Here is a 72089-nt window from a genome sequence, read left to right on the forward strand (position 1 = left end):
ACAGACGCCTCAGAAATACCACACATATCTACAACCATCTGACCTTTGACAAACCTGACTAAAACAAGCAGTGTGGAAAGGATTCCCTATTTAATAAATGGTGCTGGGAGAAAAACGGCTAGCCGTATGCAGAAAACTGAAACTGGACCTCTTCCTTACAGCTTATACAAAAATTAACTCAAGATGGATTAAAGACTTAAACATAAGATGTAAAATCATGAAAACCCTAGAAGAAAACCTAGCCTATACCATTCAGGACATAAGCATGGGCAAAGACTTCATGACTGAAACACCAAAAGCAATGGCAACAAAAGCCAAAATTGACATATGAGATCTAATTAAACTAAAGAGCTTCTGCACAGCAAAAAAAAAAAAAAAAAAAAAAAAAAAAAAAAATCATCAAAGTGAAAAGGCAACCAGCAGAATGGGAAAAAAATTTGCAATCTGTCTATCTTACAAAGGTCTAATAACCAGAATCTCCAAGGAACATAAACAAATTCACAAGAAATAAACTCCATCAAAAAGTGAGCAAATTATATGGAAGACACTTCTCAAAAGGAGACATTTATACATCCAACAAACATGAAAAAAAGCTCATCACTGGTTATTAGAGAAATGCAAATCAAAACCACAATTAAATACCATCTCACACCAGTTAGAATGGTGATCACTAAAAAGTCAGGAAACAACAGATGCTGGAGGGGATGTGGAGAAATAGGAATGCTTTTACACTGTTGGTGGGAGTGTAAATTAGTTCAACCCTTGTGGAAGACAGTGTGGCGATTCCTCAACGATCTAGAACCAGAAATACCATTTGACCCAGCAATCCCATTACTGGGTATATACCCAAAGGGTTATAAATCATTTTACTACAAAGACATATGCACACATATGTTTACTGCAGCACTATTTCCAATAGCAAAGACTTGGAGCCAACCCAAGTGCCCATTAATGATGGGCTGGTTAAAGAAAATGTGGCACATGTACACCATGGAATACTATGGAGCCATAAAAAAGAATGAGTTCATGTCCTTTGCAGGGACATGGATGAAGCTGGAAACCATCATTCTCAGCAAACTATCACAGGAACAGAAAACCAAACACTGCATGTTCTCATAAATGGGAGTTGGACAATGAGAATATATGTACTACATGAAATCTCTTATAATCTGTTTTAACATCATTGTGCACTGTTTTTGTGAGTATTAATAAATATATACACCCATGAAACCACAACAAAATCAACACACAGAACATTTCCATAATACACAAATACTCCTTTTGCACTATTGTAGTCAATCACTTCCTACATCTTTAGCTTCAAATAATCAACAATGTGCTTTCTGTTTCAATAATTCAGTTTCATTTTGTAGAACTTTAATGCTGAGTAACACTGTATTGCATGGGTATAACACATTTGTTTATTCCCTTTTTGAGGGGCATTTGAGTTATTTATAGTTTTTGGCTATTGGATGTAAAGCTACTATGGACATTCTTGCTAATTCTCTCTGTGGCCTTATGCTTTTACATCTCTTGGTATGAATGGAACATACTGAACTTGATAAGAAAATACCAGTTTTATCTAAAGTGCTTGTCTCATTTTAAGTCTCTTCTAGAAGTGTAAGAGGAGTCCAATTGCTCCACTTCCTATTTAACATCTTTTTATGTATTTATATAAAGTGTTTAGCAATTTGTCTATTTTTACTGTTTTTGGTCTTTTTAAGTTTAAGAGTTTGTTATGTATTATATATAATAACAGTTGTCAATATATACATAGATTAAAACAATTTCTCTGATTTTGTGGCCAATTTTTTTTATTTTTATACCAGTGCTTCAAAAAGCTAATTGATTATCAGTATTTGCTTAAAATTGTTTGTGTGACTATATAGTATTTGAGAAATATTTTGTCCACATGTAAGATACAGAGTTTTCACTGTTTTCTTCTACAAGTGTTACAATTATAAATTTTGTATCAAGTCTTAAGATTCCTGTCAGATCAATGTTTATGTATGGTGTGAGACATGTGTCCCTCATTGCATTAATCTGGCATTTTTATTGAAGTCATTGTGTCACTTATTGGTCTTCAATAAAATTGAAGGTCTATAGGTATATCTAATGATTTTATATTTCTCTCCTTTTACAAATAATAATAATCTTGCATTATTTATATAGTCTAATTCATTCATTTTTTAATTTTAAATAATTGCTTTAGATTTCCTAAGTAATTGGCATTTACACTGTATTTTAGAATGAGCTTTTGCATTTATATTAAAAAGGCTGGTTTAAAAGTTTTAATATAATTTTTTTATTGTCACAAGGAAGTGTATATTTAACTTTATAAGAAACTAGTAACTGTTTTCCAAAGGATTGTACCATATTATTGAATATATGTATTTAGCATGTTGGTGTTTTAGAAATAAAATTAACTTCTGGCTCAGAATTGATAGACAGTATTTCATTTGGAGGGTCAAATTATTTTATATACATATATGCAGTAATAACTGAAGAGAGTCTCGCTTGATAGCAGCAATTTATAATCACCAGGTGAACACAATATGATTCATGAAGGTGTGCAGAAAAAGAGGCATTTAAAGGAAGCCACCATATCTAATAAAGAGTTTTTCTGAGCTAAAAAGAGTCAGAAATAACCTAAAGTCTACTAAATTGCATTTTAAAGAAAAATATTTTTGGTATTTATACATAATATTTAGCTTGATAGATTTCATATTATGTTTTGTGAGATAATATTTTAGACATACTTTCAGCCTTCAGTTTTACAAATGAATAAAATACAATGTGTGTGTGTGTTATACACACATGAGTTCACTTGCACTCAGGTATTTTTTTCATTTTAATGGCAAACAGAAGGTGTCTTCAAAATTCCAAAGTGAAAATCATGTAAATGTCTTTAGTATAATTTGTAGAAAATAATAAAGGGAATTCTAATGATGGGATACATTTACCTTCTGATTGTGAATGCCTTTCATCAAATGAAAAATTCTTTTGTTCCAGGAATGAGAACTAAAGTGGATAACACTTAAATTACACTTGAACTGGTAAGCACAGCAAAAGAAAATATTTCTGAAAACTATTTTATGTTTATACAGTGTCACTTGTATGCATTCAGTTTGGAAATTCTTTTGGCTTGATAATGTTATTTCATTTACACATAACCTATGACTATCAGAAGTCATAAGAGAAAGCAAAGCAAATAACCTTAACATTAAAAATGAAGTCTACATCACTATTGCTTCTTCCAAGGGGCTTCACTTTAAATCCTAGTTTAAAGTTGAGTTGCCAATAGTATGATTAATAATTCTGAGAGATCTGTAAGTCAACCTCAAGAAAGATCATCTTACAGTCATTTCTGAACTGAATAATACAGTCTTTCATGCATGATGAGCCTCTCCATAAATTATAAATTAAATGAATTATAGGGATTCCTATTAAATAGCATGTTTTCCTTTTTGGTTTCCTGCATTTGACCTACTTTTCATTACCATTTCAGCAGTATTGCTTCCTTTCAACTCTTTAGTAGTCATGACATTTTTAAACACAGCATTTCTTATATTTCTTCATTTAACGACATTTTAGGTTTAAGCTGAAATTATGATTTCCAGATCATGCATATTTGAAAGCCATGAAACCCATTTTAATATGATTATGTCAGCTTTATTTAGGTTCATCTACTTTTGTATTTTGAGCATTTCACCCAAATTAGGGTGTACATGTGTATGTGTAATGGGCATACACTATTATGAACATTTCTATTTGAACACAGGAATTTTGATATTTTATGTGTTTTTTTCTGAAATTGTGTCTTAGTGATTAATTATTGCATTATGTTTTAGTCCAATACCCTACCTAGCAATTGTAAGCATATTCATCAGAATTATGGGATATGATTTGGAAAGACAGATGGATATATTATCAGTCAATATGCATAGGTTTCATTTACCTCAATTGGTTTGTCTTCAGATTCTCATGTCTGCTCTCAGTTCAATCTTGTTTTTCTTCGTTCAGATCTTTTCAGCTTCCATATTTGCAGACAGTAATTCTCCAGTCTTCTGCTGGGGCAATAACCCTGATAGCACCAGCTGCAGAGGGGGTTCCAAGTGTAACTATATGTGTTTTAACAATCCTTCTGTTTACAGTCTCACATTATACTGTTTCTTTGAGAAACAACCAAGGCCTATAGTTCCTGAGGCTCTGGAGTTCCTCAAACAAAATTATGATTTCCTTCCTTTCATTAAATACAATCCAGCTTCCTCTGCTTTGATAACTTGGTTACGATTTGTCCATCACTTTACCGTCTTCCAAACTTTGTTGACACTTTCTCTGTTCTCTTTGCATGGCAGATGCGCCCATTCTTTTTTCTTTTACTTCCTTTTACTGGGGAGCAGAAGTATACATGTGTGTCTAAAAAGACTATTTTCGTGTGTGTGGTAAAAACAGTTAAGTGGGAGCTATCCTCAGTGAACTTTTAGTGCACCATACAATATTGTTAAATATAGACACAATGCTGTACTGATAATCTCTAGCACTTACTTATCTTGTTAACTGAAATATTATACCAGTTGAGGAGCAAATCCCCATTTCTTCTGTTTTCTAGCTCCTGGCAACCAGAATTCTACCCTTTATCAGTTTGACTACTTTAAATGCCTTATAAAAAGGAGGCCGGGTGTGGTGGCTCACGCTTGTAATCCCAGCACTTTGGGAGGCCGAGGTGGGCGGATCACAAGGTCAGGAGATGGAGACCACAGTGAAACCCCGTCTCTATTAAAAATACAAAAAAATTAGCCGGGTGTGGTTGCGGGCGCCTGTAGTCCCAGCTACTCAGAGAGGCTGAGGCAGGAGAATGGCGTGAACACAGGAGGTGGAGCTTGCAATGAGCAGAGATTGCGCCACTGCACTCCAGACTGGGCGACAGAGCAAGACTCCGTCTCGAAAAAAAAAAAAAGGAAATCATGCAGTATTTGTCCTTCTGTTACTGACTTAGTTCACTCAGCTTAATGTTTTCCAGGTTCATTCATATTGCCTTATATAACATGATTCTCATCTTTTTAAATGCTAGAATATCATTCCCTTGTAGCATACACTGCATTTTATTTATCCATTCAACCGTCATTGGACATTTGGATTGTTTCTACCTATTGGCTATGGTGAATAATGCTTCAATGAACATGGGAGTGCCAATATCTCTCCAATATCCTGATTTTAATTCTTATGGATGTATACCCACCATTGGAACTACTGGATCAACTGATAGTTCAATTTTTAATTTTTTGAACTAATTAGTTTTCTAATGATTAGTTATGTTGAGCATATTTCATATGCTTATTGGCCATTTATATGTCTTCTTTGGAGAAATGTCTATACAGATCCTTTGCTCATTTTAAAATCAGGTTATGTGATTTTGTTGTTATTCAGTTGTAGTTACTTATGTATTTTACATATGGATGAGCCCCTTATCAGATGTATGGTTTGCAACATCCAATTTGTAAGTTGCTTTGTCATTTTGTTGATTGTTTCTTTTTCTTTGCACCTTTTCAGTGTGATGTAGTCTTACGTGTGTATGATATGTCAAACATAAATTAATTCCCTATTGCTTGTACTTTTGGTGTCATATCCAAGAAATCATTGCCTAGACCAGTGTCATGAAGCTTCCCTTCTACGTTTTCTTCTCATCGTTTCATAGTTTCAGATATTACACTTAAATCTTTAATCTATTTGAGTTTATTTTTGTATATGGCATAAGATAAGGTCCTAACATTGTTCATATGCATGTGGATATTCAATTTTTCCAAGACTGTTTGTTGAAAATACTATCCTTCCTCTACTTAGAACAGCATCAAAAGAGTAAAATACTTAGGAATTTGTTTAACCAAGGGAAGACTTCTATGCTAAGAACTAGGCAACATTGATCAAATACATTAAAGAAGACAAAAGTAAGTGAGAAGACATCCTGTGTTCATAGACTGAAAGACTTGCTATTGCTAAAATGTCTACACTACCCAAAGGGTTCTATAGATCCAGTACAATATCTATCAAAATATTAATAACATTCTACACAAAAAGAGGAAAAAAATCCTAAAATTTGTATTGAACTACAGAAGATTCTGAATAGCCAAAACAACTTTGAGAAAGAAGACCGAAGCTAAAGGAGTCAAACTTTCAGATTTCAAAATACATTACAAAGCTATGGTAATAAAAAGAGTCTGATACTGGCATAAACACACACATGTGGAGGTACGGAAGAGAATAGAGAGCTCAGAAATAAACCCACACATATACAGTCAACTGATTTTCAACACGGGTATAAAAGTGCATTCCTCTTCTTACTTTGTCTTTATATTTATTTATGGAGCCACCACATCAATATGCACATTAATATTGCAACAACATGCAATAAACATGACAATTCCATGTTTATCCTATTTCTTCTGACATTTCTTATGTTTATTTTTCCTATTTTCTGACTAATCACATGGCTACATTTGCCCACATTATTTACTTCTGCATTCTATGGTGCTGCCATTATGATAGCAATACAATTCAATTGCAATAATAAATTCTAATTGCATTCACAATAAATGTCATCCTTCTCTGTACATGTTATGAGGCTATATTTGATCTGACACTTGTTTCTGCCAAGCTGTGTCACCTACCAACTTCCTTCTTTTCCCAATTTACTTTTAGTATATTAGATTATTATTTCTTGAACACATCTTGCTGCTTCCTGGATTCGTCTTGATGCAGAATACACTTTCCCCTTTTTGTCTGGCTTCTTCCCACTCACGATTCACTGAGAATGTAATCAATATTATATTTTACTTGATCCCCACAGCTAAAGTTGACCATTCTTCTTCCACCTTCTTTTGCATATTAGCCTTACTTACAGCATTTATGAACAATAGAATTTATTTTTTTGCCTCATTTTCTACCTAACTATGAGCATATACTATCCCAAACCCGTAGTATTTACACGTAGGAGTATAACAATAGGCTGGGCGCTGGGGCTCACACCTGTAATCCCAGCACTTTGGGAGGCTGAGGGGGGCAGATCACGAGGTCAACAGATCGAGACCATCCTTGCCAACAAGGTGAAACCGTGTCTCTACTAAGATACAAAAATTAGCTGGGCATGGTGGGATGCACCTGTAGTTCCAAATACTCAGGAGACTGAGGCAGGAGAATTGCTCGAATCCAGGAGGCGGAGGCTGCAGTGAGCCGAGATCGCGCCACTGCACTCCAGCCTGGTGACAGAGTGAGACTTCATCTCAAAAAAAAAAAAAAAAAAAAAAAAAAAAAAAGTATAACAGTATTTGGTAATACAAGTAAATGCATGAATAAATGGATTATGATGTCTCATTGAGTACTCTCAGGCCACATGAAATCATCAAATTAACATCATTTCCTTGCTCTGTTGGGATGAATAATACCCTGACAGTTCTAATTTTAGAAATGCAAATACTCAAATGTGTGTGTGTATGTGTGTGTGTCTGAGAGAGAGACGTATATGTGTATATAACATACAGTAAACAAGGATCTACTGTGTTAAAATATATAGGAAATTCAGTCCTTAGCTATTTCAATTTTTAAAAATTTGAAGTTTATGCTAAACATATTGTTTTCTATTTCTAAATTTATCTTATATATTAAGTAAAACGTACGCAGATAAAGATAAATGCATCAAATACTTTGATAGCTAAAGTTCCTTCTCCACCAAGTTTGGATTAAAGTTTTATATCAAATGAAGAATATTCTTCTTATTTTTACCTATTTTTAGAATATAACTTGATTATCTGTCAATTGAGGTGTGTCTTTATATAAGTGACTAATAAATCTGTATTTTTTACCTTTGATTATTTGAATTACTGCTTTCCACAGATACAAATTAAAAATCTACGTATTTAAGTCTAACAATGTTAACATTGTTAACAGGTTATATGTACACTGTGGTATAAAACAGAATTAAACAATGTCTTATCACGTGATATTTACATAAGGAAGCAACTTATTTATTAAGGCAATTTGACACTTTTGAATGCAAATTTAATGGTTATTTAACACTCTTATTCTGAATCATACCAATATTTATCAGTCCCAGTCCATATGCATGGCCAAATCTGACTAAGGCTGAGATAGGGATGAGGAGGAGGAGACTAAAGACTGAGTGATCTAGCTGATGCATACTTCAATCAGAGAGGATCCAAGCCTCCCGAGTAGACAGCATTACCTAGAAAAGTTTTGGAACTGAACACTTCTACTTAAAATGAATTTTGGCAATGAGTGTTCATAATGAAAGTCAGTTAAAAACAAGGTTAAAAATGTTAGCCCAAATGTTGAACATACAAAAATAGTTGTAATTACAAAAGAAAGACTTAAAAAAATAGTATTATAAGGATAAGATGTAGAATGCATTATGTTTAAGCTTGTGTGGTGAGGCTATTCTAGAGAAGAGAGCAATGGGTCTGCTTCTATCATTTTTATCTCTACAGCCAATGCCTCTTTATGCCCCACACCTGTCCTATCCTCACATTTCTTAAAAAATCCCTTTAGTTGAATTGTCATTATATAAAGAAAGAAAGAAATCATACAATTTTCATGATACTTTAGTCATTTGAATTGAACTGAAAATTTGTTTGTGGTAAATCAAAGGTCTTCTGTGTCTCTGTTTGTATGATTACATAAACCCTACAAAGTTTATATAGACTTTTAAGGATAAAATGAAAATGGGATTCTGCATGCATGTGCTTGCATATGTTGTGTTAGATTCCTTAAGTAAAAAATGTCTCCTCATGGTAAAAAATATTATAAACTAATGCCTATAATTCACATGTTTAAGTATCCACTCTGATGTTGCTTTATCTTCCATATCAAGTATCTATTTCATAATGCATGAGAAAAAAATGAAAATATTGAATAACATAATTTGAACTGAGCTCTCATTATTACAAAATGTTTGATGAGGCACAAGCTGAGGATGTGTTGACTAAAATGCTTCTGTTCAGAATGGAAATTGACATACAAAATACTAGATGTCGCCTTTTATTAAGAAATGGCATATATAGCTAACAATGACTCCCTGTTTCTTGAGAGAAAATGCTTTATATATCTCAAAGTGAATTGTTCATCACTAGAAATTGTCTGTGTGTTCTGGTACAATCCTGTGTCAATTTCCAGAAAGGATCTGACGTTAAAATTTCTAGATAAGGGAAAGCTAGCAGAGAAATATCACAAAGCTCTAGCAAGCTGCAGAGATGGACTAAAGCTTAGTAGCAGCTCAAATTAAGACAGTTCAACATCTAGAATCCCATTTATCTGTACCAAACATTTCAGCAGAGCTTATTGGCCACACAACAAGAGTCCCAATTCAATTGAAATTACTTATTTCAGTTAACAGACAATAAAAAACAAATACTTCAGTTTAGCACTCAGTATCATTGGACAATTTATTTTAATTTTATTTAAATATATTTTAATATGCACCTAGTCATATGAACAAAGTATTAGATTTCAATATGCAAAATATGATTAATTATTATAATTAAATGCTAGTAACTCCCTCATGCTGTGAGTTACACTGCATAAATTATATCTCTTGAGTCATATTTGTGCTTAAAGTCTTCCATACATTTCACTTTTTTCACATATCTTCTCTCCAAACCATATCCCAAAGCCCTGCCATACAGCTAGTAATTTTAAGTCAGAGAACCTGCTTATAACAAACCTATTGTAACAAACTCATTTCTTTATGTTTTTTTCCTGGAAAACAGACTCTATATATACTTTTTACTCTCAGAACATCTTATGTTAATACATAAGTTAATTTTAATTTATATCTACAGGCTGACTGGCATTCTATTTTCATTTGGATTGAAGATCATTTGTAATGTGTACCATCTCTCAAAGAAAAAAAAGTCCAGAAGTAGGACATAATCCACAAACATATTATGCCAGTAGAAATATATATATATATATGTATATATATATATACACATATATACAGTCAAGTTTCAAAAGAATATTCACTGTTCAAATGATTTTACTAGAAATCTTATATTGATTGGCACCTTCAATTTAATAAACACATAATTAAATATACCTACTCTTTGTTAGGGGATATAAATGGAACTTATCAGTGTGAAATATTCATTTCCTTTGGTTTTTACAAAATAAGTATACCATTTTAAAAAATCAATCTTTAAGCATCTAAATTTACTTTAAATATTTCGTTATTTATAAGTTTCATAAAGTTTAACAATCATACTTAAGAGAACTTGACTATGTAGTTAAACTTCACTAAATATTATAAAGTACATTTATACATGTTCTTTTTCCGTGCTTCAGCTGTCTAACAACAAATGTTCCTTAAGTATTTTAGAAATGAATATAATTGTTTCCCTAAATATTATAAAATGCATATGTGTATTTTATTTTTAGCAATCTAACAAACATATCTTCCCAAACTGCTATAGTCTTATTAAAAATTCCACAAGTTAAATTTATAAATGTAGTTATTTATAAGTTTTTCTAAACACTAATTGTTTGCAAAGTTTGCTAAATTTTGTTTTGCTTAAAAACGCTTGCCTAAAATAAAGTATTTAATTCGTATTTTACATTGGAATAAAAATATATGTCACCGTTTATTGTCAGATTATCTTAAATAGTATATTTTAAATACTAAATAGTTAAAATTACTCAACTTATAAAAAATATATTAAAGATGTAGATTTGATTAAAGCTATTATTCTAGGCTAGGTTTGGTGGCTCACGCCTGTAATCCCAACACTTTGGAAGGCCAAGGCAGGCAAATCCTTTGAGGTCAGGAGTTCAAGACCAGTTTGGCCAACATGGTGAAATACTGTCTCTGCTAAAAATACTAAAAATTAGCCAGGCATGGTGGTGCCTGCCTGTAGTCCCAGCTAGTCGGGAGGCTGAGGGAGGAGAATCACTTAAATCCGGGAGTTTGAGGTTGCAGTGAGCCGAGATCACACCACTGCACTCCAGCTTGGGTGACAGACACTCTTGTCTCAAAAGAAAAAAAAAGTGACCATTCTTTATTTACTTGTATGCTTTTTCAGGCTGTTAAATCCTTATGTACTATACATCAGGTTAATTTGGGGTTAGAATTACAGACCAGAGAGTTTTGGTGTGAGTTTCTTAGTGTGCGTGGGTTGCCCAGAAATGAGATTTTTGGTCAGTCAATGGGATCCAGAGCTGCAGGGATTTCCCTGTAATCATAATTAACGGTTTGATCCCTCCTATAATCTCTGAGCCAATACAGAATTAAAATGCAATGTCTAAAAACCAGAATCCTTACACAGCCTGAATCTTTTCACTTCAAGATTTATTATTTTTAACTACTTTGGACTTTGTCACCTAATTAAGGTAGATGAAATATGGCAAACCTAGCTCAGGTGCTTTACCACTTGATAAGATCTCACTAAATTATTTACCACTGACTTAATTTTTTAATAATTTGGATCATCTCTCTGGTCTTCCACATTTATTTTTTAACACATATAGGCAGAAATCTAGCTTCAAGAAAGGTACAGATTCTTCCTGGTTAAATCTTAATTATTAATTTGGCCATTTTCACATAGCATGTTAAAATGCTTAATAAATATTTATTGTTTAATAAAACATTAAAAGGATTATAGCTTCATGAATAATTCTATGGCTATATCATGCCTATTGTGAACTAATTATTAAAATGTGGTTATGCATGCCTCAGTGTTTTCAAGCACCGTCTCCTCAAAAACACGTACACTTTCCATGCAACTGAAATGAATGTTAAAAAGATAACTAATACTTCTTAAATATTATACAGACTTTTCAGTCATTAACTGGTGTATATCCTCCTGGTCACATTCTCCTTCTTGAAATATTTCATATCCTTGATTTCAGCTTCTCCTCCTTTAAAACTTCCTGGTATTTTCCACGACTCTTTTAAATTATATCTTCTCTTAAAATTTCTTAAATATTAGTATTTCTAAAAATTCTGGTTTAGCACTCCTTCAATCCTCAACTACAGTCTCCCCAGTTATGGCACATACTGAGAAAGATAAATTGGTTCCTGGAGTTGACTTGTTACTAATATTCAGGTCCTGGTACTTGACTAGGCAGCTGATTAAACTTCAGTAAATATTATGAAGCACATTTATACATGTTCTTTTTCTGTACTTCAGCTGTCTAACAACAGCTAGGTCTTGGTGTTCCCTTGATGAGCAGAAACAATTCAGTAACAGAACAAAACATCAACATCAGACGAGGCCAATCTGACCACAGGGAATCAAGACAAAAGTAAGACCACTCATAATAATGTCTGAATACAGAGAAAACTAAAAGACTTTCCATGCCACAATGTACCAAAGATATCCCTATCATGGCTAAAATGAGTGACCACCTGCTCCTTTATTAATTATAACTTTAGCTTCACTCTCATTTCCACTCCTTATAAATAATATTTTTAAAGATACTGGACCATAGTTTTAACTATACTTTGTAACAACATCCCATCTAGAGCAAAGCCCTGCTATGATTAACTCTCCCCAAATTCATCTAACAAGACTAACATCTTTTTTACCACCCAAGTATCGAGGTAGTTCCACATGGGGTATGTTCTCCTTTGCCCCAGTGAGTAAAACACTCAACTATTCAACAACAGGTGTGTCCGTAGTGGTCTTGGTGGGAATCCATGCTTTTGCATACCACCTATGGACTTAAAACTCTGTCCACGTAGAGACTTCTACTCTAGGTCAAAACTCACCTAATCCTTCTTTGCTAAACTTGTTCACTTACATGATCCACAGGCACACCAATTTCAACATACTTAAATTGGACAGATTGTTAGCTTCTCCAAAAATGCCCATGCTTTTATGTTTCATATCCTGTTGAAGAAATGGCTTCTATATCCAGAAATCCAGGAGGCAGCTTTGACAGCTTCCTAACTCACCACATGCAACTTTCGTTTTCTAACTTCCAAGTATCTCCCTTTATTTTACATTGCCACTGCTGCTTCTCAAGTCAAGATCCTCATTATTTCCTATCCAAGTAGCCAACTGACAGCATTAATGTATGTCTAGTAACATTTTGTTCCTACTATGTCAGACGCCCAAGTGATCTTTTTAAAAGGCAAAACTGATCAGGTCAATTTGTTACATGCCTTCAATTACTTCCCAAACTTACAGGATTAGGAGAATTTGCAAGCCAAATCATCAGTGTTTTCCTATTTCTCACCTTTTATCTCTAGCGATTTCCAAAAGAGTTTCAGAACAATGTTACTGTACTTTACTTATTCATATTTCTGCCATTTTGAGCGTTTTCTAATTAATTTTCATTGAATATAGGGTAAAATTCTAAGATCCTAAGTGATCAGTTTTATGAATTTTGAGATTTTTCTATACCTGTGTACCACAACGTAAAATATGCCTCTTTTCAGTCAATTTTGCTGTTACCTAACAACCAATTTCTAATTACTGTCCCATTAAATTAATTTGCATTCTTCTTGGACTTCATTAAGTAGAGTATGGGCTTTTAAATTTTAGCTTTCATCTAATAAATCTTTATGGGTTCTTTTCTTAGTTACTTAGAAAATCTTAGTTACTTAGTTGAAAATCAATTCAGTGTTTATGTAGAGATCTACTTCTGGCCAATCTATGGCATTCTACTAGTTTATTTTCCTATTTTTATATGATACTACATTGCCTTAATGAAACTTTATAGTAAGGCTTGAAATGAAATATTTTAGCCCTCTAATTTCATTTTTGGCCACATAGTTGTACAGCCCATTCTTGGTCCTTTGTGTTTCTTATCAAATTTATAATGACCTTGTTAATTTCTTCAAAAAATTTTGGTTAGAATATATTAGAGATCTCTTAAGTTTCTTTGGAATAACAGAACCCATAGGATATGTGAGAGGAAATTTTTTATGGGAATTGATTCACATGATCACAGAAGTGGAGAAGTCCCATGATAGGCTGTCTGCAAGATGAAGAACCAGAGAAGGTGGTAATGTGGCTCGTCTGGAGCCTCGGAACCAGGGAAGCCAATAGTATAGCCCCCAGTCTGAAGCCAAAAGGCTGAGAGTCCTCAGAAGGCCACTGGTACGAGTCCTGAAGTCCAAATGCTAAAAAACCTACAGTCTGATATCCAAGAACAGGAGATAAACAGGTGTCCTGCTTTGGAATGGGGACAGATGAGAGTCGTGTTCCCTTCTTTTACTTGTATTTCTCAGCCCAGCCCCCAGCTGATTGGATGTTCCTATCCACAATGAAAGTGGGTCTTCCTCTCTCAGTCCACTGACTGATGTTAATCTTCTCTAAAACCACCCTCACAAACACACCCAGAAACAATACTTCATCAGCCATTTAGGCACTCTTCTATCCACTCAGGTTGACACCTAAAATTAGCCATTATAGTAAGTATGTTGAATCTATAAATCAATATTAGAAAGATTAGTATCTTTTTAAAAATTTCATCTCTTTTTATTTTGTATTCTTTTTATTAACATATAACAGATGTAAATATTTTGGGGGTACATGTGATATTATGATGCATTCATATAATGAAACAGGGTAAGTGGGATATCCATCACATTAAATATTTATCATTTTTAATGTTAGGAATATTTGAGTTTTTTTCTTCTAGCTATTTTTGCATGTGAAATTGATTAACGTTAACTGTAGTCACCATACTGATCTATGAACTACCAGGTGGATGTCTTAACAATATCGAATCCTTCAATCAATAAACCTGGTATATATCCTCACACATTTAGGATTTTCAAAATTTTGTCATTAACATTTTGTAAATTTTAAGACAGGGAGTTTGACTAAAATTTGGAACATTTATTGCTAATCATTTGATAATTTTTGAGGCTACTATAAATGATAGTCTTTTCTTATATCTATTGTTTGTTACTAAACATAGATATTACATCCTGTTCTTTTATATCTTGACTTCGTGTATTGTATGTTTCTCTTCCATGTCTTGATATTGATAAATTTGTTTATTTTCAATTGTTGTTGATTCTACAGCATTGTCAGTATCTACAGTCATGTCATTTATGAATGATGGCGATTTTACCTCTTCCTTTCATGTGTTTATTACTTTTGTTTATTTTCACTTGCCTTTTTGAACTGCCTAGGCTTCCCAGTATAACGTTAAACAGAAGTGATGATTTTTGTCTTGTTCCCTGTCTTGTTGTAAAACACTCAGTGTCTCACCATTAAGTTTGATGGAGCTATAGGTTTTACTAAGATTCTTTTCATCAAGCTAAGAATGCTTCCTTCTATTTGTTTTGGCTAAACGTTATCATTTAGGGATAATTTATAAAATAAAGAGATTTAATTGACTCACTGTTCCACATGGCTGGAGAGGCTTCAGGAAACACAATCATGAAGGAAGGGGAAGCAGGCACATCTTATATAGCAGCAGCCAAGAGAGAGAGCAGGGAAACCCATCACTTATAAAACCATCAGATCTTGTGAGAACTCACTCACGAGAACAGCATAGGGAAACTGTGCCCGTAATCCCATCCCCTCCTACCAGGTCCCTCCTGCAACACCTGGGGATTACAGTTCAAGGTTAGATCTGAGTGGGGACACAGAACCAAACCATATTAATTACATTAATTTTCCAATGTTAAACACAACTTGCCTTCTTGTGATAAATACTATGTCATAATATATTCTCTTTATTATAAATGCCAGATTAGATTTGCTCATATTTTGTTACTGTTGGTTAAATCTATATTTAGGGGAAAATTGAGTTTAGTTTCCTGTCCCTATACCATATTTTTTTCTTGTTTTATATTAGGATTTTTCTAATATTAGAATATAGGTTAAAAACTTTGCAATTTTCTGGATTTTCTAAAATTGTGTAAAATTATCACTTAATTCTTGAAAAGCTTAACATTTAGTATAAAATTGTTCTGGCTGCTAGTGTCATACCAGAGGGGTGGTAAAAATAGATACACATGAAACTTTTTTTACTGGGATACACTTGAAAAGCAGTTGAAAGTAATACTAAAGACTAAGTGCCTCAACATATGAAGACCTTATGAATGAGAATATAAGCAAGAAATTACGCCATCAGAAGTACGTTTTCCAATATATAATCGGGAAGTATTGTAACCAGCAAAATTGAAATACAGATTAAAAAAATAAAGAATGAATGTTTTGATAAAGGAAATTATAATAAGAATGTACCTAAAAATTACGAGGCAAATGTGAAAATGAACAAATTCTTCCACATGAGCATATACTTGGACATTTACAGGAATATTGTGTATAATAGTCTGAGACTAGGAATAACCTAAATATACATTAACAGAAGTGTTAAAGTATGATTTTTATAATAAAAATCATACAAAGTAAAAATGAACTATAACTTGGTTAAAAATTGGAAGTTATATACAGTAGAATTCTATTTTTATAAAGACAAAGTATAAAATTAAAAAGATATACAATTAACAGAAATAATAGTGATCTCATGCCTAATGAAGAGAAATGCAATGCACAAGGACAAAATGGGGCTTTCAAAGTATAAGCAGTATGTTGTTAAATGTGTCACATAGTTTGAATGTTTGTCCCCTCCAAATTTCATGTTGAAAGGTAGTCCCCAGACACCTCTGTTGAGAGGTACTTGGTAATCGGGATGGAACCCTTGTGAATGCCTTGGTATAATGAATGAATTCTCCTTCCCTTAGCATGAGAACTGGTTTTTTAAAGGAGCCTGGCATCTCTCTTGTTCTCTGTCTCTCCATGTGGCACCCCTGCTCTTGCTTCACCTTCTGCCAGGAATAAAAGCCACTGAGGTCTCACCAGAAGCTGAGCAGATGCTGGTGCCATGCTTGTACAGCCTGCAGAACCATGAGTCAAATAAATATCTTTTCTTCATAAATTACCCAGTCTCAGGTATTAGTTTATAGCAATGCAAAATGGACTAACACAATATGGTTGTTGAGAACATGAGTATTCATACATTTTGTATTCTGTGTATTTAGTTTATATATTCTTTTTCATATGAGATTGAGACAGAGTCTCATTTTGTCTCCCAGGCTGGAGTGCAGTGACCTGATCTCAGCTCACTGCAACCTCCGCCTCCCGAGTTCAAGCGATTCTCTTGCCTCAGTCTCCTGAGTAGTTGGGACTACAGGTGCGTACCACCATGCTGAGCTAATTTTTTTTTTTTTTTGTATTTTTTAGTAAAGATGGGATTTCACCGTGTTAGCCAGGATGGTCTCAATCTCCTGATCTCGTGATCTGCCCGCCTTGGACTCCCGAAGTGATGGGATTACAGGCATAAGCCACCACACCTGGTCTGTATGTTATATTTTAGTAAGTGCAATTAGGGATTATGTTAATATATTCAATTTTTGAACAAGGGATTTAAAGCTCAGATAGGTTACAAGACATGTTCAAGTGTCAGAAGTAGGTTTCATAGCTGAAGTTTGTTAACGTTGATATTTCTTAACATATCAGGCTAAAGGAGTTTCAGGCTAAAGGAGTGGTCTAGCAGTCTTAGTGGTCATAAGGTGTCAAATCAATTATTTGGGGTAATATTTCACTTTTTATTTATATGATTGTTGTTCTTTTGATGATACTTAAGATGTTTTAACATAAAACATATAAGATGTTTTCAAATAAAGCCATATTGTTCATGTATTTGCCAGTATAAGTTTTTGGCAACATGGATAAAATAAACTACAAACTGAACTAAATCTGCTTATCTCACTACATTAACTTGAAAGAATGCAGTTGATAAAGGCTTAGTGGTACTTTCCTCAGCATTAGGGCCAGCTTGATGCTTGAAAGGAGACATTTTCATTTCTCACAAAATGACGGAGTACCCTTATTCTCCAACAACCCAGCACCTTGTTTCGTATAAATTCCCTGTGATTAATTACATGATAGTACCAATCTCTCAGGCTATGGATGTCCATATATTGCACCACCACAGCCTGTACTCTAGGGAAAAAAAAAATAAATTGTATAAACTGTATTCCCACCTGAGGGATTGTGTTTGCAGCAGTCTTTCATCAGTGTAGCTGTAGAAAATCTAATTCTCCTCTGACATGACCCCAGGAGGCAGAGCTTGCAGTGAGCCAAGATCACGCCACCGCACTCCAGCCTGGGCGACACTGCGAGACTCCGTCTCCAAAAAAAACAAAAAACAAAGAAACAAAAAATCTAATTATCCTCTTTATCTGTCTCTCTCTTTCTCAACATAATATATAAATGTATATATATACACACACATTTTTCTATGCTGTTTGTGTGCATATGTTATATGTGTGTATATGTATATAATATATATAACATAGAGAAAGATGTTTTAATATCTCAAATCTTGATCAGTCTTACATGAAAGAGACTATATAGCATGTCCAATTCTCCTACCCTTTATGATAACTCTCTACTCATTTTGATGTGATCATATATTCCTGCATCTTCCTTATGATATTGCTAAAGCTCAGAGTGCTCCATTCTTTAGGAAAATATGTTGTCATATTCCTAAATGTTGAATAATACTCTATATATCATTTATGAAGAGTTTATTATGCCAAAGTAGGAGATAAAGTGAATTTTCCTATGTCATATATTGGTAATCTTAAGGCATCATTACTGCAGTCAAAAAAGTTTACACTGTGCTATGTGCATAAATTTAGTAAACATTTATAAAATGTGCTATGAATTTTAAAGTATTTTTAAAGAATTATTTGTTATATTCATGAGTTTGAATCAGTGTTCTCTATATTATAACTGAGAAGAGTTAGAAAAATAGTTACTGAAAGTATTTTACTTTCTTAGTTTAAAAATGGAATACAAGTAGTATATGTGGCTTTTTTTCCTCCTATTTTTTCAAGATACATGTCCTTTCTACATTGGCTAGCTCAAGCACAGGTTTGCCTAGAGAAAATTTCACTGAAAGAGAACTGCACAATTTATAGTGTTAACTCTTTGAGCTGTATCTTGTCAATGTCACAAGCCCCTTAAAATTAATAAGTAATTAAATAAATACATTTATTATTTTTATTAATAGCCAATATTTTCAATCTTCACAGCTTATTTTTACTTAAACAGTGTAAAGATCTTGTACTCAATGAAACATGGCAATAAAACATAACCAAAGATTAGATGTGCTCTAATCTTTTAAAGTAGGTTTAGCTTAATCTAACCTAAATCTAAAATATAAATCCACTTTTAATTATATAATTATAAGTCAAGTATTGACTCTCACTAGATGATGAAAATTAGCCAAAACTGCTTTGCACACTTCAGCTGATGATCACAGCACCAGATTATTTCTACTTATCCAGTTATTTCTACTTTCCTACCAATGTAATGGGCAATAATATACATTATATGTAAATATACATTAAAAGTAACTGTTTCAATTATACATATAATTAAATTTGAGCACCGCTTTCTTATATGTTAGAATAGGTGACTTCAAGTTTAGCCAAGTGGTGGCCAAATTCAGTTGCATCGTGCCAGCATTTCTAAATGACAAGGGACATGTATGTACATATAGCCAGAGAATCTCTTTGAAAAAATATAGTCCTTCAAAAGTGGAATTGTTTTGAAGACAATAAAAGTTTAGGTCTGGATTGTTGCTGGCATACCAAAGATAGAAATACGGACATAATACATTGGTTAATGTTTAAGCTTGTAGAATAAAAAGGTACATTGAAAAAATAAAATAAGTAAGGAAATAAACCTTATAAGATTTACTTAAAGCAGGGACAGCAGGAAGGAGACAAGTAATCCAGGGAGACAAAGAAAGGGCTATAGAGTAGTATGAGAAATACCAGCATAAATAAAAGTATAGGAAATAGTTATTCAGTTTTGATCTCTGCCCAAGGATTTTCATACATTTTATTTTATTTTTTATTTACTGATTTTTTAATGTACACAGTGTTTATTTTTTTTCAGATTTTTAGAATCAACCAGTGGACAAAGCATGAAAGCCTTATGTTTATAAGACAGTATATAAAATGATCAACTCTGACAGTATAAAAGTTAAGATGTGGCTGAGAGAAACTGATCTATTATCTGAAAACAATAGACCAAGAAATGGATAGATAAGAGATTGCAAGTTAGAAAGGGAAACAACAGAAAACTAAAAATAACAATGTAACTGTGAAAATTTAGCTGATGGTATAGTGTCAGTCAGCTAAAGCCTTGTGTTTCATGGCAAGGAGTCAATAGACAGAGCCTGAGTTGAATGTCAACATAGAGATGTTAGGACGCCATGTAGAATGAGTGTGCTAGCCACCAGAAGAACAAAATGCAGAAATGCTGAAAGGTGGTGGCCTCTGGGACTATGGGTAGGGTAAGGGAATGGAGTGGATGATTTTTGCTTTAATAATATGCCCTTCTTGACCATGCATATTCTGAGAAACAGTTTTAATGCTTTAAATGAATAAACTAAAATGTTGAATTGTGAATACATTCATGTTCTGAAAACCAGATATGAAAACATGCTGATAGTGAAAAGCAGTTTTTTAAGCAATCAAGACAGGAAGGTATTCAGCATCTGTCATGCATTTGTTATCAGGTTCCAGAATGGTGGTCTCGCCAGAGAGTGGGAACAGTCTCCTCCTCTTTAGTATTTCCCAAAATTAAAGATAAGCCTACAATGGATATGAAGTATTAGTTTGATGGCTGTGTGTGTGTGTGTGTGTGTGTGTGTGTGTGTGTGTGTGTGTGTGCAGGAAAATTACAGGAAAAAATAAAGCATCTGAATTTTGAATCAAAATTGCCATGTTGTTTTTGTAAAATGTGATTCAGAAGACCTAAAAAAGATTAGGTATAAGATAAGTTCCACTATTATGACCTTTAGCAATAAAGCCAACTGGCAGGTGCGAGCTTCCATTCTGGCGGGATTCTACGGAAGCCTCTGGTCAAGAGAGGCCCCTGGTGTGCTGTGCTGGGCTTATGAGACAGTTGTGTGATCTGTCCCAGTTTCGTTAAAGAGACTGAGTGTCCTTTTTGTTTCTCCTTTACATAACCAGTCAGCCACCTCTGGGTTCCAACAGACAGACCCTCTGTGGAATTGTCCACCTGCTTTCCACCTGGAAGGTGCCAATGACCTGTTTTTCTCCCAGTTCTCCCTGCCTTCCCCTTGTGAGAGAATGATCCTATTTTGTATTACTTCTTATAAACATTGTGAGCAAAATGTTCCATGGACCACCCAAGTGGTTCAGACCACAGGCAGTGTCCCAGGGACCCTGAAGCAGCAGGCACGTGGGTGCAAACACCCAGGGTGAGCCTACCCCATGCCTTTACACCCAGGGTGAGCCTCCCATGCCTTCACACTGGCTACCCTGCCAGCCATGTTGCAAGGATGACGAGGGCAGCCTGGGGAGTCCCCCAGATCTCAGCATCAGTGAGTGCTCTGACCTCACTGATGACAAGGTCCTGTAGGTCACTTATACAGGTCACATAGAAAATGTTCTCCTGTGACCAAAAATGCAGGCCATCTGGCAGTTTCAGGCTATTTTCAGTATCATTATCTTCTCTACCAATACTGACAATTTTACCATGGTTGTGGTTTTCTTCGTTTTAATGACAATTTTATTATTTGATCGTGACAGAAACCTATATGAGAAATATTATCTCCACTTTGTAGATATTTTTAAAGATATGATGTAAATTTAATTAATGCATTTAAACTTAAATAATTTGTACAGAAACTGCAATCTCACCCACTCCATGGCACTGCTTTGATAGTACTACCAGATAACAATACAGGAGATTTTAAGAGAAGAAACAAAGCGTATCACATAATGTAGAATCATCAAGATAAAATTAATTAGAGGAAGTTGTTTGTTTAGACTGGTAGGCAAAGGAACATTTTAATTATTGGGATGAAGTATAACAATGAATGATGGGGAAAGGCAGCTTCACAATAAAAACCTTCCAGTGAAGTCTTAGTTAGGAAATCATGGTTGTCAACAATAGAGGATTTTTGTTTTTTCATTTCTTCATTTATAATTGTTTAAAATGTAACATATGTTAATAGAGGTAGGAATTAAAGAAACTATTAATAAATATAATATCAAGTTCTCATAGGAAGAAGTATAAAATTTAAGTCTAGGGAAAATCATTTTTTGAGACAGGATAAAAGATAAAATACATGCAATTTTGTAAAGAACACATGTTGAAATTCTAATTTGGGGAGTTAACAGTTCTCTTCTAAATACCTAAATTCAGTGGTCATATTCATAATTTTTTTATTTCCACTTATAAACAAGGGCAATGAAGTTCCTGGGAAGAGTACACACAACAATACCTTAAATTAACATTGGCTATCACAAGTACTTATAAACATTGACAGAAACAAATTAGTTGTTACTTATTTCATCAAATCTATACTAAACAAATCTATACTAACTAAATTTGTTAATGAATATTTATTTAAAACTGGAATAATTCCAAAGAGGAATTCTTATCCCAGGGATATGGGTTTTGTTAGCACTTGAGTTAAACACAGCATTTTGAGATAAAAGGACTGTATCTGTCAGTATGCTTTCACGGTTATTTGATCTCCCTGTGGAACATGCTCTAAAGTTAATATGCCTTACCGCAAATTTCTCTTTAGACTTTCTCACAGGTTATTTTAAGACAGTGAATAATTTCTTTTATCAGTCAAGAAGTTTTGTCGTATCTTATGCACATCTTCATTTATGGAAATGTATCAAACCCAGTGATATTCAGGGTTCTGAACCTCACTAAAAGTGGCTGTATTTCTCCATTTTCAGAAGTTATGTTGAATGTCCACCTCATTAAAAGATATAAACCGTGAAAATACTTTTAATGTACTAACACAGAAATATTTTTTCCAAAATTCAAAAATGCAAACTATAATATAAAGAATAATTTAAAATATGCAAAATAATACCATCCAGACATAACACCACGAAAAAATTCTGTAGCCTATCAGTATTTGCTCTTGAGGCACAGTTACCATTGTTAAATAAGTAAACCTGCTGCTACTTGTCGTAGAGCACTTCCCCTAAGTGGCCATGTGCAAAGTGACTGCCTTGTACATCAAAGCCTACAATTGAGTTTACATACCCTAGTGGTTCCAGGACTCAGATTAGGAAGTACAGACTTAGTTTTCAATATTTGTGGTCTTAATTTATATGACATTCATTTCTAAATGAGCAGCCATATAGTCTTGTGCTTGCTTTAATTTGCTTGGAGAATCAATGCCTAATTCACCAAGACACCCTTGCATCACAGATCAAGATCTCTGAATGAGAACTTCATTCATAGGCAACATGGCTTACGAAAGTTGAATTACCAAAACCATGAATTTACAAATTTTAAATTTAGCAAAACGTCACATAATTCACTAAAACAAATAAAATTTTCACAGTTTTATTTGTATCGATTTCATATATTAATTACACATGCTAATAAACTATGTAACCTGCCTTTTTTCTTAAAAAAGCACATCACCATATGCTAATTAATATGTCCTACTTTAAGAAATGCATAGCAATATAATATTTGCTATTGTCAATCCATTATATAATCTAATTCATTGTATGCCTTAATGCCAATCCATTATATAATCCAATCTATTATATAACTTAATACTATATTTTATTAGTCTCTATTTCTCTCACTTTATTTTTACTCTCTTAAATAATCCTGTGATAATCTATTTTTGCAAATGCATTTTCATGCCCTTGTCCAATGATCTTCTCAAATGAATTTCTGGAAATAAAATATCTGTTTAGGAATATACATATTTTAAATTTTATACACATTTTTGAAGCTGCATACCTAAAGGGGAGTTTCCATTCACACTACCAGGATACTGCTCTTTTCCCACATTTCAGTCCACACAAATATTATTCATTTTGTTTTAATTTTTCAACTATGATATGTTAATAAAAACTGTATACAGTTAGTTTTATTTGCACTTGCATGATTCCTATTAAGGCTGAATATCTCTTTGTAAGTTTATTTGTCACTTTTCATATTGCTTCACTTTTCTCTTGAATCTGTGCTAATTAATATTTTTCTTTTCCCTTGTGAACCTATTTATATTTTATCTAATTTATTTGTATATTAGAGATTTTTCTCTTATGCAGAATTAAATATTCTAAATATAGTTTGTTTACTAATTCCAGGTTTTTGTGGGGCTTTCCATTATGTGCATTGTTTTATCAGTCAATTTCTAAACCAATATCACACTTTTTAGTTAATAATACTACAATATATTTTTAGATCTGATTGAGCTGTTTTCCTATTGCTCAATTTAAATACCTTCATTTATTTTTCAAAAAATAATGTTTCAAAAGAAAATGTTCTAAGAACAGGTTATTTTTTATTAATGTAAAACTTTTATTCTGTCATTTAATAGACTTTGGAGGTCTCTTATAGTTTCTGCCTTTTTTTAAGCTTAATTGTAATCTTTTTATATATTTATATTTCTGATGTGATAAATTGTTCCAATGGCATTTACAGCTATTGTGGAATAGAACTATTGATCTTTCTTCACAAATTAATATTTTTCATAAAACATAGGGAATATTTTTATGTCAAATGATTTTAACTTTATTCTGTTAGATATTTAAGACATCAAATCATGTTATTTGCAAATAATATAATTAATATATTTTTCATATTTTTAATAATTGCATTTATCATTTCATTTTCTTTTGGCAATGCAGAGTTTGGCAGTAGTGTAATAGTACTTTTTAAGATTATGGTTTATTCATCATTATTTTTATTTTTTATACATATTTTTTTTTTCTAAATATACAGTCTAGCACTAGTGAAACAGTGCTAAATAGTAAAGATGATCTGGACCTTCTTATATTCCTGGTTTTCATGTAAATCATCTTAATATCAACTTTTTAGTAACATAACACTTACAGATGCAATATTTATGAAACATGTTAAGAATATCTATTTCTGTATTTTAGTACATTTTAAAATTAGTAATAAATGTTGAAGATGAGATGCCTTTTCAACACGTATGCATTCATCAAATATTTTTGGTGTATGCAAGACACTGTGCTGTCAGTCAGACTACAACCATGAGTTGAATCAAATGAGGCTTCCAGAAGCCCTATGGAGATTAAATTTGAATTGGAGAAAATATTTAACAGATAAGCTCAGAAACAAATATAAAATTAAAACTTCGATAAGTGTCCCTGAATATAAAGATGTTTTTATGAATATGTAGGAGAACCTGACATTATGGTTGGAGTTAGAAATGGAGATGGTTATTCAGTAAAGTTATCCTAAGGAAAGAAATGTGGCAGTTGTTCTCTGACTATAGGATTTCTGGAAATTTATTACTTAATATAGAGGATGAATCACAATATTTCAGGTAGACATCCCAACAGGTACATAGCTTCCTGACCAGAGAAAGCATGAAACATGTGTGGAATGAAAAGAAAGCCTGTATGTCTGGAAGATTGAAAGCCACAAGAAGCATGAGGCAAGATGAGGCTGAGAGAGGTCATTAGGACAAGATCATAAAGAGAAATGTCTGAGGAGGTGTGTGGAGCTGAGGGCAAGTGGGGAAGTTGTCTACTGGATCAACTTGTGTTATATTGAAAGTAAAAATATAAAGGTTTTGTGAATTGAATGGAGGTTAGTGGAGGTACGAGAATTCAAGAAATAAAATAAACTCAGTGAAGGACTTACAGGAGAAGGAAAAGACAAGGATCATTTCTAAGTTTGGGCACTGGTGAATGAGAAGGTTGATGATGTCATTCCCTAAGTAAAGAAACACTTGAGAAAGAACCATGGAGGGAAAATTGTGATTTAAATTTTAATCTTTGTGAGATTGAATTTTTTTAAGAAGTCAATATTGATTTGTGAAATAATTATGGAAACCATGCAGCAGTTTTAGGGAGAAGGCTAGCAGTTGATTAATTTTGATTTTATCATAAGAAACAAATGGTATAAATGTGACACTCTAAATATATAATACAGTATAGAATGAATAGAAAATAAAGACTATGATGCAACATTGAGGAGTTCTAGCTTTTGAAGTCTAAATGGGGGGAAGATTAATCTTAAAAAAGACTAATAGGTTGGGCGCGGTGGCTCAAGCCTGTAATCCTAGCACTTTGGGAGGCAGAGGTGGGCGGATCATGAGGTCAGGAGTTCGAGACCATCTTGGCCAACATAGTGAAACCCTGTCTCTACTAAAAATACAAAAAAATTAGCAGGGCGTGGTGGTGGGCACCTGTAGTCCCAGCTACTCGGGAGGCTGAGGCAGGAGAATGGCGTGAACCCGGAAGGCGGAGCTTGCAGTGAGCCGAGATGGTGCCACTGCACTCCAGCCTGGGCGACAGAGCCAGACTCTGTCTCAAAAAAAAAAAAAAAAAAAAAAAAAAGACTAATAAAGAATTGCTTGATGTGCAAAGTAAACCAAAAGAAAATGGGATTTCAGAAACCATGTGTGTAGAATGTTTGATGAGAAATAGTTGAGTAATGAAGCTCATTGCATATTTTCTAGTAATATAAATGTATCTAGCAAATAATATTAATAGACTTTATTCATCTTCAAATTATTTGCGTAAACTACATTTGGTGGAAATATATTATTCTTTCAATATGCTACTTAATTATATTCCAATAATGTGGTGTTAATTTTTACTTTTGATGTATATAGATAGCAATCAATATTTATGTAACAAAATATAATATTGATGGATAAGACAAAATATACTTTCTTTAATTTTTCCTTTAGTTTTGTGGTTATGTTATTATTATATATATTTTTATACAATCAAATTTACATATTCAAATTTTCTTGTAACAATATTCACAAAACAAAAGCAGTAATAAATAGTAGGATACTTAAGTAAAACTTAATGACATTTTTGGGTCTGCAGAAAAATTGAAAAACTTCTAGAACCCCTTATTTAGAATTTCAGAAATTGAAATGACAGTCATGAAATGTTTTGAGCAAACACCAGAGCCACTTATAACACAATCTTATATGCAAATTAATATGTGTCTATCAACATGTTATTTACATAAATTTACATATACCTCTATTGAAAGAAATTAATGTTAGTGTGATGTTTCTCGTATGTCATTAAAAAATTTTTTAACTTCTCTTTTTGAAATGAATCTAGAATTTTAAGAAGAACACCACCAGATATATAGGAAGTTAGGTTTTGCCTTGTCATTTGTTTGCTTTGGTTGTGCTGTGGGGTGTGCCTAGTCTCAGGGTCATAGATCAATTGGATTATGGATGAGGCCCTCTTTCTTCTGTGCCTGAGCATAATGCTACTTAGCTACAGTCATCAAGCTTCCTCAATAACTGTTCAATCTGCTATTTGTTAGACCTAATTGTTATTACAAACTAGTTGATTGTCTTGAATTTTCATGGCCAAGCACACAACCAGGGGATCTTGATAATAGCCATTGGTAAGTCGATTTATATTTGGTTTTTAAAAGCAAATATTATCAATAATCATTTTAAATGTAAGTAGCCTAGATACGCCAATTAAAAAATACAAATTTTCAGATCAAAAAACACGATTCAACTGTATGTTTTGTGTAAAAAATTCACTTTTAATATAAAGACACATATACCTAAAAGATAAGTATATGAAGAAAGGTATACCATGCTAATACAATCAAAATGAAAGCTGAACTAAGTATATTAATTTCAGACATAGCAGAGTTTAGAGAAAAAAAATTAAGAGACATAAAAAGGCATTAAATAAAAATAAAGGAGTCAATTCTCAGTTGCTCTGCTACTTTCCCATCTGTGTCAGCTGATGTTACTTTAATCTTTGAAGTTGCTATTCTTTGGATGGGGCTTTTTGATTTTATATTATTTCATGCCTTTATGGGTTTGACGGTGGTATAAGTCAAGTTTAGTCAAATGGCTTTATTTCTGGATGATTTTAACGTGCCGAAGCTGAGCTCAGCACTCCTGAGCTTCATGCTCTAACCCTGAGAGGCTAGAACCAGGCCCACAGCATTTTTCTCTGGCCCCTCAAGGTTAAGCGTCTGCTGTGCTAAAGGGTCAGAGGTATTCCCAGTCCATTGGCAATAACAGTCTAATGAAAGGTGACAGCAAAATCACTTCAGGAAGGAAGTAGGTGGCATTGGTTCCTGCGTGTGCCCATGTGCCAGTAGTGCAAGGTAACAGTGGATCCTGTGCAGGCCAGCAAAGCAGAGTGTGGAGGCTGCGACTGAGTGAATGGCAGCAGGGGAGGGTTGCAAGTGGTTCTTGTCAGTAGGCGCCTACCTGTAGAAGCTGTCTAACTGTTATGTGGGGTCTCCTGGTGAAAGAGCTATGGCACTGGCCACTGGCATGTACCTTGCCTTGTCACCTGAGGCTACACTGCAAGTGGGTGCAGCAAGGCAGGGACCCTGGGATAGGCTGGAAGGCCAAGGGGTGCTCATATCAGTCTGGTCCCATTTCACAGGCAAAATAGTCTCGCTCTGTTCAAGTCTAGCAGCCAACAAAGGCTAAAGCTACCTAGAGAATCATAGCAAGTCTTGAAGAATGGCCACCCATGGTCATGTTCTACTGCAGCCATTCCTGTGCCAAACCCTCTGAGCTCCATACAGACTGGAATTCTGTCTCTGTCAGCTCTCTAGGCAGATCCCCCTTCAAAGTTCTAATGTCCATGGGGGCCATGGGGTCTCCTACAGTTAGGATTGTGGAATTCTGTGGTGAGTGTGGGACACTTCACCCCTATTTCACTCATTTTTTCCCCAGAAGCTACTTGGGGCCAGAAATGAGTCCTGGTGCTTGAAAACCCCATGCAGTATTCCCAGCTTCCTTGCCTTTCTGCCTGGCATCTGTATCCTTCCTCCTTCCACTGTAAATGCCTCTTTCTGAAGATCTGTTCAGAGCATGCTTGTCTGTTTGATGATCTGATCTGTCTTGGAGGGAGAAGCTCTTCTTGGCTGTGTCTAGTTGACCATCTTGGCTCACTCCTCTCAAATGATTTTTGACAAAGGCCAATCACCACACACACAAAAATAAGTAGAGAAGGTGAACAGATATATGAAATAGTTTTACTGAATGTTTCTATATTGTATATATAGATCAAAATATAATATTGTACCACATAAATATGCACAATATTTTGTCAACAAAAATAAGTTAATTTTAAAAAGACCACAGGCTTTAATATGAAAAAAATGGTTACCGTTTTTAATAAATGGTTCTGTAACAATTGGATAACCACATAGAAAAAAAATCTGGATATAGGCCTTTCATCAAATGCCAAAAAACATGAAAACTCAAAATGTGTCATAATCCTAAATGTAAAATGTGAAACTATAAACTCCAAGAAGCTAACATAGGAAACCCTCTAGATGACCTTGAGTTTGATGATGGCTTTTTAGATACAACACCAAAGTCACAGTCTGTGAAGGTAATAACTGATAGGCTATACTTCATTGCAATTAAGAACTTCTGCTCTGCAAAAACAAATGTCAAGAGGGTGGATACACTGGCCACAGAATGGAAGAAAATATTTGCAAAAGATACATGTAATAAAAGATTTTCATCCAAAATATACAAAGAATTTTTCAAGCTCAACAATAAGGAAATAACCAACCCAATTAAAAAAATGGGCAAAAAAAATCTAAATGGATATCTCAAAGAAGACATATGCCTGGCCAATATGCATATGAAGAGGTGATTACATCATATGACATTAGGGAATATCAAATTAAGGCAACAGTCTGACCTAGAGTTACACAGATCAGTAAAGTGACTATAATTTACAATAATTTATTGTATATATTTCCAGTTAGAAGGCCAGGCATGGTGTCTCATGCCTATAATCCCAGCAGTTTCGGAGGACAAGGCAGGCGGATTACCTGAAGTCAGGAGTTTCAGACCAACCTGTACCAACATGGTAAAACCCCATCTCTACTAAAAATACAAAAATTAGCTGGGTGTGGTGGTACACATATGTAATCCCAGCTAGGAGGCTGATGCACGAGATCGCTTACACCCTGGAGGCAGAGATTGCAGTGAGTGAGATCGCGCCATTGCATTCCAGCCTGAGTGACAGAGCGAGACTCTGTCTCAAAAGAAAAAAAAAAAGAAAGAAAAGAAGACAAATACTTAAGATGATGGATATATGAATTATACTGATTCTTTATAAATTACATGAATGTATTAAATTATCACATATAATCCCAAAATATGTTCATCTATTATGCATTTTTTTAATATTTAAGAAGAGAATTTGTTAACACCACACATCTATTAGAAACAGATACCATTACATACCTATTAGAATCAAATACCCCTACACACCTATTTGAGGAAAATCCTGAATAATGCCCAAAGCTGGCAAGGATGTGGAGCAAAATGAACTCTCATTCGCTGCTGTTGAGAATATAAAATAATTTTGGAAGATACTTTGGCAGTTAGTTACTAAACTAAAGAACATTTTATCATATCACCCAGCAGTTGTTCTCCTTGTATTTACAAAAACCAGTTGAAAAGTTATGTCCACATAAAAACCGGCACATAGATGTTTATAATAACTTTATTGATAATTACCAAAACTTGGTCAGGTGTGGTGGCTCAAGCCTGTAATCCCAACATTTTGGGAGGCCAAGGTGGGTGGATAACTTGAGGTCAGGAGTTCAAGACCAGCCTGGCCAACATGGTGAAACCTTGTCTCTACTAAAAATACAAAAATTAGCCAGGTGTGGTGGCACACACCTGTTGTCTCATCTACTCAGCAGGCTGAAGCAGGAGAATCACTTGAACCTTGGAGGCAGAGGTTGCAGTGAGCTGAGATTTCGCCACTGCGTTCTAGCCTGGGCAACAAAGCCAGACTCTGTCTGAGGAAGAAAAATAAATGTCAAAATTGCCAAAATTGGGAGTAACCATAACCAAGGTGTCCTTTAGTAGGTGAATTGACAAATAAATTGTTACATCAATTGCGTGAAATATTATTCAACACTCTAAAGAAATGAGCTTTCAAGTCATGAAAACACACAGAGAAAACTGAAATGCATATTATTAAGTGAAAGCAACTAATCTGAAAAGGTTAACACTGTATGATTCCTTATATGACTTTCTGGATAAGGCAACACTATGGAGAGAGCAGAAAGATCAGTGCTTACAAAGGGTTAAGGTGAAGAAGGAATAAATAGGCAGAGAAGAGAAAAATTTTAGGGTGGTGAAACTGTTCTGTAAACTATACTAGTGGATACATGTCAATATACATTTGACCTGACCCAAGGAATGGACAACACCAAGAATGAATCCTAATGTAAAAACAAAGGACTTAAGGACTTTAGGTGATAGTGATGTGTCAATGTATGATCATGGATTCTAACTAATGTACCACTCTCATGAGGAATGTTGACAGGTGGGCATGTTGATATGCATGTGTATGGACAGGGGTAAGTGGAGCTCTGTTCTTTCCACTCAACTTTTCTGTGAACCTAAACCTGCTCTAAGAAATAAATGTATTTTTAGAAAAGGGAGGTACTATTAAAATGTGATGAATAACATTTAAATACTCATATATATTTAATATAATTAATGGCAAATCCATTTAATGGTAACTAAGAGAAAATAATTATTAGCATTACTATAAACTGAAAATCAATTATCATTGAAATAAGCAATTGAGACATGCTTTCCATGTAGTTTTCTAGTTTTTTTATACCTACATTTTGAAAAACTAAAAGGTTAAATGATTGAATATATTTTTCTTAAAAAATGGTATATAACTATTCCTCTCACCTTTTTCAGATAAAATAAGTTAAACTGGAGTATTGCCTAATATCCAAATAAATTAGATACTGATCTATATGGAAAAGTTTCTTCCTTGCTTTACTCCAGAGACGACAATGAATGTTCTCACCGTAATGACCAAGTTCTCCTTTCAGGGAAGTAATCTTGGCATATTTGGGAGATCAACATTGTAAGCATGCCAGTTCAAACGAGATGACTTTGTAGATCACGTTTCCTTGAGTAAATGAAAGTTGTCTAAAATGCAGGTTTCACAAAATGAGGAGATCTGAATGAGATAAAATTATTCTTGATATATTTTAACTATTTCAATTTTCCTTTCTCAATATCTAAAAAAAAGTTAAGGCAATATATTGTATGGCAATCATTAAAAAATATTCTCAGTGAGCATACTTTAGTTGATGCTAAAGTATGAAGTATTCAGAGTTCTTATTTTCAGAATTAAAATGTTCTTAACAAAAGAAAACTTTACAGAATTGGAGGATGTGTCATATTGGCGCTTGTTATAGTGTTTAATTTATGTAAATATCTTGCCCTTCTAATCAACTCCTTAATGCAATAAAAGTATATCTAAATGCTTAAAGCTCCAAGACTTCTTCACTCATATAAATTACTCACCTTACTGTACCATATGTGTGGTTAGGAAATATGATGGTCTTCTTAATCACAAAACCCTCCTTAAAAAGATAGCACTGTCAAAGTATCTGGCAAAAATGTCTGATTCCAAGGAAGGAACAAACATTAGGCAAAAATATAGGCTTAAGTTTAATTACAAAGCAGAAGGTAACATGCTGGTTTTAGGTATATGGAGCAGAACTATTCCAATAGATGTTCACTTTAGTCTGTGATGGCCATTTTTGGTATGAACTCGCTGATTTATACTTAAAAACCACATAGCAGCAGCATGGACAATAAAATAAAATAAATCTAATATATCAAAAAATAACATTTCCATGGTCCCTACAAAATCTAGAAAGATTCATCTGGAATAGTTCATAGTAGTTTCTCAGGAGCAAACAAGAATCCTTTGCCTATATTTACTGTGAAATGAACAGAAAACATTAACCACATCTATAATAGATAAAAGCTCTAAGGAGTTGAGTAATTATCTTGAAAACCAGTTTGATCTTGGAATTAATAAAGAATCTCAGATATCTTCATTATTTTTATAAAATATCATGCACTGTGCTAAATTTTGGGGTAGTTAAGAAAATAGGACCCAGGGTCACAAAGAAACCTGGGTTGAATCCTGGCTTAAGCCTTATAAGCTATGGGCAAGTAATTAATTTGAGTCTCCTTGGACTTTCTGTTTCTGAGTCTCATTTTTCTAATTTATAAAATAGATATAACAATATCACCTACCTCATAAGGATATAGTGAATATATGGAATATTAATTGAGATATTCCCTGCAACCTACCTAACAGGGTAACTGGCAAGTAGTGAGTGCTCAAAAAATGTTTATTTAAAATGACTTGAGGAATCATGAAACAACAGAAACTAAAATAAAATTTCCTAACAGTCTCCTCCTTCTTTGAGGCTTCTAGTCTGAGACAAACTTTAGGCTATTAAGGAATTTGAAATACAGCTTCTGGCGAGGTTATATCCACCAGTCTTTCTCCACTTTGAGTCGATTCTATTAAATCAAGAAATTATATTTTCAAAAAGCTCCAGCAGGTTGCAGGTATTTCACATTTACAACATATGTTCTAACTTATTTTCATCATTCACAATAAAAAACTGGTATGTTCAATCATATATTTCAAATAAGTTATCTGCATTACTGACAACACTAGCATAAGTATTTTCTTTTTTAAAAAATTATCTTTTAAATTGACAAATATATATATATATATATATGTACAATGTGATGTTATGATACATGAATAAATTGTGGAATGCCTGCATCAGGCTAACATACCATTACCTCAGATACTTCTCGTTTCTTTGTGGTGAGAACATTTAAATCTACTCTTTTAGTCATCATGCTACACAATATATCATTAGAACTTAACTCCTTTTGTCTAATTCAAATGTACCATTTGAATTAACATCACCCCTTTCCCCATCCACAAGTGTATTGAATCTGTAGAATAATATTAAATAATATCAAAAGAGTAGCTATTTTAATGATATTTAGTCTTGTAATCCACTAATGTGATATACTTCCTCATATATTTAGGCTTTTAAAAATCACTTTCATTGTATTTTTTAAATTGAAAAGTAAAAGCTATATATATTTGTGGTGTATAACATGACATTTATACGTTATGGAAGGGCTAAATCAAGCTAATTAACATATGGATTATCTTACATAATTTTGGTAGATAAACACTAAAAATCTACCGTCAGAAATTTTAAGTGTAGAATACCTTCTTATTAACCATAGTCATGACATTATACAATAGATCTCATAAACTTATTTCTTTCTAACTCAAAGTTTGTACCCTTATACAAACTTCTTCCTGACACCAGAACCCCTCAGCTCCTGATAACCACTATTCTGCACTCTGCTTCTTTAAGTTTGTCTTTTTTAGATTCCACATAAAGGTGACATAATGAAGTATTTTTCTTTTTGTATCTGGCTTATGTCACTTAACATAATGTCATTCAGCATCATGCATGTTATCACCAATAACAGGATTTTCTTTTATTTTTAAAGACTAGTAATCTGTTGTAGAAATATACCAGATTTTCCTTGTCCATTCGCTACTGATTGTTGAATATGTAAGTTAATTTTATATCTTGGCTATTGTGAGTGATTCTGCAATAAACATGAGAGTGCAGACATCCCTTTGATATATTTGTGTTGTTTTATTTGAATGTATACATAGCAGTGGGATTACTGGATCATACAGCAGTTCCATTTTTAGTTTTTTTAGGAATCTCCATATTGCTTTCCACAATGGCTGCATTAATTTACATTCCCACAAAGAAAGTATAAGGATTTCCTTTTCTCCATGTCCCGGCTAATACTTGTTGTCTTTGTCTTTTTAATAATAGCCGTATTAGCCGATACAATATCTTATTGTGGTTATTTGCATTTCTCCGATGATGAGCGATGTTGAGTACTTTTTCATACACCTGTTGGCCATTTGTATGTAGTTTTTTTCTGAGAAATATCTATTCACCTCCTTTGCTCATTTTTAGTATGGTTATTTGTTTTCTTGTTATTGAGTAGTTAGAGTTTGTTATATATATTGACTATTAGCCTCTTAGCAGATATATGATTTATAAATATTTTCTCCCAATCTCTAGGTTCTCTCTTCACTCTGAATTTTTTCTTTGTGGCAACGGGAGATTTTAAGTTTGATTTCACTACATTTGCCTATGTTTGCTTTTCTTGCTGGTGCTTTTAGAGTCATATCCAAGAAAGTATTGCCAATACTGGTGCTGTGGAATTTACTCCCATGTTTTCTTCTAGTGGTTTCACATTGTCAGGTCTTACACTTACATCTTTAATCTATTTTGAGTTGATTTTTGTGTAAGGCGTAAGGTAAGGGTCCAACCTCATATTTTTGCAGGGGGATATCCAGTTTTGCAGGCGGCACTTATTGAAGGGACTATGTTTTTCCTATTGTGTGTTCTTGGTACCTTTGTAAAAAATCAACTTAATATAAATGCATGGATGTGTTTCTGGGCTCTCTATCCCATTTTATTGTTTGATGTGTCTATTTTTATGCCAGTGTCATTTGTTTTAATTATTACAGCTTTGCATTATATTTTGAAATTACGTAGTGTGGTGCCTTCAGTTTTGTTCTTTTTATTCAAGATTGCCTTGGCTATTCATGGTCTCTGTGGTTCCATCTGGATTTCAGAATAGTTTAAGTTTCCTACTTCTATAATAGATGACATTGGAATTTTGATAGAAATTACACTAAATATGTAGATCACCATGAGAACTCAGGACATTTAAACATTAATTCTTCCACTCCACTAATGTGAGAAATCTTTCTCTTTATTTGTGTCATCTGAAATTTCTTTCATCAATGTTTTATAATAGTTTTTGGTGTACAGCTCTTTCATTTCTTTGATTAAATTATTCCTAGATATTTTATTTTTTGACACGACTATAAATGTTATTATTTTCTTAATTTCTTTTTCAGATACTTTATTATTAGATATAATACTGATTTTTTTTTTTTTTTTTTGAGACAGAGTCTTGCTCTGTCACCCAGGCTGGAGTGCAGTGGTGTGATCTCAGCTCACTGCAACCTCTGCCTCCCAGGTTGAAGAGATTCTCCTGCCTCAGCCTCCTAAGTAGCTGGGATTACAGGTGGGTACCACCACATCCCACTAATTTTTGTATTTTTAGTAGAGACACGATTTCACCATTTTAGCCAGGATGGTCGCCATCTCCTGACCTCAAGTGATTCTCCCATCTTGGCCTCCCAAAGTGCTGGGATTACAGGCATGAGCCACTGTGTGTGGCCAATACTGATTTTTTTTTATGTTGATTTTTGTATCCTGCAACTTTACTGAGCTTAATAACTGAAGGTGTTTATCGGACCAATAGTTTTTTGGTGGAGTCCAGGGTTTTTTGCATTTAAGATTACATTGTGAGTAAGAAGAAATAGTTTCTCTCTGTTTTTTTTTTTTTTGGTCTATTTTGATGCCTTTTTTTTTCTTACCTAATTACTCAGGCTAAGACTTCCGGCACTACATTGAATCGAAGTGGTGAGAGTGTGCATTCTTGTCTTTCTCCTAATCTTAAAATGAACAGGCTTCAACTTTCATTTTGAGTATGATGTTAGCTGGAGGCTTGCCATATGTGTTTTTATTTTGTTGAGAAACGTTTTATCAATACTTAATTTGTTGAGTGTTTTTATTGTAGAAGGAGGATAAATTTTGTCAAAAGCTTTTTATGCACTTATTAAGATGATTATATGTTTTTCAGCCTTTATTCTGTTAATATGGTGAATTACATTTATTGATTTGCATATACTGAAACATACTTTTATCCCAGGAATAAATCCCACCTGATTATGGTGAATGACCCCTTTTAATTTACTGTTAAATATGCATTGGTAGTATTTTATTAAGGGTTTTTGCAAATATGTCTATCAAGGATATGGCTTGTAATTTTTATTTCTTGTAGTGTCTTTGTCTGGCTTCAGTATCAGGATGATGCTGGCTTCATAAAATGAGTTTGGAAGTAATAATCTCTTTTCTTCAATTTTTTGGAAGAGTTTGAAAAGGATTGATGTTAGCTTTTTCAATGTTTGGAAAATTCAACTCTGAAGCCATCTGGTCCTGGCTTTACAAGGACCAGAGTATATTTGATGGGAGACTTTATTTTTAATTTTATCTCCTTACTCAGTATTATCTGCTCAGATGTTTTATTTAATTATGATTCAGTCTTAGTATGTTATGTGAGTCTCTAGATTTATCCATTTTCTCTTATTCAGTTTTTGGACACATAATTGTTGACAGTATTCTTTTGTAAGCCCTTGTACTTTTGTGGTATCAGTAGTAATGTCTCTATATTTCTGATTTTATTTATTAGAGTCCTCACTCTCTCTCTCTTTTAAGTTAGTCTACTAAAAAATTTCTCAATTTTGTGTAAGCTTTTCTAAAAAAACAACTCTTAGTTACATTTCTATTGTTTTTATAGTCTGTTTTATTTGTTTCTGTTCTGATTTTTTTTTATTTTCTTCCTTCTGCTGACTTTTGGCTTAGTTTTTGTTTTTTTTCTAGTTCCTTGAGATGTAATATTAGGCTGTTTGTTTAAGATCTTTCTTTTTTATATGTAGATATTTAATACTATAAAATTCCCTCTTATAACTACTTTTACTGTATCCCATAAGTTTTGGTATGTTGTTTTTCCATTTTTATTTGTCTCAAGATATTTTTAAATTTTACTTTAATTTTTTCTTTGGTGTAATTATTGTTCAAGAGCATATTGTTTAATTTCTACATATTCATAAATTTTCTTGATTTGTTCTATCATTGAGTTCTGGTTTCATACCATTGTGGTTAGGAAAGATATTTGATATTATTTTAATCGTTTTAATTTTTTAAGGCTTATTTTATGTCCTAACATATAATCTATTTTGAAGAATGCCTATGTGTATTTGAGAAGAATGTGTATTCTTTTGCTATTGGATGGAATTTTCCTGGTATTTTAAGGTGCCTATTAAATGTTGTGTTTGCCCAAACTACGTTTCCATTTCTGGTGTCTCCCCAGAAGTTTAGGATATATCAAGTTCTGTTAGTACCCTGAGACAGATACGGATGCAGCTGGAAAGGTTGAGGTGTTAACTGAGTGTTCCAGTTTATTTTATCCTCAGGATGAAACTGAGAGGGAGTTTATCTCCTACTGTCTCTGGACTAAGCTGTGAAAAGAATCTGTGGCAAATGCCAGCACTCTCATTTAGACTGCACCCTGTGATACCGGGTGGATAGCTGCTGGAAATGGGCCCGTATTATGTCTTTCTTTGTCCTGATACTGGGGAATAAAGCCCCTGGAAGTGCTTGTGCACTCATACAAAACGACTACTATGTTCTGTGCTCTAGGGAGAGTTCTGTATGCCTAATCCCTTCTCCTCCCAGACTTAAGTGCCATTAGGAGCCAATCCATGGGGAACCATAAACTTAAGGTGCTGTATGTGAGATCCAAAATGAACACAGAGTTATTTTATCTGACCCATAAATTAATGGAAAAACCAAAAAGAGGATAAAAATCACCTCAGATGAGAATCATAATAGCAGACATACATATAGAAAAAAATAAAAAAATATTAATAGAAAATAGCTTATTCTGAGTAAGATGGTTTGCATCCTCACCTAAAATTTTGATTTGCCTTAGTATAGACAATCATTTATATAACCAGCAGTTTTCTGCAATTTGAAGAGTTGATAAATAGCTCAAAGAAAATAAAAAATGCGGACTTCTATAAAATCAGATAAGGAAGGTAAAGGAAGTGTGCACTAGGCAACATTTAGCTCACTATTTCAAACATGTTCATATTTTTTTGTGAAAGAATTTAGAAGCAGGGTGACATGGGTAAGTTGAAGAATATTATATTGATTATATTGCATTCTCACAATTATTCACGTTACACAAAGGAAAAAGTGGGAAAGTGAGATTAACATTGAGTGCCCACAATGTATAGGCTCTTTGCCAATCTGTTTAAGTATTCTATGTTACTTTAATTTTTTAAACAACTTTTTGGTGGGTATTTTGGTAGTTGAATTGTGCCGTCTCCCCTCCCCAAAACAATATATATTGAAGTCCTAACCCCTAACACCTATAAATTTTATCTTATTTGGAAATAGGGTTTTTGCAGATGTAGTTAAGACATGAGTTATGTTCAGGTCATTTGGGAGTAGGGTGGACTCTCATCAAAAATATAATGCATGGAGACAGACACACAGAGGAGCACCATGTGATGATGGAGGCAGCGATGGAAATGCAGTTAAGTACAGGCCAAGGAACTCTGAATTTTGCCAGGACACCAAAAGCTAAGAGAAGGGCATTAAACTGATTATCCCATTAACACTTTTAGAAAGAGTGTGGCCCTGCCGACACCTTCATTCTGGACATGTGGCCTCCAAAACTGTGAGAGAGTAAATTTTTGTTGCCTTAAGCCATCCACTTTGTGGTAATTTGTTAAAGCATCCCTACAAAATAAATACAGTATCTTACACATATTTTATAATTTAGGATAAATGTATCAAAAAGAACGAAGTAATTTTGGCAAACTGCACAGATTTTACGTGTCAGAGTAGAAAATTGCCTCAGGTATATTCAATCCAGATTTCGCTTTTCATTCACGATGCCCTGAAACAGTTTTTGATTGAGAAAAGTTTTAGGTGGTATCAGTATTTTAACTTTCATTAAATAATAATTTTTTTATTAGTAAATTATGATTATTGATGAAACTTTTCCAAACAGCTGATAATTATATTTCATTATAAAAAACCACATTACTAGTTTTTCCTTTCTTTTATTGTATAACATAAGAAAAGCCCTACTTAAATTGGGCTATATTTTGTTTTCGATATAATTTTGAATAATTAGAAAACAACCAAAATGAAAAAAATCTTTAAGTCCAGGAATTATGATTGGGCCTAATTCATATTTATTTACTTTTGCTTCTTTTTATAATGTGATAACAATTTATCTGATAAGCCAAAATAATTATACATTACTACTGAGAACATTAGACATAAATGTAGTTATAAAGTTTAAATGATTTTTAGTGTTTTAGGGATTTGCTATGGTAAGATGTTTTCAATGTCACATCTGTGAGCTTTGGTTTTATAGTTCAAATAGGGAACTGAACAGAAATATAAATTTTTGTTTCAGGCTTGTGAAAACTAGACATAAAAATGATCACAAATGAAACACTAAAATATTAAAACCATACATAGTTTCACCAACCAGACGTATTTTGGCATATTTGGCATATTTTGGAACATAAAATTTTGCTATATTTTCTAATATGCTTGAAATCACTACACATATACACATACACAAACTTTTTCTTTTCAAGCCATCATACAATTTAAATTCTATAATTAGAAAATATGTACTTTTTTTGAAAGCACAATATTTCAGTTTGGTGTCTATTGATTTAATGGGACAGTACATTTTAAGTATAGATCTTATAATAATCTGTAGTATATATCTATAAAACAGTGTATTTATTTCTTAGGAGTTATAATATTTTAAAAATTTTCTAAGAGTCATGAAAATAAATGATTTATTTAAAACAAGCAATTATATTCATTTTAAAAAATTTTCTTAATGACAATATTAAAAATTCTATATTTATGTTTTTACTACTTTTGTGTTAGGTGCTATCTCAGTAGTTATACAACAGTAATAAAGCCACAGCTTTGTTAAGAATGCCAAAGCCATAACTAAAGAGTAATGCTTATTTTTCACTTAGACTGTTACCGATTTTATTCTTATAGGTGCTAATAACTGAATCTATATGAGTCAAGTGTTTTTTGTTCACTAATTTCTTATCTGTCGCAGTGCATTATTTTGGGATCTATCTAGTCTCTATTACTGCTATGCAAACAATACAGAATTACAAGTTAATTTTAAAAACTATCAGAGAGATGCTCAAACATAAACATTTCCCCTTGATCTTAAAGCACATTAGATAGTCCTACCCATAAAATCAGGCAAGAAAATGCTGATGTTTCAGCACAATACAACATACTCCTATATACTAATCTCATTGAAAGAATGTAAAATGTATCTGGCTGAAAATGAATTCAGAGAACTACAAAAATCTTTATTAATTGAACATCAGAAAATAAACACACTAGTTTTTTTTCAGTTATATTACTGATTGTTGACTCAGAAAAGAGTTAGATAAGGGGAGAACAAAATGTCTTTCTTCTTTCAACCCATTAATTTGCTGTGAATATCAAAGGAAGAACACACACATGTATAGGAGCCCACAACATTTTCTAAAGTAATAAATATTCCCATTGTCCCTGTGAATTATTTTCTCCTGCTTTCAATAAATTTATAACAGAGCAAAATAAATCAAGACAAGTGCACCTATACATGATGACAATATAACTTTAGGGCAAAATATTGTTTTAACCATTGAGGTTGAGAAGCACATGTGCAAATTTGTTATATAGGTAAATTGCATGTCATGGGGGTTTGGTGTACAGATTACTTAGTCACCCAGGTAATAAGCATAGTACCTGACAGGTAGTTTTTTGATCCTCTGCCTCCTCCCACTCTTCGCCTTCAAGTAGACCCAGGTGTTTTTCGTTCCCTCCTTTGTGTTCACATGCACTCAGTGTTTAGCTACCACTTATAAGTGAGAACATGTGGTATTTGGTTTTATTTATTTTATGTATTTATTTATTTTGAGATGGAGTCTTGCTCTGTTGCCCAGGCTGGAGTGCAGTAGGCGCAATCTCGGCTCACTGCAACCTCCACCGCCCGGGTTCAAGCGATTCTCCTGCCTCAGTCTCCAGAGTAGCTGGGACTACAGGCACCTGCCACCAAGCCTGGCTAACTTTTGTATTTTTAGTAGAGATGGGGTTTCACCATATTGGCCAGGCTGGTCTTAAACTCCTGACCTTTTGATCCGTCCGCCTCGGCCTCCCAAAGTGCTGAGATTACAAGCCTGAGCCACTGCGCTCTGCGAGTATTTGGTTTTATGTTCCTGCATTAGTTTGCTTAGAATTGTGCCCTTCAGTTCCATCCATGTTGCTGCAAAGAACATGATCTTACACTTTTTTGTGGCTGCATAATATTAAATAGTGTATATGCACCATGTTTTTTTTTTATCCGGTCTATCATTGATGGGCATTTAGAAGTCATTGGTAGCTTGATGGGGATGGCATTGAATCTATAAATTACCTTGGGCAGTATGGCCATTTTCACGATATTGATTCTTCCTACCCATGAGCATGGAATGTTCTTCCATTTGTTTGTATCCTCTTTTATTTCATTGAGCAGTGGTTTGTAGTTCTCCTTGAAGAGGTCCTTTACATCCCTTGAAAGTTGGATTCCCAGGTATTTTATTCTCTTTGAAGCAATTGTGAATGGGAGTTCACTCATGATTTGGCTCTCTGTTTGTCTGTTATTGGTGTACAGGAATGCTTGTGATTTTTGTACATTGATTTTGTATCCTGAGACTTTGCTGAAGTTGCCAATCAGCTTAAGGAGATTTTGGGCTGAGACGATGGGGTTTTCTAGATATACAATCATGTCATCTGCAAACAGGGACAATTTGACTTCCTCTTTTCCTAATTAAAATCAAAAAACACATGAAGAAATGCTCATCATCACTGGCCATCAGAGAAATGCAAATCGAAACCACAGTGAGATACCATCTCTCACCAGTTAGAATGGCCATCATTAAAAAATCAGGAAACAACAGGTGCTGGAGAGGATATGGAGAAATAGGAACACTTTTACACTGTTGGTGGGACTGTAAACTAGTTCAACCATTGTGGAAGTCAGTGTGGCGATTCCTCAGGGATCTAGAACTAGAAATACCATTTGACCCAGCCATCCCATTACTGAGTATATACCCAAAGGACTATAAATCATGCTGCTATAAAGACACATGCACACTTACGTTTATTGCGGCACTATTCCCAATAGCAAAGAGTTGGAACCAACCCAAATGTCCAACAACGATAGACTGGATTAAGAAAATGTGGCACATATACACCATGGAATACTATGCTGCCATAGAAAAGGATGAGTTCATATCCTTTGTAGGGACATGGATGAAACTGGAAACCATCATTCTCAGTAAACTGTCGCAAGGACAAAAAACCAAACACCGCATGTTCTCACTCATAGGTGGGAATTGAACAATGAGAACACGTGGACACAGGAAGGGGAACATCACACTCCGGGGACTGTTGTGGGGTTGGGGGAGGGGGGAGGGACAGCATTAGGAGATATACCTAATGCTAAATGACGAGTTAATGGGTGCAGGAAATCAACGTGGCACATGGATACATATGTAACAAACCTGCACATTGTGCACATGTACCCTAAAACCTAAAGTATAATAAAAAAAAATAAAAAAAATAAAAAAAAAGAATGCTGAATAGAGGCCCCCAATCTCTTCTGTCTTACAGTGTTTCTGCTGAAAAAGGTCTGCTGTTAGCCTGATGGGGTTCCCTTTGTAGGTGACCTGTCCCTTCTATCTAGCTACATTTAATATTTATTCTTTTTAGACTTGGAGAAACTGATGACTGTGTGTCTTGGGGAAGGTCACCTTGCATAGTGTCTTGCAGGTTTTCTCTGCATTTCCTGGATTTAAATGTTGGCCTCTCTAGTGAGGTTGGGGAAATTTTCATGAATGAAGTCTTCAAATACGTTTTCCAACTTGCTTGTTTTATCTCCTCTTTCAGGGACGCCAATATGTCGTAGATTTGGTCTGTTTGCATAGTCCCATATTTCTCAAAGGTTTTGTTCATTCTTCTTTATTGGTTTTTCTTTGTTTTTGTCTGGCTGAGCTATGTTGGGAAACTGGTCTTTAAGCTCTGAAATTATTTGTTCAGCATGGTCAATTCTGCTGTTAAAACTTGCGACTGTATTATGATATCCTTGAAGTGAGTTTTTCACCATTATCAGTTCATCAGTTCAGTTTGGTTCTTTCTTAAAATGGCCATTTCGTCCTTTGTCTCTTGTATCTTTTTTTTTTTTTTTTTTGGTATTTCTTAGATTCCTTCAATTGGTCTTCAACTTCCTCTTGAATGTTGATAATTATATTCCTATTCATCATAGGATTTCATTACTATCCAATCAGTACCTATTCTGAATTCTATGTCTGACACTTCAGCTACTTCAGCCTGGTTAAGAACCATTGCTGGTAAACTAGTGTGATCATTTGGAGATAAGAAGACATTTTGGCTTTCTGAGTTGCTAGAGTTCTTACATTGGTATTTTCTCATCTATGTGGGCTGATGTTCCTTCAGTCTTAGAAGTTGCTGTCTTTCCGATTTCCTTGAAGGTTTGATTGTGGTGTAAGGTTGGTTTAGTAGACTGGTTTCTATTAATATTCCACTCTTAGGACTTGGAAGCACCTCTGTCAATTACTGTCTCTGTGCCCACATATCTTTTATTGGGTATTCTGCTCCATGAGGTTCCCTTTGGCAAGAACCACAGTTGACAAACAGGGCTTATCCTTGCTGGTTCAGCCCTAATTTGCTCTCTGAATGTTTCTTGAGGGAACACAGGGTTGCACCTGACTGCAGATTTCAGGCAGAAGTGGGACCATTAGGCTGGAAGCTCTATTAGGGATTACATTTCAACATGAGATTTGGGCACGATATAGATCCGAACCATACCGTATGGAATAAAAATAGCTATGATATTCAATACATTCCTATAGTGAAACAAAAATGTTAGAAGAGGCCTGTGATCAAAAACTATGTGTTAGAAGTTTTTATTAGTTAAGCTCAAAGAATGTTTACAAATCAGCAAATTTTATCTAAAAGCTTATTTTCCAAATTCCTTTGTAAGTTATCTTTTATATTCCAAAAAGAAAAAAATAAATAAGACAAGAAAATTATGGGGACAAAAGTAGTTCTTATGTTTTGATTTTCATGAAGAGAGTAGACAAAATACAATTATTTACACATTAATTGAAATGACTTATTAGAAAGAAAAACAATAATGGTATAAAAGAAATAAAATAAAATTCCAGCGTTAAGTGGAAGACAGTAGATTTGTTCTCATGAACAACAATGGGGAATTAATTTTATATTAATGGCTTCGCTGTCATAACATATGAGGAAACAGAGTGTGGATTCACTTATATGTAAGACATAGAGAAAGAAAATAACACGGAGGATTATAAACTGTAGAAGCTAATTCTTTATATAGATTTTTAATTTTTATTAACTGACATTAATAATTAGAAATATCTGTGGAGTACTATGATGTTTTAATACATGTGTACAATGGGTAATAATCAAATCAGGGTGATTAGCGACACTACCACTGCAAAAAATTTTCATTTTTTTGTATTGGAAACATTCCAAATTCTTTCTTCCAGGTATTTGAAAATATGCAGTAAATTGTTAACTATGAGCACGCTACAGTGCTATAGAACGTTAGAAATTATTTCTTCTGTTTAGCTGTAATTTTGTATCAGTTGACAAACCTCTTTATATCCTCCTTCCCTCTGCCTTTCTCAGTCTCTGATAACCTCTATTCCACTTTCTACTTTTTTTTTTTTTTTTTGCATCGGAGTCTTGCTCTGTCACCTAGGCTGGAGTGCAATGGCACAAACTTGGCTCACTGCAACCTCCGCCTCCTGGGTTCAAACGATTCTCCTGCCTCAGCCTCCTGACTAGCTGGGTTTACAGGTGCCCACCACCATGCCCAGCTAATTTTTGTATTTTTTAGTAGAGATGAGGTTTCACCATGTTGGCCAGGCTGGTCTCGAACTCCTGACCTCAGATGATCCACCTGCCTCAGCCTCCCAAAGTGCTGAGATTACAGGCATGAGCCACTGCGCCTGGCCTCTACTTTCTACTTTTATGAGATCAACATTTTTAGCTTCCACATATGAATGAGAACATACAGTATTTATTTTCCTATTCCTGGCTTATTTCACTTAACATAATGCCCTCCAGGCTCATTCATGCTGCTGCAAATGACAAATTTTTATTCTTTTTTTATAGCTGAGAAGTATTTCATTGTGCATGTATATCATATTACCTTATCCATTCATCTGTTGATAGGCTCTTAGGTTGATTAAATATCTCAGAGATTGTGAATGGTGCTGTGATAAACAGGAGTGAACATATCTCTTTGACATATTGGTACCATTCCTTTGGCTATATACCCACACAGCAATAGCATTACTGGAAGATACGTTAATTCTATTTTTAGTTTTCTTGAGAAAGGTCCATGCTGTTTTTCATAATGCCTGTACTAGTTTACTTACCTACCAACAGTTTATCAAAATTCCTTTTTCTCCATATCCTCACCAGCATTTATTATTTTTGTTCTTTTTCATAATAGCCATTCTAACTGGAGTAACATGATATCTCATTGTGGTTCTGATTTGCATTACCCTGAAGATTAGTGCTTTTGAGCATTTTCAGATATACTCGTTTGCCATTTGTATGTTGTCTTTTGAGATATGTCTCTAGTTTATTTGCTTGTTTTTTTAATTTGGATTATTTATTTTATTTTCGTTGTTGTTGAGTTGAGTTCCTTATATATTTTTCTATAAATCCCTTGTCCAATGAATAGTTTAAAAATAATGTATCCTATTCTAAAGGTTTTCTCCTTACTCCGTTGATTATTTTCTTTGCTATACAGAAACATTTTAGTTTAAAATTTCCCATTTGTCTAATTTTGCCTACATTGCCTGTGTTTTGAGGTCTTATTTGTAAAATCTTTGAAAAGGCCAGTGTTCAAAGTGTTTCCCCTGGGTTTTCTTTTATTAGTTTTATAGTTTTAGGTCTTAGATTTACATCTTTACCAACTTTGAATTTATTTATGTCTATGGTGAGAGATAGGAGCCTGATTCTTTTTCCATATATAGTGTTCAGTTTTCCCAGTACCATTTATTGAAGGTACTATCCTTTCCTCAATGAATGTTATTGGTGACTTTGTAAAAAATCAATTGGCTGCAAACACATGGGCTTATTTATAGGTTTTCTACTCTTTTCCATTGGTTTATGTATTTGTTTTTATGTCAGTATCATACTGTTTTGTTTACTGTAGCTTCATAGCATATTTTGATGTCTGGTAATGTGATGCCTTTAGCTCCATCCTTTTACACAAAATTTCTCTGTCTATTCAGGATCTTTTGTGTATCAATACAAATTTAGGAAATTTTTGTCTTTTTGTGAGGAATGTCATTGATATTTTGATAGGGATTGCATTGAATCTGAAGATCACTGTAGGTGGTGTGGCTATTTAACAATATTAATTCCTCCAATTCATTATTGGATGTCTTTCCATTTTTTGTCCTATGTAATTTTGTTTGTAAGTATTACATAGTTTCACTTGCAACAATCTTTTACCACCTTCATTAAATTTCTTGGATTTTGTGGGTAGCTATTTTAAATGGAATTACTTTTTATTTCTTCTTCAGCTAGTTCATTGTCGATATATAAAAACACTATTTTTCTCTGCTGATTTTATATCCTGCAAATTTACTGAGTTCATTAGTTCTAAGAGTATTTTTGGTGGAGTCTTTAGGTTTTTCTATGTAAAAGATATTACTGTCTGCAAACAGGGGCAATTTGACTTCCTTCTTGCCATTCTGAATGTCCTTTCTTTTTTTCTCTTGCCTTATTGCTCTGTCTGGGGCTTCCAATGTTATTTTAAGTAAGAGTGTTGAGAATGAGCATGCTTTTCTTGTTTCAGCTCTTAGAGAAAAAGTTGTCAGCTTTTCCACATTTGGAATGATGTTAGCTATGGGTTTGTCATATATCATCTTTAATGTGGTGAGATACCTTCCTTCTATACCTAACTTCTTGAGCATTTTTAGCATAAAGGTTGTTGTATTTTATCAAGTGCTTTTTATGTGTCTATTGAGATGATCGTCTGGTTTTTGTCCTTTATTCTGTTGGTGTGATGTATTGTGTTTATTGATTTACGTGTGTTGAGCCATACTTGTATTCCTGGAATAAGTCCCACTTGGTTATGGTGTATAATCTTTTTGGTGTACTGTTGGATTCTGTTTGCTAATATTTTATTGATAATTTTTGTATCTATGCTTAGCAGAGATACTGCTCTGTACCTTTCTTTTTTCATTGTGTCTTTGTCTGCTTTTGGTATTAGGGTAAAGCTGATCTTGTAAAATGATTGAAATAATTTCTTCTTCGTATTTTGGAATAGCCTGAGAAGAACTGGTATTATTTCTTCTTTAAAAGCTTTGTAGAAATGAGCAGTGAAGCCATCTAGTCTGGATTTTTCTCTGTTTGGAGACATTTTATTGACTCAATTTCATTACTTGTTATTGGTATGCTCCTGTTTTCTATTTCTTCTTGGTTCCATATATGTCGGCTGCATGTTTCCAGGAATTGACCCATTTTCTCTTGTTTCCAATCTGTTGGTATATAGTTGTTCATAATAGTCCCTAATTATCCTTTATGTATGTAGTATCTGTTGGAATATCTCCTTTTCTGCTTCTGAATTTATTTATATGAGTCTTTTCTCTTTTTTTCCCCTCAGTCTATTTGATGGTTTGTCAATTCTGTTTATCTTTATAAAGAAAAACTCTTTCATTTTCCTTGATCTTTTTGATTTGTAGTCTTAATTATATTTCTGCTCTGATTTTTATTATTTATTCTACTATTTGTAGGATTTTTTTTTCTTGCTTTTCTAGCTCCTTAAGGTGCATTGTTTGGTTGTTTATTTGAAACCTTTAAACCATTTTTTAGAAACAGGGTTATACTCTAAATACCAGGCTGGAGTACCATAACACAATCACTGTTCACTTCAGCTCTCGGGCTCAAGTGATTTTTGTGCTACATAGCTAGGACTTCAGCTAGATTCCACCACAACTGGCTAATTTATTTAATTTTTTAATTTTTCTTTTTTAGAGATGGAGTCTTGCTATGTTGCCCAGGTTTTTCCCAAACTCCTGGACTCAAGTGATACTCCTGCCTCAGCCTCCCAATAACTTTTTGTGAGGTAGGCATTAATTGCTATATAGTTTTCTCTTAATACTAATTTTGCTGTATTACATAGGTTTCGGAATGCTGGGTTTCTATTTTAATTTGTTTCAAGAAAATTTTAATTTTTTTCATTAATTTCCTTATTGACTCATTGGTCATTTAGGAACATGTTTAATTTCCATGTATTTGTGTGTTTCAAAAATTCCTTTGGTTGTTGATTTTTAGTTTTGAGGTTAGGAAAGATACTTGATATGATTTCAGTTTTTTATACATTTTGTTGAGAATTTTTTGTCACCTAACATAGAGTATATTCTGAATGATGTTCCATGCACTGATGAAAAGAATGAGTATTCTGCAGGTGTAAATATCTGTTAAGTCAATTTGGTCTATAGTGTAGTTTAAATTGGATGTTTCTTTGTTGATTTTCTGGCAAGATGGTCTGCCTAACACTAAAAGTTGGGGGTTGAAGTTCCTAACTATTATTGTATTGGAGTCTATCTCTCCCTTTAGTTCTATTAATATTTGCCTTGTAAATCTGAGTGTTCTAGTTAAGTACTATAGTTCTATACCACGAAAAGCTTTTGGTTCACATGTTGCATGACAACTATAGTATATATGTTATATTGACAAGTAGCTAACAACACCATACAAATACATACACAGCTATGTTCTTCAAGGCATATCTGTAATGCTAGGATATTAGGTTCCAGTTGCTAGATGAGCCCAGAGGCAGCCCTCACCTATTATGTCTATTCAACCTTTAAAAGCAAAGTCGTTCATCTATCAGTACCAATAAAAAATAACAAGATATTGGTTTTCCTTTACAGGATATATCTGTACCTTTGCTACACACACTTTCTTATTCCTGGTTAATTTTAATATCTTAGAGATGTTAAGTGTTTTCCAAGAAAGAAAAAAAATATTGGTTAAATGATAATCCTGTGTTGAGAAACTACAATTCAACAATATTCTGAAAGGACTTGAAATATTTTTTCTTATTTGCAATTGTAGACAGCATGAGCTCAATAACAACAAGAATAAAAGGAAAACAAAACAAAAAAAACCCAGATTCCAATATTCCTATAGGATTAGAAGGTAATTTTATCCTTTGGCCAATATGGCGAAACCCTGTCTGTGCTAAAAATACAATACAAAAATTAGCTCAGTGTGGTGGCAGGTGCATGTAATCCCAGCTACTCAGGAGGCTGAGGTAGAAGAATCTCTTGAGTCTAGGAGGTGGAGGTTGCAGTGAGCCAAGATCGTGCCACTGCACTCCAGCCTGGGAAACAGAGCGAGACTCCATCTCAAAAAAAAAAAAAGGAAGGTAATTTTATTCTGGTGTCTTAAATCCTTTTCTACTCCAGTGGCAACCTGATTGTAGTGTCTTCTCCATTCCTGGAGCTTTTCCAAATGCAGAAGGAGACATCCCTAAGCAAATTCTCATCTGCATGAAGGCCATTATTTCTGCTACTATTTGTCATGAATCATGTTCGTTGTGCTTTGATCTGGATTCCTATTTGATGTTGGCTATAAGAAGGCTGAAGTACCATCTCTAAGTTTATCAAGACCTAGGTCATAGTTTCTATTACCTCTCAGAAGCCGATATGAAACTTGTAAAAGGTGGCTTCTTGGAATTATCATGCCATATCTAGAGGCATTAATGATTCAGTGCCAATGCATAGCTGTTTCTGCTTGATTTTTTAAAGTCTCATAGGTTTTTCTTCAGAACAGAGAACTTCATTCACTTACTATACTTCTGGTGTTGCACTCTGCTATCTCACATATAATCTAATTTGTAAAGTGGCTTTTACTCACATATCAATGCCATCTTCTCTCCCTATATCTCAAGTGTATGTCTACATGTCATAGGACAATCTAAAATTCGTTGTGTACTATAGTCAGAAGAATCTTTCTTTTCCTACACTGAAGCATTGTCTTAAGCCAATGTTTACATATGTTAAAACTTACTTTGATATAAGTCTTTTCCACATGTTTCCACAGTCCTAATGAGAAGTGGTAGCTGATGGTGGTATCCCATGTGTCCTCAAGACAAGCCCAAGTATGTTTATTCCTAGGGAAAATATACCTCAGATTTCCAAACCAAGATCTGTGCTCACTTGTGGTTATTATATGAAATTTTATTTGTAATCTGCAGAGTTGGGAGATGGATGATAGAAATGTTCCTGATCCTATCATCCATCTTATCATCTCCAGTAGAACACCTCCAAATCCATGTCAAAGTCTTATGACTGAAAAATTCCTTTTAATTCCTGGAAAGCATACATACATATAATTTCATGTCTTAATCCACTTTCTGCTTCCTTATAAATTATTTCTAATTGTAACTAATCTCTCAAATAAGGAACTCAGACTTTCATTACTTCTTGTAAGTTAGCAACTCCTAATATAAGACAAAACAGTCTTATGAATGTGTAATTAACATAGGTATTTTTACTCAAGAGATAGTGATGGGAGCTATGATTTAATTCATTAAATAATATTGTAAAAATGTTTTTACAAGAGACTTTTAGAACTTCTTGCATCTTAAAAATTCTCTCAATATACCTCACTGAAGTGATATCATCTTCCAGCCGTGATTTATGCACACACTCTCTTTTTCACTAATATTAAATATTTTGTCTGTATTCCTTAAACTTCATTTTCTTTCGCCTGGATTGCCTAGGGAAATCCAATTTGTCTACAATACTATGAAGGCAAATTGATTTATTCTGCTTCATGAATTGGCATTAGCCATCATCCAGTTTCTTAGTACCTTCCATTTATCTTGATTACTCTCAAGTTACTTATACAAACAAAAATTGTTTCGTTTTTTTATTTCACTTCCAGTAGTAACTCTTTTGGAGATACTTAACCTAATTTTGTTTAATATACTCTAACATTGTGTATTGTAGCTATATAAAAAGAGAACCATAGATATTAAAAGAGATCATTGGTGCCCAGAAATGTTAGGAAATTACACACACACGCACACATCTTTTTCTCACAGAGATTTTATTTATTTTTTTTGAGATGGAGTCTCACTCTGTCGCCCAGGCTAGAGTGCAACGGCACTATCTGGGCTCACTGGAACCTCTGCTTCCCGAGTTCAAGCGATTCTCCTGCTTCCACCTCCTGAGTAGCTGGGATTACAGGCACTTGCCACCACTCCAAGCTAATTTTTGTATTTTTAGTAGAGACGGGGTTTCACCACGTTGGTCAGGCTGGTCTTGAACTCCTGACCTCGTGATCTGCCCGCCTCGGCCTCCCAAAGTGCTAATATTACAGGCGTGAGCCACCACGCCCAGCCTATTTTTGTAAATGTTTAAGCTTTAGAAAGACATATTATATATGATCTTTTTCCTCTGACCATACAAACACTCTAGATGGTTGGTTACAGAATACCAGAAGATATTGAAAAGTGAGGTTAAGAGAAAATTGTTAATCTTATAGCGAAATGATAAGAAACCAGTTGACTTATCCTTTTATAACCAGTCAAAACTGGTTGCCATGGTGTTCCTTTCTCCTTAAAAAAAAAAAGGGCTGTAAAATAATAAAAGATACTAGGGTATTTGGAAATACATCACCAACTTTTTAATTATGCACGAGCACTATTTTTTCTTCTTAAGAACATTTGTAAGTGACTTTTAGCACTTGCATTTTTTTCTCCTGTAAAGTTTCTAATTCCTAATAACAAATAATAATTGCACTTTTCTTTGTAAGAAGATGGGCCCAACTTTATTGACACAAGATGCTTTCAGAGATATTTTGGCTTTGCCTAACTGAAGTAGTTAGTAATATGATTTTGCATGCATTTTTCTAAAGAAGTTTTTTTAAATTTCAAATAATCTATAATAGGTAGAATATGAATCTTTTTTGGACTAAGCTGTGTAGATAGTTGGGAAGAAAAACCTGGTTATACAGCTGAGAATGAGAGGGAATTCAAGTAATAGGCACATGGTTTCATAAGGTTAGATAAATCTGAAAAGCCAGACCCATATGAATGCATTAGGCTTTTTATATAAAAATCCCAGTTGACATTGAATCCTGTATGCCAAGATTCATAGAAATTTTAAAAATCAGTAATGATGAGAAAATATTATTTGGATTCAAATGCATTCTCTAAAAGATACATCTTTCCAAAAAATGATGAAGCATGAATGAAATCGACTTCACATATAAAAGGTGAAGATGAAGCAAAGTTTCGAAGCAGTCTCTTTCCATGAGATTACAATTCCTAAGGAGATTTTAGGAGCACCATGCATATCTGTCTTCACATTTTCAGTACCATAAAACTGCTGTGAAATAATGAACAGCAGAGTCTGTGTGGTAGGAGAAAGCCTGTTTCCACTGGCCATTCTGAATATGGGGATTCCAAAAGTTCCCCTTAGCTAAATAAACAATTATCTCCCCAGTTGTTCCTCAGCAAGTATTTAATTGTAAGGAACAGAATCCACCCAAGCTGAGGTAAGCATAATAAGAGAATGTGTTTGAAAACTACAAGAGGATTGTCATACAGAAGCAAAGTAAGTACAAGTTCTGAAGAAGAACTGGAGCCAACTGCAGCCCATTCTTTGCTGAACTTGAATAAAGGAGAAATACAGCCATTTCAGCCTAGTATTTAAATTAATTCCTAGGTTTTAATAGTTAGAAACAACTGAATTTTATAGGTTGCAAATCTAAATTTCTGAGAAGGCAATCTTATTTGATCCGATTGAACCAGAGGTCTATCCCTAGTCCAGTTGTTTGTGTACTAAGGATTCAGAAAGGTGAAAATTTCTGAAAGGCAGGCAGACAGCAAAGCTGGGTGTGGTAAGAATTTTTCAGAGAAGTTAGTAAAAGAATCTCAGGCATTACCAATCAGAGTGTAGAAGAAAATCTGTTTTCTTTATAACAAGTGTTTATAAGGTAGGGGATACTGATGGGACCTGAGATGATTTGTTAAAAATCCCGACACAGAGAAACTCCCTATCTGTTCAGCAATGAACACAGAGGTCTCTTTAAGAACAAAGGCACACAGAGTGTGCTGGTGCCTGTTTGTGAGGGGAAGATAGGCACCTTGTTCTGTCCCAGTGCTCTGGTTCTCAGAACTTAGCATCTTCCACATAGTTTTATTTAACAGAACCATAGTCTATGCTAGCACACAAAAATGCAGAAAAACAACCTGCCGCCCTTAACATCTTTCAAAATACTGATGGCTTCCCTGCAGCACTGACAGCTCTGGCTGCCTCAGAGAACATAGTTAGAGACTCAAACCTTGAGAACTACAGCACATTGTGGTGACATTTGACCTTGTTCCCATCACTTGGAGATTGCTAAAAGGAATTCCCCAACCATTTGTCCTACATGCTGAATAGTGTTAGAATGGTATTCATGGACTTTGAAGAGGATAACTAAATCTAGGTTCCATATGCCAAATATAGCCTGGCACCAGCTGGTTATAAATCTGTTCTCATGTCTCTGAGGAAGTTCTTTTTAAAATTCATGACTTAAAATAATCCCTTGTATAGTGTGCATGTGTGTGGATTCATTTACATTTTCACTAAAAATCTCAGTATTTATTTCCCTAATATAAATTACATTATTTTAAAAATAAACAAAAAGTAGCATAAAATGCATATACTGCATAATATTCAGTCCTGAGCTGTCATTGTATTGCTTAAACTCAGACCCAATTCTAGGAGAGATCAGGCAGGTGGTATGTGAAATAAAAAGTGTCATGCTTTTCCCAGAAATTTTTCTCTTTTCTGAGTCCAAGATAACTGGTCTAAGCTTATTGAGCAATCTTCTTTTAGTTGAGTTTTCTCCTAGGAGATTTATTGGGTTATAGACAAAATATGAAGGAAGCATCATGTTAAAATAAAATCTGTTAAATATTGATACATAAACAATGCTGCTTTGAAAACTACCGAAAAGAATGTAACCCACAAGGGAGGATACAATCTTTTGCTTCTCACATCAGAACACGGGGAGTCTGTCTTCCTTTTTTCCAGAAAAAAATGACTGCAGACCATAAGTGATGGTACAGGCCCTGAGGATGAAGAGGTGCCCAGTCCTATTAGCAACAATGCCTGGTGTGGCAGCACATTTATTAGTAGGAAAGAGGGGCTCAAAAGAAAGAACAGAGGTTTAAGAATTTAATATCACACAGCTAATAGAGAGCAAAGTTAAGCTTCGAAACATGTTCTGTTGACTCCATAAGCCATCCCAACATTAACAAAACTGGACAAGTCTTCACAAAATTTCTGAAAAAAGTAGGAAGAACATTAATTTTGTCACAGGAGATTCGTTTTAGCTCTAATGTTTTCTTTTGGGTAACCTCAGACAAGTTTCTAAGCCATATATTGGTTTTATTGTTTTCTATTTCATTTCCCAATAGCTACGAAAACAATGTAATGTGTGAAATGGTGTTTATACAAGTTTTCATTACAGTACTAATTGTAATGACAAAAGTTTAACATCTAATAGTTAATAATATTCATTAAGTATTTCAGGGGAGGTGTAGTGATATCTGCAATTTATTCAGAAATTAATAAAAAATTACAATGGATTGATAGAGTGATGAGGGGATGATTAGATATATGATAAAGCAAGTAATACTAAAATTTATAGAAACTATCTGGTTTGTGTGTGAGTGTTTAATATAAAATTATTTCAACTTTTGTGTACATTTGAAAACTTTTATAATAAAATGTTGGGGAAAAAGATTGCTAATAATCTAAAAAAAAAAAAAAAAAAAAAAAAAAAGACTAACGCAGTACATCCGTGCTAAATACTACAAATATATTACGTTGTGAACCTAAGTAGTACTGGTTAAAATAATAAGCTAAACAAGAAATGCCAAAATAGGAAGAAAATGGGGACAGAGATGGTAAATGCTATCTCCTCGTTTGGGGACTTTATGTTAGCCGTGAGTTTGCCTTCTCACTCCATTATTTTTGATGCTGAGGACATTTGACTCATTATGGACAAGTCTGAGGCTACATGTGATGCTGTGTTTCTGTGGCATAGTCATTAAAACATTTCTGACCAAAAGAAAAAATAATGATTTTTTAATGAGTCTTCACAAAGAAGTAAAGACATGTTTATTTTTTTCAGAATACATTTAATAACAGTGTATAATAAGCACCAATGGTTTAAATTTTGGCTTATACTTAGAAGGAGCAAGAACACGTCACAGTTAAAGGCACAGGTTTTGGAATAAGCAGACACAGTTCAAACCCTAGCTATGCCACTGAATGACAACCTGACTTTCATTAAATTAATAGGCACTTTTTCACAGATGATTGGAGATAATAACTCTAGTAACAATTAAATTAGCTAGAATACATAAGTCAGTTATCACAGTGTTAATTACCGTGTAGCAAAGACTCAGTAAGTGACTTTACCATTCCTGTTTTTATTTTGAATTGCCATATAATTGGAATAATATTTAAGTGATAATATTTAGAACCAATACATTTAAATAACGGTATTTAAAACAAAAATAAAAGCCTTGGTGACTGAGAAAAATAAACATCTTCTAGGCTTTATTGGTTTTTTTTTAAGTCATTTAAAAACTCAAGGCCTAACTCTAAAGAGAGTAAACACATCTTCACAGAGCTTAAATTACTAACAATATTCTCCATGAAGGTTTATTTCTCTTTTGTAATAAACTTTATAATAAATTTTAATATTCAGTGCAGAACCAAATGCTATTAGAAAATGCTTACAGAATCTTCCAATGTAGTAATTAAACAAGGCCAGTTGATAGAGTGACTATTATCCTTAATCCCTAGTTGTACACTTACAGAATTCATTTGCTGAGAAAAGTGGCTTAAAACCACAACTCTAGTTTTCTTAAAGCAACAAACATTTTTATTTCTTAAAATCCTGTGACTTAAATAAGCAATTATTCTTCCTAAATTTTGTGTGGTTGGGTTATTCAGGATAGCCTCACTCACCTATCTAGCTGCAGACAGCCTGCTTGGTCTAGTGGGATTCAGAAGGGAGGGCTCGCATCTGCTCCATGTTATCTCTTTAGATGCAAAAGACTATACTAGTATTTTCTATATACAATGTCAAGATTTGAAATGGCAGAGAGAATGTAAGTCCGAATGCACAAGCACTTTTCACGTCTATAATTACATCACAATTACTAATGTCCCATTGAATAAAGTAAGCCAACTGGTAAAGCCTAGATTCAACTAGCAGAGAATTTGACTTTACTTCTTGTTGAAAGGAATAGCAAAGAGATATTAGAGAATTGTAATGACTGTGTGAAAGATTTTGTGGCCATTTTTGTGCCCTAACATGCTATTTGAGATTGCTCAATATATTTACTTAAATTATGCTGCATAAATGATCAATTATGAGGTTTTGATTTCAGGGCAAATACAGGCTTATATTGAAGAAAATATGTCAGCTAGACTCTCATAGCTACAGAGAAGGCGATGTCTGGCTTCAACACTTCAAAGGGCAGGCCATGTCTTTAATTAGGAGCTAATGCAGCTGGTGACTTTAAGTTGAAGCCAATGCTTATTTACCATTCTGAAAATTCTAGGGCCCTTAAGAATTATGCTAAATCTACTCTGCCTTTTCTCTATAAATGGAACAACAAAGTCTGGATGACAATATATCTGTTTATATCATGGTTTACTGAATATTTTAAACCCACTGTTGAGACCTACTATTTAGAAAAAGCTATTCCTTTCAACGTATTACTGCTCATTGACAATGCAATGGCTCACCCAGTAAACCTGATAGAAATGTGTAAGATTAATTTTGTTTTCATGCCTGCTAACACAACATTCATTCTGCAGTTCATGAATCAAGGAGTGATTTTGACCCTTAAGTCTTATTCTTTAAGAAATACATTGTGTAATGTGTTCCCTACCATATATAGTGATTCCTCCAATAGAAGTGGGAAAAGTAAATTGAAAACCTTCTGGAAAGAAGTTTCTAGATGCCGTTGAGAACATTAGTGATTTATTGCAAGTGGTAAAAATATGAATGTTAACAGAAATTTAGAAAAAGTTCATTCCAACCTTCGTGGATGACTTTGAGGGATTCAGGACTTCAGTGGAGTAAGTCACTGAGATGTGATAGCAATACCAAGAGAACTAGAATTAAAATTGAAGCCTGAAGATGTGACTGAGTATTGCAATCTCATGATAAAACTTGAACTGATGAAGAGATACTTCTTATGAATGAGCAAAGGAAATGATTTCTTGAGATGGAATCTACTTCTGGTGAAAATGCTATGAACATTGTTGAAATGACAACAAAAGATTTATAACACAATGTATACTTAGTTGATAAAGCAGTGGCAGGATTTGAGAGGACTGACTAATTTTGAAATAAATTTCATAGTGGTCAAAATGGTATCAATCAGTGTTGCATGCTACAACAGAAGCTTTTGTGAAAGGATGAGACAATCATTGTGGCAGACTTCATTTTTACCCTATTTTAAGAAATTGCCACAGCAACTCCAGCCTTCAGCAATCATCACCCTCACTGGCCAGTAGCCATCAACAATAAGTCAAGAGCCTCCACCAGCAGACAAATTGCAACTTGCTTAAGGCTCAGATGATTTTTAACATTTTCTAGCAGTGAAGTATTTTTATACTAAGGTATGTACATTGTTTTCTTAGACATATTGCTACTGTGCACTTAATAGACTTCAGTATAGTATAAATATGACTTTTATATGCACTTGGAAACAAAAAAATTGTACAATTTGCTTTATGGTGATATTTACTTCCTTGTGGTATCTGAAACTGAACCTGCAATATCCCCAAGTATGCCTGTTATTAGAATCTAGGAACAGAGAACAATGAAGTATATACTAATTGATAAATTTTATTATTGTAAGTAGTAAGTTATTAAAATTTGTATTTTCTCAGTCACTTGGCCTTCATTATTTTACCTTACATATTACTAAACCCCTCATATGCTTATTTCTTTCTTAGCATACTTCTCATAGAAAACATGCTTTTGAATAGATAACTCCGAGTATATCTAGAGTATTATGATAAATGTCACACTTGTGCTTTAGAAATTAATTATGCACTAAGCCTTTATTTCAGATGACCTCTGTGGAACATTTGCTTGGTACTGCAAATTAAAGGAAATAAAAGACTCCTAGACTTGAGGAGCTTATAGCCATGGTAAATTCAGATATGAAAACAGGTAATTGTAGTAAACTCTGACACATTTATCCATCTCAGTGGAAAGATTGATTGACCAATAGAAAATTCATTCAGGTTTATAGAATTATTGGATGCAATACAGATGGAGAAGGGTTATTCCTTTTAGAGAAATTGAGTAAACTGTGGCATCATCACTTTGTTGCGTCATGACTTTTGTGAGAGCAGGATGGTTAGGTACATCTGATAGAGCATCCAGAGGTATGCCAGCTAAGTTCTTGAGATAGTCATTTTCAAGGTAATAACTTCAACAAAGAGGAACTTCGCTTCCAACAGCAATGATTCTTGCACCTCTGGGAAATAATAAAATAATATTATTACAAATGAAAATTGTGAAGGTAAATATTGACTTCGAAAGAAGTGGCATTAATAAAATTCAAGAAAAAATGTGTAGAAAAACACATTACCAAACCTGAAAACACAAGACAACAACAAATAATATAATTCATGTAAATTAGTAAAGCCACTGTGGAGAACAATAGAGATCCCTCAAAAAACTAAAAATAGGACTACTGTGTGACCCAGCAATTCCACTGCTGGGTATATATTCAAAAAATTAAATGAAAATTAGTATATTGAAAAAGTGTCTACACTCCCATGTTTCTCGTAACACGATTCACAATAGCCAAGACAGAGAATTAAGTGTTCATCAGATTATAAATGGATAAAGAAAATGGGCATATACACATACACTGCAATAGTATTCAGCCATAAAAAGTGAAGTTTTTTCATTTGCAGCAAGATAGATGGAACTGGAGCACATTATGTTAAGTGAAATAAGCCAGGCACAAAAAGACATACATTACATAATCTCATTCATATGTGGAAGCTAAAAAAGTTGATTATCGTGAAAGCGGACAATAGAACGTTGGTTACCAGAGGCTGGGAAAGGTAGGGAGAGGTGGGGATAAAAGGAGATTGTTTAATAAATACAAAAATACAATTAGTAGAAGTAATGAGTTCCAGTGTTCAATAGTACAGTAGAACTACTATAGTTAATAATAACATATTGTATATTTCAAAATAGACAGAAGAGAAGATTTGGACTTTTCCCAACAGAAATAAATAATACTTGTTTAAGATGATGAATATCACAATTATTTCGATTTGATCGAGTTGATCATTGACATTATTTGCTTGTATCAAAATCACACATGTATGGCATAACAGGTGCAACTCTTATGTATCAATTTAAAAAAGCTAAAAAAAGAGAATAGAATCATAATTCCATAAGTTGTAGAAGTTATGGGGTCCCCAAAAAAAGAGGAGAACAAAAGGAAATGATGATCAAGTCCTAATTAATATTTTAGTATTTGCAAATGTAAACTACAAATGAGATTGGAGATTTAAACAATATTTAGTTAGAACCTATAATTTTTATTCTATAGTTAAAATATATTATTCACTTAAATGTGTTACATGTGATGGATTACATGGATTAAGATTGAAGGAAGTATATTAGGCAGAAGAAGGAATATTATTAGAAATTTGGAAAGGAAATGTTCACAATTGCCATTTTTAACTCTTTTTCTGATAATTTAATTTAAAAGTGAACCATGATTTAGAAAATCCAGCAATATGTTGGGCACCTATCTTGGTAATTTCGTCATTGGAAATAATGCAGAGATGTTTTTGGTTTAATTGGGTTTAAATAAACTGCAATACACCGCAAAGGGCATCCACTTTTGTTTAAAGGGGGACTAAAAATATGTATATTTTTAACTAAAAACAAACTGTTATTTCTAGTAATTTTGGACATATTCAACTTTTTAAAATAGTTCCCTGATAGGAGAGTCAATCCTTTATGTTTTCCCTACAAAATATTGTGTGAGACAATGATTTTCTCTGATACACAATTTGGTTCTTAGATATATTTATCAATAACTTTGGAAAGTACCCTGAGATTTGTATTCTGTTAACTGCTTTAGAGCCACTGACAAAATTGTTTCCTTTGGAGTAATTCTGTTTTATTGATGTATTAAAAATGTAGTGCAGGCTAATGTGGAGAATTTGGTCTGCCACTTTAAATCAATAGTGATCTATAGAACTATATGAGGTCAAGCACTTGCAAGGCTACCCTTGCAACAAATCATAATGTCACGTTAAGTACTTACACAGTGTTATTAACCAAAGAAAACCTCCTGGGGAAAGAAGATGTGTGTTGAAGGTAGCATACGGAAAGCTCTATAGGCAGATATTAAAAAATACTGCATCAGAACAGAGATCTAATGCAGCAGGAGACAGAAAACTGGAATAATAAATAATACCCGGTGGTATTAGGTATCATGATAATGTTTGTATTTTTTAGAAAGACATTTATTTTTAGAGAGAAAAAGGAAAAATATCATCTTCTTTCCCAGAGAAGTTCACAAATCTGAATAAGTAAATGTGTCTTCTGTTCCCTAGTCAACTATCAGAAACACTTCTCTCATTTAGAATTTTTAAAAATAAAGGGAAAAATAGGTGTGTGTGTGTGTGTGTGTGTGTGTGTGTGTGTGTGTGTGTGTGTGCCTGCATGGAGTCAAAATGAGATTGGACTAACTGATAATTTATCAAAATATTTCTTTGTGTAAATGTAATTTACTATGTCTGTTATTTTAATTTCACTTCTTCATTCATTGTCATGTGTTTCAACCAACTATGAGCCAGATTCTGTGCCAAACTGAATACATGGTGCAGAATAAAACAGATACAGCCTTGGTCTCTGCTCTTATAAAACTTAGTAACAGCTTATACTCTGGTAAGGGGGAATGTCTTAAGGAGATATGCTTGAATTTTAGGAAGCAAAAGCATTCATTTGAGGGGAACACAAAGTTCAGATAAAGTAATGAAACAGTAGATGAATCCTTGGATAAGAAGATACAACAAAAGCAGTTGTGGTGAGTTACAGAAGCTCATGTGATCTGGTTGTCTTGGTTATACCTTAGAAGTCTGTATCCTATGCTTTTTTCTCTAGTGATCTATCTCATCATTCTCCACTTCTGTCCACTTCTGTTTCCATTCATTATCCAGCTTTGCTTCTGATTCTGCTGTTCTTCTGTCTCCATCTCATATTCTGAAGTCTATAAAAGAGAGGCTCAGACTAGTTATGTACCAGCTGTGTCAATCAGAATTCTTATTTATGAGCAACATTATATACTTCAATTATTTTAATTTTTAAAAACTATTGAGCAACTCACAGAATATACAAATGAGAGCAGATGATCAGGTGTAGGACAATGAAGACAGAAACAATGTCCAAATTACCTGCAGAGGTCTCGTTTAGCATAGTATATCAGCACCTCAGGAGTCTGCACAATCTGGACACTGGATGATGCTCTTACACAGCTACCTTAGGAAGTGGATATATCTGCTAATCTCCTTAACAGAATGAATTATCTGCTGTATATTCTTCATGAAATATCCTAAGCATAAGAAGGGGATTCAAATATGGTTGGTAGCCAAAGATCTGCTATAATTTTCCAAATGGAAGTCTCCTATTTTGCGTGATTTTGGTGTCTTACAACTTAAAGGTTCCTGAACTCCATGAAATCTATAGAGTGTTTTGTGGTTGTTTAGCTCCCATTCCTTTATCAAATTACTAGAGGTAATGGTAACAGTCTCAAATAACCCAAATGAACTTATATAGACTGTGTGTGTGTGTATGTGTGTATGTGTATGTGTCTGTGTGTGTATATATATATATATGTGTGTGTATATACATATGTACACACATACATATACACAGACATATATATACATATATACACACATATATGTACACATACATATACACATACATATATATATATATAATGTATATATGTACACATATATCTGTGACTATTTCTCAGGGGAAAACATGGCTTTAAATGGTTAGGGTTTCATGAATTTATCTTAAATAGGCTTAGTAATTTCTCATCTTACAGTTTGATTGTGAATAATAAGCATAATGCTTTTAAAAATATGTATTCTATCATATTCCAAAAAGTTTTTATAGAAAATGATGAAATATATGTAACATAGTGGTAGAAAGTAATATAAAATTGAAATAAAATACTTTTGAAAATAATATTAAGTAATATAAAGGTGGAAAAAAATTGTTTTGATATCTTGTCTACATGCTATGTGTTACCTCCAATTCTCAAAATTAGATTCTGAGCATTTCAGAAAAGAATCCAAAGAAGGAAGTCTAAAAAATTACATTATTGATGATGTTCATGATTCAAAACAAACAATACAGATTACTCAATATAAGTATAACAATTACCTTTTAAAACTCAAAAGAAATAGTTCAGTGATTGTATTCCTCATAAAAAACTGCTATGAAATAAACTGTACTAGCAACAAAGTTATGAAACTAATAACCGTTTCCTATAAACAATTCTTATAATGTTTCTAACAGTAAGTTGATAGAATGTGCTAAAGCCTAATTTTATTTCTAATAATTCTAAGAGATTTAAAATATTATATGTATTAGATTATTATAAAAATAAAAACTATACAAAGTAAATATTGATAGATTTTTTTTGACTGGTAGATCTGTGCAGATTAGAGCCTGAGGAAATGTTGTAGAGAATTGGAAATGATGTAGAGGAAATGTTCGACTGCATATTCTCTAGGTAAAAGTCTATTAATATGAATCTTTTCAACTATTTCGCAAATACTAATCAGATGTGAATTTTGGATTACACTCTGGCAATTATTTGGAGCACACATTTTCTATTTTGCTAAATGCTTTAACAGCCAACTAAGCTTGATATAGGTTTGCTAGGCTAAGTAACATAAAAACTCTGAAAATGATTTTTACATTAATGCATCATAATATTTAAAACTATTACTATCCTTACTTTACCTTATCTCAAGGTTAAGAGTGAACTCTTCTTATCTCAGTTCTAGCTTATGGAAAAAGATAATAGGCATTATATTTCACAGGTTCATCATGAAGATGTTTCAAAATAGGTTACTGAAAAGAAGCTAGTTGATTCCAAAGTTAACACCCTGGAGGGAATAAAAAGTCAAGAGTGTGAATACCTTAGAGAATAAATTGCAAATAAGTATCAAGAGAGCAGGGAGAGTTACCTTTTTTTAAATCTCAGCCTAGAGTTTGAAACTTAGAACCAATGGAGGTGTTGGGGGTGGGGGGTGCAGAGTGGGGAAGAGTGGATTTGTGTCTTCAAACTGAAAAACTCAAAAATTATAATATAGGTGAGCCAGATGTACACAGATCTACTGAAGACTATTTTGGGGGACAAAGCTATATTATTATTTATTGTGAATTATATGTGGTCAAGAGTGAGCATAGCTAGCTCACTTGTAATTGCTCTCTTTGGTCCTGTAGTATAGGCCCACCTATAGGAAGGAAACAGCCTCAAAAGGGGGAAGTAATAGTATCTCTGGTCTCCTGCATTCAGCAAAGGAAGTCAGGAAACAGCAGAAGGAGCAATTCACCAATATCATCAAATACATTACCAGTAAAAATTTCTAATAATGGGGGCTAATTCTCAAAAACAAAGAAACAGAAGAAATTGCAAAAGTACTTATTAAAAGAATGAGTTAGTTTAGTTGCATGTCAGGCCTAAGGATGATAAAGCCAAGTTCCAATAGTGCTAGCAAAATTAGAATGATTTTGATGAGATTAAATTCTTGTCACATTCTGATTCTTAATAGGTGTGGAGAAAGAGATATGGTGTCAAAGGAAAAGTCAATAGCTATCTCTGTCATGCTGTAAGATGTCTTTCTTCCTGACTACAGATCTCTGAAAACAGGAGAAAAAGTTGTATCTTTGAATTTTAAAAAGAAAATATATATTACATAGGTGTGAACACTTTTAATTTTCTATCTGAGACAGTATTTTAAGACTTAAAAGATTATAGGGCTTTTAAACAACCTAACTGTGAACAAAAAAAAAAAATCATTGAAACTACAAGAACTTTCATCTAGGGTCAGGGAAAAAAGCCTACTAAATAATTGTTAAAGGGGCAGCAGCTGAAATCCAAGCTATAGTTTTATTTGACCATGTCCTAAAAGTTATGCTTGCTCAGAAATCTGGTGTGTGTGTGTGTGTGTGTGTGTGTGTGTTTGTGTGTGTGTGTGAGAGAGAGGAAGGAATGAAGGAAGGAAGGAAGGAAGGGGAAGGGAAGGGAGGAAGAAGGAAGGAAAGGAAGGAAGGAAAGGAAGGAAGGAAGGGAGGGAAGGAAGGAAAGAAGGAAGGAAGGGCGGGCACAAGAGAGAGAATGAGAGAGGAAGGAAGGAAGGAAGGAAGGAAGGAAGGAAGGAAGGAAGGAAGGAAGGAAGGAAATAAGGACATTTTCGAAAGAATCTGTAAACAAAACTTTACAGCATCAAGGTCAATTAGATGTTGATATTATCTCCCTGTGAAATAATTTTAAAAATCAGCTTCATTCATGTTTAAAACACATTAGCAAATCACTAAAGAAAATAAATCCTTTTGAAAAGTGTCTGTTCATGTCCTTCGCCCACTTTTTGATGGGGTTGTTTGTTTTTTTCTTGTAAATTTGTTTGAGTTTATTGTAGATTCTGGATATTAGCCCTTTGTCAGATGAGTAGATTGCAGAAATTTTCTCCCATTCTGTAGGTTGCCTGTTCACTCTGATGGTAGTTTCATTTGCTGTGCAGAAGCTCTTTAGTTTAATTAGATCCCATTTGTCAATTTTGGCTTTTGTTGCCATTGCTTTTGGTGTTTTAGACATGAAGTCCTTGCCGTCGCCTGTGTCCTGAATGGTATTGCCTGGGTTTTCTTGTAGGGTTTTAATGGTTTTAGGTCTAACATTTAAGTCTTTAATCCATCTTGAATTAATCTTTGTATAAGGTGTAAGGAAGGGATCCAGTTTCAGCTATCTACATATGGCTAGCCAGTTTTCCCAGCACCATTTATTAAATAGGGAATCCTTTCCCCATTGCTTGTTTTTGTCAGGTTTGTCAAAGATCAGATAGTTGCAGCCAAAAAACACATGAAAAAATGCTCATCATCACTGGCCATCAGAGAAATGCAAATCAAAACCACAATGAGATACCATCTCACACCAGTTAGAATGGCGATCATTAAAAGTCAGGAAACAACAGGTGCTGGAGAGGATGTGGAGAAATAGGAACACTTTTACACTGTTGGTGGGACTGTAAACTAGTTCAACCGTTGTGGAAGTCAGTGTGGTGATTCCTCAGGGATCTAGAACTAGAAATACCTTTTGACCCAGCCATCCCATTACTGGGTATATGCCCAAAGGACTATAAATCATGCTGCTCTAAAGACACATGCACATGTATGTTTATTGCCTATGTAACAAACTTGCACATCTTGCACATGCACCCAGAACTTTAAAAAATAAAATAATTTTAAAAATTCTGTTTCTGTCTTTCAGCCAGCTCAGCCTGGTTAAGACCTCTTGTTGAATAACTGACCAAATAAACTAGATGGCTATCTCTTTATGAAGATCTGATAAAGGCAGTATGAAAATAGACAAGCTATTTAAATATATAAACATTTTTTAGTATAGACGAGGTATTCTAAGTAAAATATTTTCAAGTAGAAAATAGCAAAATATAAAAGTAATAATATAATCTTATCAATTAGTTCTTTCTCCACAAATGCATGGATGATTCAATATTAGGAACTTTTCATAAAATTAACTAAAGTAATAAATGGGAAAAAAATGCACTTGAAGTTTTCACTAGTAGAATTCAGAAGGTGGTCTCTGCTTTTTAGTTGGGCCACCCATCTTTTAGCCTACAGTCTTCCATCAGCAGGAGTCGAGAGGGAGACCTAAATACTGCATGATCTGTCAAGATGTCGACCCCTCCATTGCCTCATAAACATGACCTGCCTTAGGGGCATTAAGGATTCCCACTTATAATATTCCACACAGAAGCCCAGTTGTCTCAGGTTATACCTCATTAGACTACCACTCCCATAACCCCTACCATATGCCCATAAAATATAATCCCATTTGCCTCTATACATGCTATATTCTAATACTTTTAACAACATTTTTCAAATCCTGGCATCCTGTCAATCTCTTTTCTAGGATTTACAATCAGTCATCAGGAAATTCCCCATTCTCTCAACCTTTTTCTGATATTTTGTTCCCATTCATGTTCTAGCAATAACCACTTCTTGGAAAACACTGTGTCCTCTCTAGCACACACCCTTCCAGTACTAAATTTTTAATTTTAAATCCCATAGTTTCCTAGGCTTGATGTTGGGCTTGGTACCTTTTTATTTATTGGTTCTCCTCCTGGACTATATCTCATCCAACCTCCGCTTACAAACACAGAGCTTGAATATCATACTGAAGCATGAACCACATATTATTGTTTCTTATTGTACTAATATATGGAAACGCAGGTCTCTTAATCTTGAATATTTTAGCTCATGGCTCAGTTTAATTCTGCAACATTGCTCTTTCATAGTTTGAATGATTTCAGTTTTCTCATATATGAACATTTAATAGGCTAGTGTGGCAAAGAGTGGGCATTTTGTTATGAAAACAATTTCTCTTTCTTTTCGTCAAAGAGCTAGACAATATTTACAAGTCACCTTTATGTGGACATGTGGATGGATTATGGCTAACAATATTAACCATAATGTGAAAGACATTTGGTGTCATATTATATTTCAAAAAATAAGTATACTTTCACATTACATTTCAAAAAATAAGTATACTTTTGTATCTTGAATACACCTAATAGTTTATTTCAAAGGATGAATGAAAGGTGAGAATTTCGGGACAAGGCTGATAATTTCTTTTAGGAGACACAAAGGAATAGGGTAAATGGAAGCAAATACGAAGTCAAGGTGGAGTTGCTTTGTTGATGTGTCTTTGATTTTTTTTTTTATATAAAAGGTAGATTTTAGAATAGGTTTTTCTGTGAGTAAAAATGATCCTTTAGAGACAGAGAGATTGAAGATATACAGATGTGAAGAAATAAATAAAAGTCAGAGATAGGAGTAAAGTTAAAAGGCCACTGATGCAGGCTGTTTTGATTTGGTAAGGGGAAAAAGAGTAAATTCCCTCAGATAGGTGTCCTATTCCTGCTAAATTATGAGGCTAGGCCACTGGTTGAGATTGTGATTAGGAAATGAGGTAAAGACAGGTTGAAGAGAAAAAAGAAAGGAAAAGCAGCACATTCTAGAGGCCAAAGCCTAGGGCCTCCATTTCATGTAACTTTTTAAAAAGACAACTTATTTAGAAAAGGGATTTTCTGAAACACATTCTACCAGACAGATAAAAATCTGTTTAGAAATTATTTTTTTCAAAGGCCATTCTACCACGGTCTACCGTTCTACCATTTCTAATAGAAATCTGTTCTGTCACATATATCGGGAACGTGTATTTCTTAAATACATTTCACCATTCAGAACACAATAAAAATTCTGAAATCTGTTCATTGAGAGTGACTAAAAGAACAGTACTATAAAACTCATGCTTTGTTTCGATCACTTCACTGGCCTGTGTGTCAAGAAGGGAAAACTTCTTGAAGAAAGTTTTACACTTTCAAGGGCTGTGAAGTACTAGATAATTTTAGTTACAGGAAAAAAATCAGATGCTTGAAATTTAAAAGAGTTTTAAATCATTTCACTAAAGCTAGCTAAATTTTCTTGAGCACTGGCTACATGTCAGAAAGTTTGAAACATCACACTATTTTGACTAACAATAATGGAATGAGATATTCAATGAAGAGGGACCATGATTGTTAATATCACAGTCATTTTGAAGGTTAAAAATAGGCCAAAAATGATTACATTTTTTCAAGGTCATGTGTACAGTTAGAGAAGAGGTGGAATTTGTTCTAGAAAGTCTTATTTCAAAGCACAGCCTTAATTTCTATGCATAAAGCCTCCTCTTTTATACATTATTTCATTTATCAAATTTTATCAATTTAACAAGATGTTTGATTTTTTTTGCCAGATAAATTATTACACAAGGCCTTTCTTATGCATTGATTATAAAAGGCATCTTGATTTCATAGATGTTCAACTATGAAGAAATTAAACTATGTGCCTTAGATTTAATATAGTAATTGAAACCAAATATTTTGAGTTAAGTAATGTCAATTTTATGGATTAGGGAAGAGAGTACAGAAGATACTTAATCAACTTGCTTTGGTAACAAAGTTTTCTTCCTTCCTTCCTTCCTTCCTTCCTTCCTTCCTTCCTTCCCTTCCCTCCCTCCCCCCCTTTCTTTCTCTGTCTCTTTTCTTTTCTTCCTTCCTTCCCTCCCTCCCCCTTTCTCTCTTTCTCTCTCTCTTTCCTTTCCTTCCTTCCTTCTCTCCCTCCCCCTCCTTCCCCCCTCTCTTTCTCTCTCTTTTCTTTCCCTTCCTTCCTTCCTTCCTTGCCTCCTTCCCTCCCCCCTCCCTACTCCCTTCTCTTTCTCTCTTTTCCCTTCCTTCCTTCCTTCCTCCTTCCTTCCTTCCTTCCTTCCTTCCTTCCTTCCTTCCTTCCTTCCTTCTTGACAGAGCCTCACTCTGTTGCCCAGGTGGTAGTGCAGTGGCGATATCTCAGCTCACTGCAACTCCAACCTCCTGGGCTCAAGCAATCCTCCCAACTTAGTCTCCAGAGTAGCTGGGACAACAGGTGTGCACCAATATGCCCAGCTAATTTTTGTATTTTTTCTGGAGATGGGGCTTGATTACATTGCCCAGGCTGGTCTCAAACCCTTGAGCTCAAGCCATCTGCCTACCTCGGCTTCCCAAAGTGCTGGGGTTAAAGGCCTGAGCCACTGTGCCAGGCGTAAGTTATTTCTTAATAACGATATACCTGAAGCTATGATTTGTAGATATTTGCAAAATTACTTCTATTTTGAAATAGTTTTATTAAAACTAATTTGTGTCTATTCTCATTGTGTTAAAAATTAAAATCCTTAAAATGAAAAGTCTCTGCATTATATGTAAATAGAATGGTTTACTAAAAAATAAACAAGAACTTGTGTCCACTGCCTCCTTCACCTTAAGGACACTAAAAAACTTCATTTGGGAGCCGTTATAGAAATTAAAGATGCTATCTTTAGAAAGGAGATTTCAGATTTTAAGACAGCCACCTTTAGAAGTGAAGTACTATACCTCTGATTTAGGGAAAGTAGTGGTTCAATTATTTGTGTTTTAAGGTTTAAAAATATGGCTTCTTGTTCAAGCTACTCGGGAGGGTGAGGCAGGATTTCTGGAGCCCAGGAGTCCAAGGCCAGCCAGCCTGGGCAATATAGTGAGACGACACCTCTTACAAAAAATGGTCTTGATTTCTAGTTTAATACCCAAGATAAAGATTCTAACTCCCTTAAGGCGGGATGCTGTAGTGAAGTCTCAGGGTAAGAAATACCTGAGCTGCTTTCTATAACAGCATAATGTGGCAGAGTAGAGCTATCTGGACACTGGCCCAGTAGAATAACATGCACCAGAGCTGTTGCAATTTGATGCTTTGTGAACTATATAAGCCTGTATATTTTGATGAACTTTTTAATGTTATTGCTATTTTTGTTTGTTTAAAATATGTAGGATAAGATCTGATCTACCAGGATGTGATACCGAACCCTCTCTCTGGGATTTAGATATTTCATGTGATTGTAATTTGGAAAAGGAAGAGAGATATATGATCATGATAGCACTGGGGGTAGTGTAAAAGCATGACATTCTAGTTAACCTTGCCTCATTGGCAGAAAGTAACAGCTGAGGAGGGTAGTAGAGAGATAGCTTCTTGCATCACAGTGGGTCCTGGTGGGGAGGCACTCCAATGTATAAAGTTGAAGGTGACAGTAATAAAGAGGAAAGAATAGTAATAGAGAAAAAAGGAAGCAGGGCAAATCCCATGGGCATGGAAAAAGATAGAAAGAGGAACACAGATGTCAACCAGGGGCAAAGAAGCTGATCCAGATATTTAATAATAGAAGGTCCCTTTGAGGTCCTTAGAGCGGGGAGCTCAGGAAACTCTATTTGGTTAAGTTTTACAGTAAGTATATAAAGCTCAAAATAGACACAGAGAAATCATACTGTCCAGGCATTTGATTTTTATTTCCCTAGATTTAAAATTGATTTAATAAAAAAGAGCATACTTGCCAGATATCACTCTTTTACTGTTGAAAGGATTTGTTTCCCCTTTTCTTACAGACTGTATATTATGCTTTGAGTTTTCAGAGCAACTCTGATACACTTTATTTATATATATGAATATATGTGAACCAACTAGCAGTCAAAAACTAACGATGCAATGCATTGTCAAAATGTTAAACTAGACAATATAAAAAAGTTGCCAACTACATTATTCATTTACTTCTATATTGAGGAATTAAACAAACCCTAAGTTCAAAAATGATTGAAAATTAAGGTCAAATTTAAAGCATAAAAAATATAGTGTTCCACTTTTTACACGTTGCTACTACATATAGTAGTCAATTAAAGCTAGCTGAATTTCTGGTTGCATGCAAGGAGATAATATGGGCTCTTAAATCATAGTTGTCATTGTTTGTTTCCTCATTTTATGATGATAATATGAAAACCCCTGGATATATTCAGAGTCAGCAAGTTCTGAAATCAGAATACAGTCAATGCTAGCAGGTTGATGAGGAAATAATCTACGTGGGTTTTTAAAAAAATCATGATCCTGAACAATCCACTCAATTCAATTCACAGTCTTTTAACTGGCTGGGAAAAATGTAAAAAACAAGTTTTTTAAATCATGACCTGTATGTAATATTAGTTTGGGGACTTGGGAGACAAAATCTATTGTACAGCTTCAGTAAACTATTACAGAAAGTTAATTAAGCCAATAGAAACCTTACGTAATTCAATGTCTACTTGTAAGAAAAGGAATACGGAATGTGTCCATTGTTGGATGAATTCTGCTGGGGATGGCAAAATTGCAGTTTTGAAGGTTTAGGATTTAACTGAGCTACTTTTTTTTTCAGTGGAAACTGCTAAATAAATGATAAAAATAAGTATACTTTTTTTTTTTTTTTTTTTTTTTTTTTTTTTTTTTTTTTTTTTTTGAGATGGAGTCTCCCTCTGTCGCCCAGGCTGGAGTGCAGTGGCGCAATCTCGGCTCACTGCAAGCTCTGCCTCCCGGGTTCAC

This window comes from Nomascus leucogenys, chromosome 1a (genome assembly GCF_006542625.1).
Source record: "Nomascus leucogenys isolate Asia chromosome 1a, Asia_NLE_v1, whole genome shotgun sequence".
Taxonomy (NCBI): domain Eukaryota; kingdom Metazoa; phylum Chordata; class Mammalia; order Primates; family Hylobatidae; genus Nomascus; species Nomascus leucogenys.